Below are 72,089 nucleotides of genomic sequence, written 5' to 3' on the forward strand. Positions count from 1 at the left end.
AAACATGTGGGGAGCCCTCACTGGGGTTACATCTTTCCAGCTCACACACCACGCTTCTCTCCTAGCTAACACACGTGCTTCTGCTAACCCTCCAAGCTTCTGGGCTGCAAAGACACCAGGCTGCAAAGACATTGGACAATGCTGCTGCTGCTGCTGCATGACAGCCTTTTATAACCTTTTACTCCCAGGGAGATATTCTATCTGGGATTTCCCGCCCTGAGTTGCAACTTGGTGAGTCTTGCATTTGCTTTTTGCAGACTGATCTGTCTTACTGTGAGTTGGGCTATTAACCCCTTCGGTGCTGCAAGCTGTAGGCTGCTGGCTCAGTGCTATGCAACTCCAGCAAACATTTTACTTTTATTAGTCATGCTGGCACCTGTAGTGCCACAGTTGATGTGTGCTTACAGTTCCAGGGTATTACACAACCAGAGCCGTATGTTACCTGGCTAGGTCACATCACATGTGACGCGCTGCATGCAGGGTGCCTCTGCTAGTAGATGAGGAGATCCGTACTGCACAAGTGCAGAACTAACCTCCTCTGGCTGCACAGATCCCACGTCAACATCACTTCCAGAATTGTGCACCAGAATGCTGTGTGGCCGGCTTTCTGTTTCTGGGGCGCATGCTCAGGGAACCACAGTGTGGGGAGGGGAATATAGGGGTCTATTCATGGAGCAGTGAAAAAAAGTGGAGAAGTGAGCCAGTGGAGAAGTTGCCCATGGCAACCAAGCAGCTGCTAGTTATCATTTTATCTCATTTTTATGTTTTATTATTATTATTACCAGTTACTTATATAGTGCACACATATTCCGCAGAGCTTTACAAAGAATATTTTGGCCATTCACATCAGTCTCTGCCCCAGTGGAGCTTAAACTCTATTATTATATTCCCTATGACATGTACATGCAGACACCTTCATGCTAGGGTTAATTTTTAATTGGGAGCCAATTAACCTACCAGTATACATGTTTGGATTGTGGGAGGAAACCGGAGTACCCGGAGGAAACCCACACAAGCACGGGGAGAATATACAAACTCCACACAGTTAGGGCTATAGTAGTAATTGAACCAATGACCTCAGTGCTGTGCGGCAGTAATGCTAACCATTAGACCATATAATGCACTTGATAACAGATACCTTAAAGCTGATTGGTTGCCATGGGCAACTTCTCCACTGGCTCACTTCTCCACTCTTTTTACTGCTCCATAAATAGACCCCCTTAGTTTCTCTACCAGCACATTTTGGCTGATCTCTGCTTGTGCAGAGATCAGCTGCAGCAGTGGGGACTCCTGCACACACTCCGTTGCACTCTCCATGTATGCCTATGGGGGTAGGTAGCGTTTACTGCTGGAACTCCCAGGGGCATCAAACACTGGGGGGGGGGGGGGGGAGGGGTGAGAGATTGAATATAAAATTAAATTATGCTGGAGGGGAGTTAAAATAATAATAATTAAAAAAAATACATTGGCGATGGGATGGGGGGTGAACAAAAAAGGGGTAATTAACAGGGGTGGTTTATAAAACTTTTTTTACTATTAAGGAGGTGTGTGTGGGGGGGGGTGGTACAATTAAAAGGATTTAAGTATACTGGGGGTTCTGTTGTCATTGGGGGTGGGGAATTATTTTATAATGGGGGGCTATGGACATGGGGGGGGGGCAAAACGCCCTCTAGATATATATTTTTCATAAAAAATTTTAATACACTATTAAAAACACTTTTTATATTTTAATAAGTATTTCAGAAAAAAATAACAATTTCTAAGCAGTTTTATAGGAGAAAAAATTCATCAGTTAAGTGTGGCAATTGTGGCTATCAGCAGCCCCTCAGCCATAGGCGTAGGAACAGGAGGTGCAGCTGCTACGGGGCCCAGGTCGTCTCCGGGGGGGGCCCGGCCCTCCCCCTGCACACACACTGACTTCTCCTGTGCCCCATGGCTTCTCTTTTGGCAGTGTGCTGCTGCTGCTGCATGCACATTTGCTGTTGGTGTTAGTGCTGGGTCTGTCTCCGTTCACGCTGGTCGCTGGTGCTGGCAGGAGGCGTGGCATTGTTTAGCCTGGTCCTCTCTGCATCAGTGGGGACAGAGTGACGGAGCCGGGCGGGACACTGGCAGCAACTGTGCGGCAGCGCACTGCTAGAGGAGAGGCCACGGGCAGAGGAGGTGAGTGCAGCACACCACTAAGCTGTGAGGGGAGGAGGGGTGGGCAGCGAGAGTCAGGCGGATGTGATGAGGTGCAGGGGGGGGGGGGATTGGGATAGATTTGCGGTGCAAGGGTGGTGGGGACCCTAAAAAGTTTGCTATGGGGCCCCATTGAGAATAGCTATGCCCCTTCCCTCAGCTCATATAGGGCTTCTGCATCATGTGACCTCCTGTGCAGAAAAGTTATTGAGCACATCAACTCTATATAATAATAGGTAGATGCAGATTGGTTGCTGTGGGCAACTTCTCCACTGGACCACTTCTCCACTCCTTACACTGCTTGATTTATCAACCCCCTTATACAATAAATAGTATTCCATCTCTAGCAAACGTGGATCTCTTGTGTGTAACATAGCTACAATCACATAATTAGGCAATACATACTCCCAAATACAGGTTTTGAACTGTAGATCCCAGAACTTTGCAGTAGTACAGTAAAACTGTTGCCTCCGTACGGACCGGTTGTTGTTAGCTACGAAAAAAAAAAAATCAGAATTGTTACTATTCATAAATCATTTTTAGTAAGGATTTTGGGCAACAGGAGGTCTGATACATAAATATATAAACCCAAACATGTTGGCATACTTTTGTTTGTGCCTGTTATTTTGCAACGTTTGTGTCATCCAATCACCACACTGCATAATACTTGAAACAACCTTATATTGTTTACATGGGGCAGATGTACTAAGCCTTGGAGAGAAATAAGGTGGAGAGAGATAAAGTACCAGCCAATTTATCTCTCTCCAAGGCTTAGTACATCATGTGTGAAGTACACCTTCATTTTACCATAGCTGCCTACATTAAAAATAATTTGCACTTTGGGTCTAAGCAAGTGCACCCAAGGACCTCATGGTACAAGGGACTCTAGGTAGACTATAAAACCTTATTCAGCTTGTATCACTATTGAGACAGAAATTGCAATTTTCTCAATCTGCTAAAAATCGCACGTGAAGAGCCGCCCAGGAAGGGAAAAGATGGCGACCGATGCATTCGCAAAATTATGTGTGCAGTCACATAACTGTAATGCATATGTAGAAATCAAGTAACATCGACACTTGTAGATGAGCTAGGGCTTCTCAGAATAATGAGAATACAGTCGCACTGGGCGCCATGTTTTAAGACGCAGGAATTGCAGCTGACATCAGATGCACACTCCGAAAACGGCCATGACACGCCTGCATTTCCCAAACCACTCCCCAAATGCCATGTGTACACCCACGAATGCCCGCCGCCTATCAATCAATCTGCAATCGCATCCCGGCAAGATGAAGAAACGTAAATCGCGGGTCGTGTACATGCAATATGTTCACAGCACATGCGCAGTCGGTCGATAATCATCTGAGTTGTGATTTTGCAACTGAAGCTGAATAAGGCCCATAATCCCGACAAGATGAAGAAAAGCAAATCGCAGGTCGTGTACGTGCAATACGTGCAGAGCACATGCACAGTCAGTTGATAATCGTCCGATTTGCGATTTTGCAACAGAAGCTGAATAAGGCCCATAATTCCCATGTGTGCTAAAGTTGGTTATAATGTCATTCATTTGCATTTGTACTTCTCATTCAAAGGGCTCGATTCAATCCCGGTGCTATTCAATTCAGCGTGCTGTCATGTCGGAGAAGGACAGTTCTTGCGGACTAAACAGGGTGTTTTGTCGTGAGAACTGGCATTCTCCAACTAAAGTGCCTGGCGCGATGCTGTTTCCGCTACGCTAAGGGCAGAAATCAGCATTGCACCAGCACTTTGTCGGATTTCTGCTCACACCCCTCCGGGCGTCACATTGCGCTAAATTGCATAGCACCGGGAGCTAATTACCGACGCTATTCAATCTGTGCTGAATTGAACCCACAATTAATATGAAGCCCATAAAATAGTATACATAATACCAGAAATTGTACTTTGCAGGTATTAATAATTCCAGACACACATCTGTAAAGGGCCCTACTCACTGGCCGACCCGCCGCCGAGCTGCCCGACGGCGGATACGGCCGACGAGCGACCCGGCGGCGGGGGGGCAGTGACGGGGGGAGTGAAGTTTCTTCACTCCCCCCGTCACGCGGCTGCATTGAAGTGCAGGCAAATATGGACGAGATCGTCCATATTGGCCTGCATGCACAGCCGACGGGAGACCAGCGATGATCGAGCGCGGGGACGCGCATCGTTCATCGCTGGAGTCTCCACACTGAAAGATATGAACGAGTTCTCGTTCATTTATGAACGAGATCGTTCATATCTTTCAAAAAAACGGCCAGTGTGTAGGGCCTATAAAACCTGGAACTCCCTCTGGATATCAGTGATAGTCGTCAACTATGATTTATCCTGTAAGAATAACCAGCACATATTGTTGTGACTACATACAAAGGCAATTTTCTAAAATATAAAAAAGCACATCATAATAATAATAATAGGAAGTAAAAGATGTTAAGAAAACTATTTGACAGAAGGGATAGAGATGAGAAAGCTGTTTTTTGTTTGTTCAACCCAGTCATCATACTGTAGGTGTTAGTATCACCTTCAGGTCAACAAGCAGCTAAGCCATGTAGAAGTGACTGTCTAGTCTCAGCAGGAGGTTGGGTCCTGACACCTCTTAGAATGCAGGGTGTCTCTTATCTGGTGTGAAACTGTACTCTACAGTGGCCATAGCTCAGAGAGCTCAGTATCAATGCAAGTGACATGTTAACAGCTGGCTGACAAAGAAACAATTGGAGAATTAATTAACATGCTTAACAACCAAATTAACACATCTTTATCTCTTAATGAAATTCCCCTTATAAAAACTGCTAATCCCGTCAGCATATATTCAAACAAATCCAACAGTTTCATTATTTTTTCTGTTTTCTTATTTGTTCATAAAAGGTTTAAAAAAAATAAACATAAAATAATGAAAGACACAAAGATACATGTATAACCAAGGTCTCATTTCCTCTTTTTGTAAATGTAGCTATTTTCTCCTGTGCCACGGCTTATTCAGATGCACACCCCAATGCACTTTTGGGAAGAACCTCCTGTATAGACACTTCTTGCAATCATTTTAGGAACACTGGCCCTAACTTCTGTTTTTATAGGTTTACCACATTATCCCTTTAAATGGGATGGGTATGGGTGACCAGCGTTTGGGATACTGCTGGTCACCATACTGACTCTGGGACCCCGGTATTTAGATTACTGGGGGCGAGCACAACGAAGCCCCTTGTGGGCTCGATGGTTCGCTGTGCTCGCCACAGGTTCTTTTCCCACTCTACGGGTGTCGTGGAATAGTCCCTGTCAGTGTCCAGTCTGCTATCATAGGGGTCGATTTTCCTTGCTATTACGTATAATCTGCATACTAGTACGCAGTTGTGAATCAGTTTGCGATGGCTCTAGTGGGCATCTATCTTCTTTTCTGGGCAGCAGCTTCACTTGCGATGATTAGAAATTTTCTAGCCTAAAAGTTTGCAGCTGTGTACAAACATGAACAAGTCTCAGCTCCATCACCCTGGTTGAGTGCAAGGTCAGTGACCCGGGAAATCCCGGGTTGATGCGCGTTTAGGTGCAAAATCCTGGGCTATAGTTGCATGTTTGAAATGGGCTTTAGGGGTCGATTTACTAAAGCTTATAAAACAAGGTGGTGTTGCCCATAGCAACCAGATTATGTTTATCATATTCCAGAATGCAACAGAGACTTGATAGCTAGAATCTGTTTGTTTGCTATGGGCAACACCACGAGTGTGTATCGGGATGCCGGCGTTCAAGATCCCGACGGTCTGCATCCCAACGCCGGGGGGGTGGGCATAATGGGAATAGTCCCTGCTGGTCAGCATGCCGACCGGCAGGATTCTCAGCCGACAGGATGTAGGGTGAGGTAATCCTGACCACCGGTCACATAACTACATCCCAACACCACCATTTGTCTGTTTAGAAACTTTAATGCAGAGGCTTTAAGGAAAACCATGCTTGGACATAGGTGACTTAATTAGCACCTCAGTAAATTTGATTTAACCATCTTTGCTCAGCCATGGATAGTCTTAAAACCTGGAATGTGAAGGTGCCTTGAGGACTGCATTTGGGGACCACTGCTTTAATAAATCTACCACCTATTCTCAAACCATTGGCAATGTGCAGTGTTTTATAAATGGACTAAACCACTGGAAAAGGAAAGTGTAGTAAAACTGCTGCAATTATCTGGCTAATCAGTAGATACATTTATAATAAAGGCAATCATTTTATACAGAAAAAGAGGCATTAATAATTATGTTATAAGTAGGCTTACCATATCATTCCTTTAAACCGGTACACTCATGAATTACACAGGTTCTGTGGCTGATTAAAACTAGAGATGAGCGGGTTCGGTTTCTCTGAATCCGAACCCGCCAGAACTTCATGTTTTTTTTCACGGGTCCGAGCGACTCGGATCTTCCCGCCTTGCTCGGTTAACCCGAGCGCGCCCGAACGTCATCATGACGCTGTCGGATTCTCGCGAGGCTCGGATTCTATCGCGAGACTCGGATTCTATATAAGGAGCCGCGCGTCGCCGCCATTTTCACACGTGCATTGAGATTGATAGGGAGAGGACGTGGCTGGCGTCCTCTCCGTTTAGAATTAGAATAGATTAGAGAGACACTTGATTTACTAATTTTGGGGAGCATTAGGAGTACTCAGTAGTGTACAGTGCAGAGTTTTGCTGATAGTGACCAGTGACCACCACTTTTATTTATAATCCGTTCTCTGCCTGAAAAAAGCGATACACAGCACACAGTGACTCAGTCACATACCATATCTGTGTGCACTGCTCAGGCTCAGGCCAGTGTGCTGCATCATCTATTATCTATATATAATATTATATATATCTGTCTGACTGCTCAGCTCACACAGCTTATAATTGTGGGGGAGACTGGGGAGCACTACTGCAGTGCCAGTTATAGGTTATAGCAGGAGCCAGGAGTACATAATATATTATATAGTGAGTGACCACCAGACACACAGTGCAGTTTATTTAATATATCCGTTCTCTGCCTGAAAAAAGCGATACACACAGTGACTCAGTCAGTCACATACCATATCTGTGTGCACTGCTCAGGCTCAGGCCAGTGTGCTGCATCATCTATATATATTATATATCTGTCTGACTGCTCAGCTCACACAGCTTATAATTGTGGGGGAGACTGGGGAGCACTACTGCAGTGCCAGTTATAGGTTATAGCAGGAGCCAGGAGTACATAATATTATATTAAAATTAAACAGTGCACACTTTTGCTGCAGGAGTGCCACTGCCAGTGTGACTAGTGACCAGTGACCTGACCACCAGTATATAATATTAGTAGTATACTATCTCTTTATCAACCAGTCTATATTAGCAGCAGACACAGTACAGTGCGGTAGTTCACGGCTGTGGCTACCTCTGTGTCGGCACTCGGCAGCCCGTCCATAATTGTATATACCACCTAACCGTGGTTTTTTTTTCTTTCTTTATACATACATACTAGTTACGAGTATACTATCTCTTTATCAACCAGTCTATATATTAGCAGCAGACACAGTACAGTGCGGTAGTTCACGGCTGTGGCTACCTCTGTGTCGGCACTCGGCAGCCCGTCCATAATTGTATATACCACCTAACCGTGGTTTTTTTTTCTTTCTTTATACATACATACTAGTTACGAGTATACTATCTCTTTATCAACCAGTCTATATATTAGCAGCAGACACAGTACAGTGCGGTAGTTCACGGCTGTGGCTACCTCTGTGTCGGCACTCGGCAGCCCGTCCATAATTGTATATACCACCTAACCGTGGTTTTTTTTTCTTTCTTTATACATACATACTAGTTACGAGTATACTATCTCTTTATCAACCAGTCTATATTAGCAGCAGACACAGTACAGTGCGGTAGTTCACGGCTGTGGCTACCTCTGTGTCGGCACTCGGCAGCCCGTCCATAATTGTATATACCACCTAACCGTGGTTTTTTTTTCTTTCTTTATACATACATACTAGTTACGAGTATACTATCTCTTTATCAACCAGTCTATATTAGCAGCAGACACAGTACAGTGCGGTAGTTCACGGCTGTGGCTACCTCTGTGTCGGCACTCGGCAGCCCGTCCATAATTGTATATACCACCTAACCGTGTTTTTTTTTCTTTCTTTATACATACATACTAGTTACGAGTATACTATCTCTTTATCAACCAGTCTATATATTAGCAGCAGACACAGTACAGTGCGGTAGTTCACGGCTGTGGCTACCTCTGTGTCGGCACTCGGCAGCCCGTCCATAATTGTATATACCACCTAACCGTGGTTTTTTTTTCTTTCTTTATACATACATACTAGTTACGAGTATACTATCTCTTTATCAACCAGTCTATATATTAGCAGCAGACACAGTACAGTGCGGTAGTTCACGGCTGTGGCTACCTCTGTGTCGGCACTCGGCAGCCCGTCCATAATTGTATATACCACCTAACCGTGGTTTTTTTTTCTTTCTTTATACATACATACTAGTTACGAGTATACTATCTCTTTATCAACCAGTCTATATATTAGCAGCAGACACAGTACAGTGCGGTAGTTCACGGCTGTGGCTACCTCTGTGTCGGCACTCGGCAGCCCGTCCATAATTGTATATACCACCTAACCGTGGTTTTTTTTTCTTTCTTTATACATACATACTAGTTACGAGTATACTATCTCTTTATCAACCAGTCTATATATTAGCAGCAGACACAGTACAGTGCGGTAGTTCACGGCTGTGGCTACCTCTGTGTCGGCACTCGGCAGCCCGTCCATAATTGTATACTAGTATCCAATCCATCCATCTCCATTGTTTACCTGAGGTGCCTTTTAGTTGTGCCTATTAAAATATGGAGAACAAAAATGTTGAGGTTCCAAAATTAGGGAAAGATCAAGATCCACTTCCACCTCGTGCTGAAGCTGCTGCCACTAGTCATGGCCGAGACGATGAAATGCCAGCAACGTCGTCTGCCAAGGCCGATGCCCAATGGCATAGTACAGAGCATGTCAAAACCAAAACACCAAATATCAGTAAAAAAAGGACTCCAAAACCTAAAATAAAATTGTCGGAGGAGAAGCGTAAACTTGCCAATATGCCATTTACCACACGGAGTGGCAAGGAACGGCTGAGGCCCTGGCCTATGTTCATGGCTAGTGGTTCAGCTTCACATGAGGATGGAAGCACTCAGCCTCTCGCTAGAAAACTGAAAAGACTCAAGCTGGCAAAAGCACCGCAAAGAACTGTGCGTTCTTTGAAATCCCAAATCCACAAGGAGAGTCCAATTGTGTCGGTTGCGATGCCTGACCTTCCCAACACTGGACGTGAAGAGCATGCGCCTTCCACCATTTGCACGCCCCCTGCAAGTGCTGGAAGGAGCACCCGCAGTCCAGTTCCTGATAGTCAGATTGAAGATGTCAGTGTTGAAGTACACCAGGATGAGGAGGATATGGGTGTTGCTGGCGCTGGGGAGGAAATTGACCAGGAGGATTCTGATGGTGAGGTGGTTTGTTTAAGTCAGGCACCCGGGGAGACACCTGTTGTCCGTGGGAGGAATATGGCCGTTGACATGCCAGGTGAAAATACCAAAAAAATCAGCTCTTCGGTGTGGAGGTATTTCACCAGAAATGCGGACAACAGGTGTCAAGCCGTGTGTTCCCTTTGTCAAGCTGTAATAAGTAGGGGTAAGGACGTTAACCACCTCGGAACATCCTCCCTTATACGTCACCTGCAGCGCATTCATAATAAGTCAGTGACAAGTTCAAAAACTTTGGGTGACAGCGGAAGCAGTCCACTGACCAGTAAATCCCTTCCTCTTGTAACCAAGCTCACGCAAACCACCCCACCAACTCCCTCAGTGTCAATTTCCTCCTTCCCCAGGAATGCCAATAGTCCTGCAGGCCATGTCACTGGCAAGTCTGACGAGTCCTCTCCTGCCTGGGATTCCTCCGATGCATCCTTGCGTGTAACGCCTACTGCTGCTGGCGCTGCTGTTGTTGCCGCTGGGAGTCGATGGTCATCCCAGAGGGGAAGTCGTAAGCCCACTTGTACTACTTCCAGTAAGCAATTGACTGTTCAACAGTCCTTTGCGAGGAAGATGAAATATCACAGCAGTCATCCTACTGCAAAGCGGATAACTGAGTCCTTGACAACTATGTTGGTGTTAGACGTGCGTCCGGTATCCGCCGTTAGTTCACAGGGAACTAGACAATTTATTGAGGCAGTGTGCCCCCGTTACCAAATACCATCTAGGTTCCACTTCTCTAGGCAGGCGATACCGAGAATGTACACGGACGTCAGAAAAAGACTCACCAGTGTCCTAAAAAATGCAGTTGTACCCAATGTCCACTTAACCACGGACATGTGGACAAGTGGAGCAGGGCAGGGTCAGGACTATATGACTGTGACAGCCCACTGGGTAGATGTATGGACTCCCGCCGCAAGAACAGCAGCGGCGGCACCAGTAGCAGCATCTCGCAAACGCCAACTCTTTCCTAGGCAGGATACGCTTTGTATCACCGCTTTCCAGAATACGCACACAGCTGAAAACCTCTTACGGCAACTGAGGAAGATCATCGCGGAATGGCTTACCCCAATTGGACTCTCCTGTGGATTTGTGGCATCGGACAACGCCAGCAATATTGTGTGTGCATTAAATATGGGCAAATTCCAGCACGTCCCATGTTTTGCACATACCTTGAATTTGGTGGTGCAGAATTTTTTTAAAAACGACAGGGGCGTGCAAGAGATGCTGTCGGTGGCCAGAAAAATTGCGGGACACTTTCGGCGTACAGGCACCACGTACAGAAGACTGGAGCACCACCAAAAACTACTGAACCTGCCCTGCCATCATCTGAAGCAAGAAGTGGTAACGAGGTGGAATTCAACCCTCTATATGCTTCAGAGGTTGGAGGAGCAGCAAAAGGCCATTCAAGCCTATACAATTGAGCACGATATAGTAGGTGGAATGCACCTGTCTCAAGTGCAGTGGAGAATGATTTCAACGTTGTGCAAGGTTCTGATGCCCTTTGAACTTGCCACACGTGAAGTCAGTTCAGACACTGCCAGCCTGAGTCAGGTCATTCCCCTCATCAGGCTTTTGCAGAAGAAGCTGGAGGCATTGAAGAAGGAGCTAAAAGGGAGCGATTCCGCTAGGCATGTGGGACTTGTGGATGCAGCCCTTAATTCGCTTAACAAGGATTCACGGGTGGTCAATCTGTTGAAATCAGAGCACTACATTTTGGCCACCGTGCTCGATCCTAGATTTAAAGCCTACCTTGGATCTCTCTTTCCGGCAGACACAGGTCTGCTGGGGTTGAAAGACCTGCTGGTGACAAAATTGTCAAGTCAAGCGGAACGCGACCTGTCAACATCTCCTCCTTCACATTCTCCCGCAACTGGGGGTGCGAGGAAAAGGCTCAGAATTCCGAGCCCACCCGCTGGCGGTGATGCAGGGCAGTCTGGAGCGACTGCTGATGCTGACATCTGGTCCGGACTGAAGGACCTGACAACGATTACGGACATGTCGTCTACTGTCACTGCATATGATTCTCTCAACATTGATAGAATGGTGGAGGATTATATGAGTGACCGCATCCAAGTAGGCACGTCACACAGTCCGTACTTATACTGGCAGGAAAAAGAGGCAACTTGGAGGCCCTTGCACAAACTGGCTTTATTCTACCTAAGTTGCCCTCCCACAAGTGTGTACTCCGAAAGAGTGTTTAGTGCCGCCGCTCACCTTGTCAGCAATCGGCGTACGAGGTTACATCCAGAAAATGTGGAGAAGATGATGTTCATTAAAATGAATTATAATCAATTCCTCCGCGGAGACATTGACCAGCAGCAATTGCCTCCACAAAGTACACAGGGAGCTGAGATGGTGGATTCCAGTGGGGACGAATTGATAATCTGTGAGGAGGGGGATGTACACGGTGATATATCGGAGGGTGAAGATGAGGTGGACATCTTGCCTCTGTAGAGCCAGTTTGTGCAAGGAGAGATTAATTGCTTCTTTTTTGGGGGGGGGTCCAAACCAACCCGTCATATCAGTCACAGTCGTGTGGCAGACCCTGTCACTGAAATGATGGGTTGGTTAAAGTGTGCATGTCCTGTTTTGTTTATACAACATAAGGGTGGGTGGGAGGGCCCAAGGACAATTCCATCTTGCACCTCTTTTTTCTTTTCTTTTTCTTTGCATCATGTGCTGATTGGGGAGGGTTTTTTTGGAAGGGACATCCTGCGTGACACTGCAGTGCCACTCCTAGATGGGCCCGGTGTTTGTGTCGGCCACTAGGGTCGCTAATCTTACTCACACAGTCAGCTACCTCATTGCGCCTCTTTTTTTCTTTGCGTCATGTGCTGTTTGGGGAGGGTTTTTTGGAAGGGACATCCTGCGTGACACTGCAGTGCCACTCCTAGATGGGCCCGGTGTTTGTGTCGGCCACTAGGGTCGCTAATCTTACTCACACAGCTACCTCATTGCGCCTCTTTTTTTCTTTGCGTCATGTGCTGTTTGGGGAGGGTTTTTTGGAAGGGACATCCTGCGTGACACTGCAGTGCCACTCCTAGATGGGCCCGGTGTTTGTGTCGGCCACTAGGGTCGCTAATCTTACTCACACAGCTACCTCATTGCGCCTCTTTTTTTCTTTGCGTCATGTGCTGTTTGGGGAGGGTTTTTTGGAAGGGACATCCTGCGTGACACTGCAGTGCCACTCCTAGATGGGCCCGGTGTTTGTGTCGGCCACTAGGGTCGCTAATCTTACTCACACAGCTACCTCATTGCGCCTCTTTTTTTCTTTGCGTCATGTGCTGTTTGGGGAGGGTTTTTTGGAAGGGACATCCTGCGTGACACTGCAGTGCCACTCCTAGATGGGCCCGGTGTTTGTGTCGGCCACTAGGGTCGCTTATCTTACTCACACAGCGACCTCGGTGCAAATTTTAGGACTAAAAATAATATTGTGAGGTGTGAGGTATTCAGAATAGACTGAAAATGAGTGTAAATTATGGTTTTTGAGGTTAATAATACTTTGGGATCAAAATGACCCCCAAATTCTATGATTTAAGCTGTTTTTTAGTGTTTTTTGAAAAAAACACCCGAATCCAAAACACACCCGAATCCGACAAAAAAAATTCGGTGAGGTTTTGCCAAAACGCGTTCGAACCCAAAACACGGCCGCGGAACCAAAACCAAAACACAAAACCCGAAAAATTTCAGGCGCTCATCTCTAATTAAAACCAGTCTAAATAAAGGCTTGAAGTCACCCAGCCATAGAACCTGTGTAATTCATGGGTGTTACAAAACGTGGTGTTGTATCTGCACACTCACAATTAATATAACTAGAAGTATGGTAAAAACCAAAACGCTTGTTCTGGAATAATGCCCCGATAGTAATATATTTTCAATCTTCATCATTTTAAGGGGTGCTACCAACTACAGCAATTGACATATTTTGAACAGAGAAAGGACTGTATTATCAATACCGACACCAACAATACAGCCTCTGTTCAAAATAATAATTCATGAGTATCCCAGTGTAAAAGCATAGTATGGTAAGCCTACTTATAAGGGCAATACTATTTTATTAATATATTAGAGGCTGAAATTAAGGTTTCATCTTATTGAGAGAGAAATAAAAAATACATTAAGGGGGAGTTTCCAATAGGCACAGGGTGTACCACGCAGCCCGATCAATTAGCTGCAGACCCAAAGTGTGAATTTTGGCTTGCAGATTGACCTCATTACAAGTGTATAAGTGCACTGATTCCTCTCCTTCTGATGACCAGATACTGTAGCTCACACAGCTGCTTATTGAGCTCTCTCACCTGTGACAATCAACTACTTTTTTCAGCAGCTTTGACTGTGGGTTTCCAACTGTTTGCAAAACTGCACCTGATACATTTGGTAGCTTCTATTTTACTTCTAAACTGTTGTCATGCCTTTGTAAATCTGGGGTCTTCAAAACCACTAGAAAATCCACCAAAAAATGACAGTTTTGCAAAAGCGTTTTATACCCCTTTCAGATTAAAAAGCCAGGTTGCACCCAAAATTTTGTACACTGGTCCAAACTGGATGTTACCCGACTGAGACCCCTTTCAGACAGAGACAGGAGGCTGGACACGGATTATTCCATGGACGGCGATGGCATTGCACACAGAGGCAGCGCAGGCATGTGAGATGAGATCATCTAGTATGGACTCTTCCTGTGCTGTACACCGGTCCTGGGTTGCATTGATCCGGTTTACCTGTTTTACACTAAGCTTACCCGGGTCCATCAATTATAGATGCACACAGAAGTGTATTAAAAACATATTGGGCGTTCCTGGGCAGTGACTGGGTGGTAACAGAAAGGTGGCTATTCAGACACACAGCGATAGACCAGCTTGTATAGCTGAAGTGGTTGCAGATACAGAGAATCTTTACCTGCAACTGGTCTGGTGCGATGGTGTGACCGATGGCTGCACTCAAATTTGGTGTCTGAAGCTGGCCACACACCTGGACGACTCGCATTAGATGTCAGCCGTCCCACGATGCCCCCCCACCACCAGCTCATTGGCGTGCAATAGATTGTATGGTTCAACAGTATCGTACAATCTATCGTACCTCTGCAACTGCCCTCTGCCAGGATCGAGTGATCATATGCAATGGGTCAAATGATGCGTCAATATGGTGCATTCCTTCAGGATATGGACATAGTGTATGGCCTGCTTGAGTCCTTGCACATTCAGACGCACTTTGTACACCAGGGGAAGGGCCTGTTACTAGCATTAGCATACAGCTGCAGATGCTACTACAGCAACAGATGCTAAAGTGGTCACAGTATCGGGATGCAGTCAGGATCCCGGCATATCGGTATCCTGGCAGTCAGATTACCGACACCGGAATACTGACCCTATTCTGAATGCCAACACTGGCATCCAGAATGGGTACACCATCCCGGCGCCAGAATACAGACAGCCGGGATCCCACCCAAGGGCAGTCCAGACCGCAAGTCAGGTAAGCCGCAGGGGGGGGGCAGGAGGTTCAGTTTAGGCTGCGGGGGAAGAGGGTTAGGCTGTGCCCTGGTGAGTCAGGGTGCGGGGGGAGAGTTAGGCACCACGCTCAGAGGGATAGGGTTAGGCTGCGGGGGTGTTAGGTTTAGGCACCTACGGGGGGTGGTTAGGGTAGGGGGTTGGGGCAAGGGGGGTACACCCCATACTCACCCCTGTCGTCTTCTCAAACATCGGGATCCTGTGACTCAGAATCAGCCCCAATGTTTGATATTGCTCTGTGCTTGGCCTAGAAAACTGGGTGCCAGCATATGCACCCATGCAGATTTACATTAATCTAACAATATGCTAGCCTGTGCCTAAAGAGGCAGGACTAGTTTGTGCAATTGTGAGCCGTGGTGGCTGCTGCCCATGGGCTGAAGCTCAGACTACACATAGCATGCGGGGGTGGGGCAGTTAAAACATTAATGTACGTTTAATGCTGTATGTAATATATGTGCTGGCTGCCTGATCCTTGGGATCAGCAGTACTGTGTTTCTCAGCTCCCTCCACTGCACTCGGGATGCAGCATTCGGCTTGTCTTTCCTGTATAAGTCCACCCCCAGACTCCCATTGGCTAGTTTCAGAGGAGTCTGGGGGCGAGCTTATACAGGAAGTACAAACCGAACGCTGCTTCCCAAGTGCAGCTGATTGTGAGCACATCCATACTGCGACACAGATCCATACTGTATATGCCAGAGAAAAAAAATATTATTTGTGGGTGGTCTAATGAACTAGAGAAGTATTTAAAGTTATGTCGATAGATTAAAAAATGGATGTACCTAGAGATAAAGCTATGAGAGGCAGGAATTGAGTGGATATGCGATTGGTGCCGACTCGTTTTTATATTACACACAATTACAGCTTTATTTTAGTTATTGCAAACTGGGCTCACATTTTGGTGAGCAAGTCTGGCCTACAATCCCTACAATCTCATATCCTTCCAAGATTTGTGAATGTCGGGAAAAGGCTATATGGGCCACAAGCTAAAGTGGAGACTCCTTCTCTAAATGCACATTTTTCAATCTGTCAAACTCATTTAAGTAGTTTAAACCATGTCACAAAATGATGTGACACACTCACATCCTGTAAAGGAACATCTCCATCCCCACAGCTCCTACAATTAGAACAATTCTGCACACCTGCATTCACCATCTAAGTTAACTTAACATAAAAGTGGCGGTTGCACTGGAGTGCCACAATTTCATAAATGACTATTAATGGATATAATTCTTGCTTGCTATTATCAGTCGCAAAGATGTGAATAAAAAAAAAAAAAAGTCTGTGCTTGTTAATATACTTATACTCCTTTTAGACTGAATGAGGCGGGTCGCACCCGGGAGCCTGACACGCTGTTTCCAACCCTGCACATTGCTTGTGGGGGGTGGGGAGTTTGCTTGGAGATCATATGATCACCAAGCGCCAACAGTCCACACAGAGTGAACGGGAAACAAGTCACATCGACTCGGCTTCCCATTTACACTGCACAGCGAGCCAGGTTGAACCAGTGTTCAACCCTGCAAGCTACCCGAGTTGGAATACCGAGTCACTCAACCCAAATTATTCCAACTGGGCCCTTTTACACCACACAGCAATAAGGGTTATGCACGCTCATGTGCAATAACCAGTGTTCAAACCTGGCAGTGTAAAATGGTTAATAGTAATAAAAAAATATATATACATGACATTTAACTATATTTTACTTAATAGAAGATCACACAAAGTCTCCATTCTTGAAAAGAGACGAGGGTCAGAACTGACAGCAACATTTTCATATTCCCTTCGATTGTATTCTCTGTAAGTTTGACATTGATATGGCATATAAACTTTTCCTGACATGCAAATGTCTAACTGATATCCCCCACAAAGAGGGATCTTTTCCTGTGCTTCTGCTATTGTGGAACAGCCTTATTCTCATTATAAAAGCCCATTCTGTATTTCTTATCTGGTCGAGGGTACCAGAATCACCATTGCACATATAATGGGTGGCATGCATGAAACGGCATTTTGCAGTCAAACCTCTGAAAATATGCTGGTAAACTGCATGTTCCAAACATGGGATAAATTTGCAAGTGGTAGAGTAGTGCAGACTTTTGTTTGTTTACATACATTTATTTTACTCAAACAGCAATTTGTTTCCAATTTGCGTCTTTATATAATTAAGCACTGTATCAATACAAAGTGGAATTAAGCAGAGATGCAGGATTAACCCTAAAGTGATGCTATTTAGTCACTGTACAGAAGACATGCTGATTAGTTGCCTAGCATAAAAATAGGAATGTATATAGTCAAATAATAAATTGACAATACTCATTAATAATTGCGAGAACATTCTACAGAAAGTATACACATATAGACACACCTATAACTCCTATTAACATTTATTTTCTTGGTTTAAGAATTCGTAATTGGCTTTTGGAATGTGATCATTTACATGCAAAAAGGTGGAGACAGGGTGATAGCTTTTTAACACCTCCCTCCTGACTCCAAGAAGCTGGCAAATTTCACACTTGGCTGTTTCTAAGGATACTTAGGAGTGGGATGAACAGTAAAAAAAGCAGACCGTTGAGGGAGAGCACCATGGACACATCTGTCCTATTCTTCACCTTTCTAGCCCTCTTGCTGGCTGACTGCTCTGAGCTCCCATTCCAGGAGAGGATGCTTCTCAAAGCCTTGGGATTAAATGGACGGCCCAGACCGGTTGCTCCAGGTCCTGTGCCAAAAACCCTTTGGAAAATGTTTGAAAAGGGCATCAATATAGATGATCCATGCAGAATGGAGGGCTTTCAAGTACCTGGAAATATTGTCAGATCCTACAAAGACCAAGGTGAGTAGACAGGGTAGAGAATGACTATATTAATTCAGGACACCGAGGTACTGTAATCATTACATGATGTTTATATTACTTTGTAAAGGAATGGTAAGGTACAGTAGCTACGGACAATATATTGTTTACATTTTTCTGTTTATTGGATCTAAAAAATACACTATATTGCAAAGGAGTGTTTATTGAATGGTAGCTGTAAAATGAGTATGCTGTACTCGCTTGTAAACCTGGATTCATGCATTTTCTAAAGTAGTTCCTTGTGACTGATGTTTTTCCAATTGTAGATAAACTAGAAGTCAAAACATACTGTTTTCTTAAAGCATACTGGCAATGATAGATTAAGATCAGTCAAAAGGGTATTTATGAGATTTACTAATGTGGACAATTCTGTGTAAAGGGGGGGTACTCACGGAGCATTATTCTAAGCAATCTGACAAGATTGCTTAGAATTTCAGCATTATTGCTCCGTGTGTACCCCCACAGTGATAGCGATGCGCAGCCCCGTGCATCGCTATCGCTGCTGCTAGATTGTCCTGCATGCAGGCCAATCTAGCGGGTCGCTCACTTCACCCGCTGGGTGAAATGAGCGGCCCCCCCGTCTCCCCCCGCACGCTCAGCACAGATCGCGCTGTGCTGAGCGGCGGGAGAGATGTGTGCTGAGCGGTTCGCTCAGCACACATCTCTTATGCATCGGCCCGTCTATATGGGCCTTAACATTTCTCAGAACTGTAGTGATTGTGGGGTCTATGTACTAAGCCTTGGAGAGAAATAAAGTGGAGAGAGGTAAAGTACCAGGCAATCAGCTCCTAACTGCCATGTTACAGGCTGTGTTTGAAAAATGACAGCTAGGAGCTGGTTGATTGGTACTTTATTATTATTATTATTATTATCATCATCATTTATTTATATGGCGCCACAAGGGTTCCGCAGCGCCCAATTACAGAGTACATATGCACATAATCAAAACAGTGACTTACAGTCGAAATCAATTTTGGACAAGTACAGGGTAACTAAGCATAACTACACCAGTAAATGACAGAGATAAGTTTCAGGTGGCCCAAAAACTGTGATTTGGGCAGTTGAGAATTATTAAAGAAGAAAAGGGTGAGCACATGAGGGAAGAGGGCCCTACTCATGAGAGCTTACATTCTAGGGGTAGGGGTAGACAGACAGGGGTGACAGTCACAGATGGGGTACATAGAGAGCATGGAACAGGGGGTTAGGATGAGATTTGGCTGGGTTTGGTAAAGAAATGGGTCTTGAGAGCCCGTTTGAAGTTTATCTCTCTCCAGGGCTCAGTACATAGACCCCTGTATGTATACTGTAATATATTCTGCAGTACACTAAGACAGCAGTTCAAACATGCAATACAGTATTTGATCTGTTGCTGTATGTTGTATTTATTTTGTGTTTCTCTATTATATTTTTATAACTTTTTTTTCATATACAATAATATGGGGAAATTATATAATATTATTCCAGTTTGAATGACCAACATGTTAAATTCACTAATATACATTTATATAGTTCTGATGATTATATAGCTATACCATAATTATATATTGCACCGATAAGACAGTAACTTTACAACCGTTAGTAATTTTATTTTAATTTTTGTAATCCTTTCATAGGACCTTTGATTTCCAGTGAGTTGCCACATGGATCTTTATGCTTCTCAAAATACCTCTTCTTTGACCTTTCTGTTGTGGAGAAAAAAGAGCAGGTGACCCTTGGCCAACTGGAGATCAAGTTCAAGCACAATACCTACCAAGGGCAGGTGTTCCAGCTTCGGCTGTACCGAACTCTGCATATGTCCTTAAGGGGAATGCGAGACAACTCAATGAACAGGAAACTTTTGTTTGCTCGGTCGTTCCGTCTCCTTCACAAGTCTCTGTATTTCAACCTAACAAAAGTAGCACAGGATTGGGCTAACCAAGGGAACAATATGGGACTGGTTCTGGAAATATTAGCAGATGGTGGTACTACTGTGAGCAATAATTGGTCTTCAACTTGTCAGCAAATAGATTTTTTCATCCACACCTCTTTCCTAACTGTTTCTCTTGACCCAACCAGCTGCAAGACTCCTCGCACCAAAAGAAGTACTGAGATTTCACCACCAACACCAAGCAATATTTGCAAAAAGAGGAGACTCTACATTGACTTTAAGGATGTTGGATGGCAAAACTGGGTTATTGCACCCCGTGGCTACATGGCCAACTACTGCCATGGAGAGTGTCCTTACCCACTAACAGAGATGCTCAAGGGCACCAACCATGCTGTTTTACAGACACTGGTGCACTCCATAGAGCCAGAAAACACACCGCTGCCATGTTGTGCTCCCACCAAGCTATCTCCTATCTCTATGCTATACTATGATAACAATGACAATGTGGTGCTAAGACATTATGAGGACATGGTAGTGGATGAATGTGGCTGCAAATGAAAAAGGTCTTAATCTTTGACAGCAATTCTTCACACCTAAATGCTGCTCTGCAAAACGTTTGGATTTTGTGAGACGTGTTCTAATAAATAATTAGGACTAGTTTATTCCATCCCTAGATATCATAATGAGCTGTGAGGAGTAGAAGAAGAATACTTCAATTGAATGAACCAAAGAGTTGTGATAATGATGCCCAAGTCAAATTGACTCGATTTACAAACACTTTGCTCCCAGCATTAACACATAAAGCTGACTATTGGAGACGTCCAAGGCTCGCTTCCACTTTGGCACCATGTTAGCAGAGAAGGTGACAAGGGGTGGCTGGAATTCCATCCTACAGAAATGCTATTCAAGTAGAAGGATGCATCTTGTGAGTTTTTCCACTGCTTAAAGCACATCCCAGAAAGGCAACATAGCTTTGAAGATTACAAACAGAAACAGTGTGGAAGTTTTGTATTTTTATTGGACTGTTTTTGACATATGATCACAAAGAGACATTATTACATGTTAATTGCCTATCTACATTTGCACTGAACAAAGATTGTTTTTTTTTGTTTTTTTACCCTTCCCTCTCCCTTTTCTAGATAGCACTAAATAACGAGCTTTAATGGGAACGTCCAAAGATTTCGGAATAATATGTTGACTCCTGCATGTTCGTACATTACATGCTTTTACAGAATGAACTGTACTTTTAGGATTGTTTACTCCATAAGATGCCAAACTGTATGTGTGACAAGATAAATAAAGTATTTTTTTTAATCAACTATCTTTTTAGTCTTGGTGCATTATATTTATATCTCCAGAACTGAATAATAATAATAATAATAATAATAATAATAATAATAATGACACTAATAGTCATAATAAAATGTTGTTATTATTAATGAAACTTCCTCAAATTGTGTCAATACTTGTAGAAAAAAAAAATCACAAAAAAATATACAAAAAACATTTTAATTATTCAAGGGAATATTTCACGAAGTAACACATTTAACTGAATAAATACAATGGTATACATAAAGAAGCTCAACAACAAATAGATAGAGCCAGATCTAGTGTCAATGGGGAGGGGTGGTATGAGAACATTGTACACCATATTCTTCAGTTACAAAAAAAACCCCAAAAAAACTCACAACTCAATTTTCATATTTAGCCCAAAAGAAAAAAAGGTTTTCATGTTCTTCCATGGTAGAACAAGGGGAGATGTATCAAGCTTTGGAAAGAAATAAAAGTATAGAGAGATAAAGGGGAAAATTAAACAAAGAGTGATATTCTTGCTATCACTTGTTACGAATGATAAATGGTGCTCCAGCCAATCAGCTCCTGTCATGTGTTTGAAAAATGACAGGAGCTGGATCACCATTTAACATTCGTAATGAGTGATAACAAGAATATCACTCATTGTTAAATCTGCCCCACAGTTAGAGGCTAATTGGTTATTACTTTATCTTTCTCCAAGGTGTGATACAGCTTTCCCCAGTCTCACCGCAACCTCACTCTGTGGTAATAGGTTTCACAAAAACAATCATCACCTGCAGCCACATTCATCCACTGCCATGTTCTCATAGTGTCTGAGTACCACATTGTCATTATTGTCATAGAACAACATTGAGATGGGAGACATCTTTGTTGGGACACAACAGGGAAGTGGTATATACTCAGGCTCAAGAGAATGAGTAAGAGACTGTAGGATGGCATGATTAGAGCCATTTAGTACCTCTGCCAGCGGGTAAGGGCATTCTCCATAGCAGTAGTTGGCCAAGTATCCTCGAGGAGCTACGACCCAGTTCTGCCATCCCACATCTCTAAATTCAACATAGAGGAGTCTCTTTTTACAAATGTTGCTGGCAGTAAAAGGGAGCTTGCCATAACTTCTCTTCTTTCTGGATTTCTTACACTGTAGTGGGTTAAGTGTCACAGTGAGAAGAGAGGTGTAGAGGAAAGTGTGTATTCCCTGGCACTCCTTTATCTGTCCAGGGGCCAATGTGCCCTCTTCTCTAGAAAAGAGCTGCAATGCCAGACCCAGGTTTTTATAAGGATGTCTCCAGCTCTTACAAATATCTGTCAGGTTAAAGTAGAGTGACTTGTGTAGCAGACGGAAGGTTTGTGCAACCAAGAGTTTCCTGCTGGTCTTCTGTCCACCCATCCCTTTTAGGGACATCTGTAGGATCCTGTAGAGCTGCAGATTAAATGTTTCTCCATAGTAGCTGTTCTGGCTGAACCTTACCTCCAGCTGGCCCATTGTTATCATCTCCTCTTTCTCCATTACAGAGATATTGAAGAACAATCTCCTTTCCAAGCAGAGATTTGGGGGAGGGCTAGATGACTGAGGAATAATAAACCGGCCTAGTGAGGAAGGGAATATAAAATAAGTAGCATAACTTCATGTTTTTAAACATTACCCATTTAGCTTAGATACTCTAGATATTTTATATTTAAATTACACTATAATGACACTATTTGGTGCACATGGTCCATGTAGCCAATATCAACCAATATAATGTTACTTTTATAACAGGTATTTCTATAACTTGCCGCCCTTGATCTTTTTTGCCAAGCTCCACTTCCATACACCCTACCACTGCTGGTAGGAAAGACTCTAGTGCAGAGGTTCCCAAAAGCGGTCCTCAAAGCACCCCAACAGTACAGGATTTAGTTATATCCATGGCTCAGCACAGATGGATAAATCAAATTGACTTAGGTGCTAATTAAGTCACCTGTGGCCAAGCATGCAGGGCCAAAACTAGGATTTTCATCACCCGGGGCAAGCCAGTAATTTGGCGACCCCACAGCCAAAAAACAAACCCTATCAGACTAACATAATCAGATTATCAAAAATGTAGAAAACAGAGGATACTATTGGACAATATTTCCCTATGTGCTTCAAATGCCCTATGCGTCACATGCCCCGCCAGCGTGTTCAACTACATGCTCCTCTGTGTGTCCCCATACATTGCACTATGGGGGTAATTCTGAGTTGATTGCAGCAGCAAGTTTTTTAGCAATTGGGCAAAACCATGTGCACTGCAGGGGGGGCAGATGTAACATGTGCAGAGAGAGTTAGATTTGGGTGGGTTATTTTGTTTCTGTGCATGGTAAATACTGGCTGCTTTATTTTTACACTGCAATTTAGATTGCAGATTGAACACACCACACCCAAATCTCTCTCTCTGCACATGTTATATCTGCCTCCCCTGCAGTGCACATGGTTTTGCCCAACTGCTACCAAAATTCCTGATGCGATCAACTTGGAATTACCCCCTATATCAGGGATGGGGAACCTTCGGCCCTCCAGCTGTTGTTGAACTACACATACCAGCATGCCTTGCTACAGTTATGCTATTTGGCCATGCTAAAACTGTTGCGGGGCATGCTGGGATGTGTAGTTCAACAGCAGCTGGAGGGCCGAAGGTTCCCCATCCCTGCCCTATATCATAACACTTCATCACTGCACTACATTCCCCTATCCACTGCACTACATCACAATACTACATTCCCTACACTACATGCCCCTATGCACTGCACGACATACCCTTTCTATTACGTCCTTGAGGATGTTGGGGACACCAAAAGAACCATGGGATACAGATGGATCCGCAGGAGACATGGGCACTTTAAGACTTTCAAAGGGGCGTGACCTGGCTCCTCCCTCTATATCCCTCCCCAGACTCAGTTTAGAAAATGTGCCCTGTGAGATGGAGGCACTCGGGGGAGCTCTTAGAGTTTCTCTGAAAAGACTTAATGTTAGGTTTTTTATTTTGGGGAGATCTGCTGGCTACAGACTCCCTGCTTCGTGGGAAAGAGGGGAGAGCAGTCTAGACCCACTTCTAATGAGTTTCAGGGCTCTGCTGCTGCTGACAGGCTGTCTTCAGCTCCTGAGGGGAGATGAACGCCGGGCTCTCCTGGATGCTCGCTCCCACAGCTTGCCGTCCCCCCTCTTCAAGCCAGAAGTCAGAAGACAGGTGAGTATGTGAGGAAAAGACTCTTCTCTTCCAGAAAGACGGCATATAAGAGGTACCGTGCAGCGTGCTTTGCTCAGTGCGTGCCAGGCTCCCGGTCTGTACACACCGCTGGGTGAAGGGCGCTGGGGGGGCGCCCTGGGGAGCTTAAATTACCTCATTTTCACAGGCTGGCATATGATACAGTGCCCAGGCGCTGCCCGCAAACCCCCGCCAGGATAAAAAAAATATGAAAAATAGCGTGAAGAAGCGCGCCATGTTAAGGGCGGGGCTCCTTCCTCCAGGCTCACTCGGCGCCATTTCCTCCTCCAAGCAGCAGTGCTGGTCCTTCCTCACAGCAGACAAGTACCAGGGGCTATAAAAACGAGGGGGGCAGATTATTTCTATACAGATATATAGCGCAGCAGCTCTGTGACACTTGAGGGTGTTTTCAGACCTGCACTTTGGCGCTGGGGTGTGAGCTGGCTCCTTTCCTTTTGTTCCCTCACAGGCTTTTCTTTGGGTGCTGTTAGGGAGACAACATGTCTGAGGCAGAGTTTTCCTCTCAGGGGGATAATTTATTGGGGACTCCAAATGTTTTGGGGGTCCTGTCGGCACCGCCGAAGGCTGATTGGTTAACTGCTTTAAATGCTAATGTTACACTGTTAAATCAAAAGTTTACTGAATCTGACTCTCAACTGCAGATTTGGAAGAAATCAGTAGATGACGCTTTATTACAAGGGTCACTGAAACGTGGTGTTGAAAAATTAGATGACACAGATACCGACACAGACTCTGATACCAGTGCCGATTATGCTGATTCTAGATTAGATCCTAAATTGGCTAAGAGTATTCAATATATGATTGTGGCTGTCAAAGACATATTACGTATTGATGAGGACCCCTTTACACCAGAAACGAGGGTCCTAATTTATAAAGAAAAGAGACGCTCGGTTTCTTTTCCTCCTTGTTTTGAGCTAAATGACCTTTTTGATGGCATTTGGAATACACCTGATAAGAAATTTCTCATCCCTAATAGGATCAAGGTGGCATACCCCTTTCCCGCAGCTGATAGGGATAAGTGGGAAGCATCACCCACAGTAGACAAAGCCCTAGCACGCTTGTCAAAACAGGTAGCGCTCCCTGCAGCTCAGTCGACGACTCTTAAGGAGCCGGCTGATTGTAAGCAGGAGGCTACTTTAAAAGCTATATTTACTACCACAGGGACGCAGCTTAGACCGCTTATTGCATCAGCGTGGGCTAGTAGCGCCATTGAAAAATGGGCTGAAAGCTTATCTGCTGATTTAGATACTCTGGATAGGGATAGCATCCTAGTGACGCTTGGTTATATCAGGGACGCGGCTGCGTACTTTAAAGAGGCTGCAAGAGATGCTGGCCTCCTGAGGGCTAAGGCTAATGCTATGTCTATTGCGGCTAGGCGTGCGCTATGGACTCATCAATGGAATGCTGACGCGGATTCCAAGAAAAACATGGAGTCCCTTCCCTTTAAGGGTGGGGAACTGTTTGGTGACGGCCTTACTGATTTAGTATCAGCGGCCACTGCGGGTAAGTCTACTTATTTACCTAATGCCCCTACGCAACAGAAGAAACCGCATTATCAAATGCTGTCTTTTCGGCCCAACAAATATAGAAAAAGCCGAGGTAACTTCTTCCTCGCTACCAGAGGTAGAGGAAGGGGCAAGAGAAATCCCGCTTCCTCGAGTTCACAAGAGCAGAAGTCCTCCCCGGCTTCCGCCAAATCCACCGCATGACGCCGAGTCTCCCCTACAGGAGACCGCACCGGTGGGGGCACGTCTAAGGCTTTTCAGTCAGGTTTGGGTTCGCTCGGACCTGGACGCTTGGGTGTTACAAATTGTGACCCAAGGGTACAAACTGGAATTTCAAGACGTTCCCCCTCGCCGTTTTTTCAAATCACCCTTACCAGTTTTGCTTCCAGACAGAGCTCTAGTCTGTGGAGCAATACAAAAATTATGTCAAAATCAGGTTGTGATCCCGGTCCCCCGGGCGGAACAAGGGGAAGGTTTTTATTCAAGCCTATTTGTAGTGCCAAAGCCGGATGGCTCGGTACGACCAATCCTCAACCTAAAATCTCTAAATTTTTTCCTGAAGAAATTCAAATTCAAGGTGGAGTCTCTCCAAGCGGTGATCTCCAGCCTGGAGGAGGGGGAATTCATGGTGTCTTTGGACATAAAGGATGCCTACCTTTATGTTCCCATTTATCCCCCTCATCAGAGTTATCTCAGGTTTGCAATCCAGGATACTCATTACCAATTTCAGACGTTGCCGTTTGGCCTGTCCACGGCTCCGAGGATTTTCACAAAAGTCATGGTAGAAATTATGGTTCTCCTCAGAAAAAGAGGAGTTACAATTATCCCGTACTAGGACGATCTCCTGATAAAGGCGAGGTCAATGGAAAAACTGGTACAGGACATTACACTGTCTCTGTCGCTTCTACAACAGCACAGCTGGCTCTTGAACCTGCCGAAATCACAATTAGTTCCAACAACCCGGTTGGCATTTTTGGGTATGATTCTTGACACGGTCCAGCTGAGAGTGTTCCTCCCTCCGGAGAAAGCACTGGAAATTCAGAGTTTGGTAAAACTCATTCTGAAACCACCAACAGTCTCCATTCATCAATGCATTCGGTTGCTGGGGAAAATGGTGGCGGCATACGAGGCCCTCCAATTCGGGAGGTTCCGTGCCAGAGTATTTCTGTGGGACCTGTTGGACAAATGGGCCGGATCCCACCTCCATATGCACCGGAGGATAGTTCTATCCCCCAACACCAGGATCTCACTCCTGTGGTGGCTCCACAGCTCTCACCTCTTAGAAGGACGCAGATTTGGGATCCAAGACTGGATCCTATTGACCACGGATGCAAGTCTCCGAGGTTGGGGAGCAGTCACACAAGGGGTGACCTTCCAAGGAAGATGGTCAAGTCAGGAAACTCTTCTTCACATAAACGTGCTGGAGTTGAGGGCCATTTACAACGGCCTTCTATAAGCGGAGCATCTTCTTCGAAACCGGCCTGTCCTGATCCAATCGGACAATGTGACAGCAGTAGCGTACATAAACCGCCAAGGCGGCACAAAGAGCAGAACAGCAATGGCAGAAGCCACAAGGATTCTTTGCTGGGCAGAGACTCGGGTAAGCGCTCTGTCAGCAATATTCCTTCCGGGAGTGGACAACTGGGAAGCAGACTTCCTCAGCAGACACGATCTACATCCAGGGGAGTGGAGCTTCCATCAGGAGGTCTTCACTCTAATCACCAATCTTTGGGGGATTCCCCACATAGACATGATGGCGTCCCGCCACAACAAAAAACTACTAATGTACTGTTCCCGGTCCAGGGACCCTCAGGCGGCAGCAGTGGATGCACGGACGTCACCTTGGGTGTATCCGTCAGTGTACGTTTTCCCTCCGCTTCCTCTCATTCCAAAGGTTCTGAGAATCCTAAGAAAATCACAGATTCCAGTGCTCCTTGTAGTTCTAGACTGGCCAAGGAGAATTTGGTACCCGGATCTTCAGGAGTTGTTAGTCGAGGATCTGCTGCGGCAGGGGCCGTTCGTCTATCAAGACTTACAGCAGCTACGTTTGACGGCATGGCGGTTGAACACCAGATTTTAGGCCGTAAGGGTATTCCCGATGAAGTCATTCCCACTCTTATTCTTGCTAGGAAGGTTGTGACGTCGAAACACTATCACCGTATTTGGAGGAAATATATTTCCTGGTGCGAGTCCAAGAAAGCTCCAGTGGAGAAGTTTGACCTTGGACGTTTTCTCCATTTTCTACAAAATGGAGTGGATGCGGGCCTTAAATTAGGCTCCATAAAAGTGCAGATTTCTGCTTTGTAAATTTTCTTTCAGAAACAATTGGTCTCACTTCCTGAGGTGCAGACCTTTGTAAAAGGGGTCCTGCACATCCAACCTCCTATTGTGCCACCTGTGGCATCTTGGGACCTTAATGTGGTTTTGATATTCCTAAAATCACATTGGTTTGAACCTTTAAGTAAAGTGGAGTTGAAATTCCTCACTTGGAAGGTTGTCATTTTGTTAGCATTGGCATCCGCAAGGCGGGTGTCTGAATTGGCGGCCTTGTCTCACAAGAGCCCTTATTTGATCTTCCATGAGGATAGGGCAGAATTGAGAACTCAGCAACAATTTCTGCCAAAGGTGGTTTCCTCTTTTCATATTAACCAACCTATTGTGGTGCCAGTGGCTACTGGCACTTTAGCTGAGGAAAAGTCTCTGGATGTCGTCAGAGCTTTGAAAATTTACGTTGCCAGAACGGCTCCAGTTAGAAAAACAGAGTCTTTGTTTGTGCTATATGCTCCCAATAAACTTGGGTATCCTGCTTCCAAGCAGACCATTGCCCGCTGGATATGTCACACGATTCAGCAGGCTCATTCCACGGCAAGTTTGCCGTTACCTATATCGGTAAAAGCCCATTCCACTAGAAAGGTGGGCTCGTCCTGGGCGGCTGCCCGGGGTGTCTCGGCATTAAAACTTTGCCGGGCAGCTACTCGGTCGGGGTCAAACACGTTTGCTAAGTTTTACAAGTTTGATACCTTGGCCGATAAAGACCTAAAGTTTGGTCAATCGGTGCTGCAGAGTCGTCCGCACTCTCCCGCCCGTTATAGAGCTTTGGTATGATCCCATGGTTCTTTTGGTGTCCCCAACATCCTCAAGGACGTAATAGAAAACAGGATTTTAATACCTACCGGTAAATCCTTTTCTATAAGTCCGTAGAGGATGTTGGGCGCCCGTCCCAGTGTTTACTGTATCTGCAGTTTAGTTCTGGTTACACACATATTGTGTTATGCTTTCTTCAGCTTGTTGCTGAATTTTGTTCATGTCCGTTGGCATGTGTTCAGGTGAATGCCATGTTATTCGGCATGTTTATGGCGTGAGCTGGTATGGTGCTCACCTTGTTTGTTAAGTCCTTTCCTCAAAATGTCCATCTCTCCGGGCACAGTTCCAAACTGAGTCTGGGGAGGGATATAGAGGGAGGAGCCAGGTCACGCCCCTTTGAAAGTCTTAAAGTGATCATGTCTCCTGCGGATCCGTCTATATCCCATAGTTCTTTTGGTGTCCCCAACATCCTCTACGGACTTATAGAAAAGGATTTACCGGTAGGTATTAAAATCCTGTTATATGCTGTGTGGAGATGTGTGTAGACGCTGGGGTGGTGTGTCCGCTCTCAGCGCCAGGCTCCCGGCAGAGTGCAGGGGATTTGTGTCCCCTGCAGTCACAGGCTGTGGACAGCGCTGGGGCAACTTGTCTGTCCCCAGCGCTGGTTGTGCAGCAGCGGCGGGTGTCTGGTGCAGGGACAGTGTATTGGTTCCCTGCACCGGACGAGAAGCGGTGCTGCTTTGGTAGCCAATAGGAAGCGCTGCCAGTGGCATTTCAAATTCGGCGCCCCCTGCAAGCCAATCACGGCTCACAGAGCGCCGGTCAATCACAGGCGGCGCGGCGAGCCAATCACGCCATAGGCCCTATCCCTGGCGAGACCAGGAGAAGACGGGAGGCCGAACCGTAGAGCTGTGAATAGTTCCTGCGGCCGTGGAAGTAGCCAGAAGACGCTGAGGTCCAGGAAGAAGATGGCCAGCGTCAGTAGACTGAAGAGGAGGACCGGAGAGGACACCAGGAGTGGAAAGGAAAAGAGCGGACGAAGCCCCCCTGGTGACTCTCCCACCGGTACAGGTAGGCCCTAGACCATCAGGGTTCAGGCATTAGGCCCGTAGGCACAGTTAGGTCCTCTCGGCCCGTGGCCACATATAGCCCGGACCTCCAGGACCGTGGCCCCCATTAGCCGGGCACTAGGCCTGTGGCCATAATTCAGGCAATAGGCCTGTGGGGACTGATAGAGAGCATTAGGCCCTAGTTCCAGTAACCCCCCCCCCCCTCCTCCCCCTCCGTCAGGTATATAAGGTGACCCTGGGCATTAGGCCCAGGTCACCCAACCGGCTGCATGTTAGGCGGGCGCTAGGCCCATGGAAGAAAGTCAGGCCTCTGGCCTGTGCGCAGTTAAGGGGCATTAGGCCCAGTATAATACAGTGCCCATTGCAAGATTCTTGGCAGTAGGCCCAATTAAGCAGCAGGGGAGGTGGGTAGGCTGTACGGCCAGGGCCGGCCCGCCCAATACGCGGGTTACGCGTAAGTGTAAGGCGCCACACTGTGGAGGGCGCCGACAGCGTAAACCACGCTCCGAGCCCATGCTGCCTGTGTATACCGCCAGCTCCTATGTGGTGTGTGGGGGAGTCAGATGGAGCGCAGTGGAGGGAGCTGGATGTGTCAGCCCCGCCCTCCTGCTCCCGTTGGACGCATCACGCATCTGATTGGTCTGTAGCCTGGAGGAGACAGGAGAGATTGGATGATGATACCGGCTTCTCCTGCTACTCCCACCCCGCACACTCGCAGGAGGAGGACGCGTCACAGAGGGATGAAACGGTCGGGAGTGATGGATGTTCTCCGGCTGGCTGCTCTGCTGCTCTGTACCTGGGCGCCATGTGCCGAGCGTGCAGCGGGTGATGTCTTACCCTCCGGTAAGGCGCTGATAGACCATAGTAGTGTGCTGTAGGGGATCAGTATTACTGTCAATGGGAGGGGGGAATCATCATAGCATGCTGGGACTTGTGTTCCCACAGCAGACAGCGAGTCTGGGTCTCACAGGGCATGCTGAGACTTGTGTTCCCACATCAGACAGCGAGTCTGGGGCTAACAGGGCATGCTGGGGCTTGTGGAGTAATATGATTTTTAGGTTCATGTTCAGCACATGGGCCCCCCTGGGTTAGCATAACTAAACTGCTGCAGAACATCTTTAAACTTATTCAGAACATTGGAAAGTGTACGCTCGCTGCAGGTTACTATTCCCAGTAGATGTCCATGTGTATAGTAAAACCGCTAGCCCGAGGATCCCATGTTCTGAAAAAAAAAAGGTCTGTTTTGGAGGTTAAGTTAGCGCACTGGATATGGATAATATGTGAACCAGTATTATAGAGAAATGAGTGAATAAAAATTAAATTTCTCTTACGTCCTAGAGGATGCTGGGGTCCATTTTAGTACCATGGGGTATAGACTGTTCCGCAGGAGCCTTCGGCACTTTAAGACTTTTCAACAGTGTGAACTGGCTCCTCCCTCTATGCCCCTCCTCCAGAACTCAGTTTAGAAAATGTGCCCGGGAGCAGGGCCAGCCCGCCCGTTACGCATAAGGCGCCACACTGTGGAGGGCGCCGGCAGCGTAGACAGCTGCCTGCTGTATACCTCCAGCTCCTATGCGGTGTGTGGGCTCGCGGACGGAGTTCAATAGAGGTGCCGCCGGATGCCGAGACGGCCAGGGTGAGGAGGAGAGGGAGCTGCGCTGTCTGAGGGCAGCCGGCAGTGGCGGTACTTGTGAGGCTGGGACCCGGGTGCCTGAGGCGGAGTCAGATGGAGCGCAGTGGAGGGAGCTGCTGGACGGTGTTGGTACCGTCCAGCAGCTCCCTCTACCAACACCGTCCAGCAGCTCCCTCCACTGCGCTCCATCTGACTCAGGCAGCAAAGCGCTTATACCGACAAATAAAAGCAGTATCTCTGCAGAACCCATCAATATTTATAGAATGATACAAGTCCCAGCCCATAGTAACATGGAGACTCAAAACTAACCCTTTTCTTCCCGCAGCCTACCCTGCCCCTAGTGTCTAACCCTCTTGTCCCGCAGCCTACCCTCCCCCAGTGAATAACCCGAAGGGCTAAAACACACTACACGGTTGTTGCCGGCCGGGAAAAAGCCGGACGGCTTTTTCCCGTGCCGGCATTGTAGTTAACAGTGTGAGGGCTAGGGTCCCTTCACACTGCACGGCCCCGGCCCGGCTGCCGGGTTGCAGCCGGGTCTCACCACTGGAGGGTCCGGCGGCCGGGCGGCCGCCGGGCCGTCTTTGGAGCCAGTGAACCGTGTGTGTGAAGGGGAGCTTTCACACACAACGGTTTCTTCTGCAGCCGTGTCTGATGCTGCGCATGCGCACAGCATCACACACGGCTCAAAGCCGTCCTGTGTGATAGACACTGCCGGTTTCTCCCGGATGGCAGAAAGCCGGACAAAGTTTGTCCGGCTTTTTGCCATCCGGCAAAAACCGTGTAGTGTGTTTCAGCCCTAACCCTCTCGTCCCTCAGCATACCCTCCCCCTAGTGAATAACCCTAACCCTCTCATCTCACAGCCTACCCTCCCCCTAGTGCTTTGCCCTAACCCTTCCCTCCCACAGCCTAACCCTCCCATCCCGCATCCTAACCCTCTCCCTATTGCCTAACCCTGACCCTCCCGTATATACATATAATAAATTATATATTAGCACTGGAGGTGTATTAAGCTCATAGACATTACTGCACTACCTTGCTCTTTATTGTACATATATAATGGTGCTGGGGCGTTGGGTATGGAATCCCGGCTGCCAGAATGCCCGGCAGCGGGGCGAGCGCTAGAAAGCTGCGCTCGCCACGTGCGGGTTCAGTGGCTCGCTGTGCTCACCAGCTTCTTTTCCCACTTTATGAGTGTTGTGGACACCCATGAGTGGGAATAGCCCTTGCGCAGCTGTTGGCATTCTCGGCGGTCTGGATCCCGGTGTCAGTATTCTGACCGCTGGTATCCCAACTGCCAGGATGTTGACTACATCCCATGCTGGGGGGGCACCAAGATTGTTCTTGCCTCCGAGCTATTGGGATGAAGTTACACCACTGCGCACCAGGTCTCTGTATAACATGTTCTACCTGGTGCACAGAGGCGGAACTACCGCCAGTGCAACCAGTGTGTTGCACTGGGGCCCGCCTCTGTCCAGGGGCCCAAAGCATGTAATGAGTCAAAACTGACTCATTACATGCCGCTGTGTGCTGCGGGCAACCGCTGCCCGCAGTACACAGCTGCCCGGAGAGGAGAGGAGCTCACTGCAGCGGCCACGGGGAAAAGGAGAAGGAGGGAGGTGGAGGAGGGAGCCGCAGCAGCACTTTGTTACTGGTGGAGGCGCTGCTGCTGCTGTCCCTCTGCTTCACTATAGGCTGTCTTCCGAGAACAGCCTATAGTGAAGCAGAGGGGCAGCAGCAGCAGCGCCTCCACCAATAACACAGCGCTGCTGTGGCTCCCTCCTCCACCTCCCTTTTCCTCCTTCTCTCCTGCCCGGGAATCGGCAGAAGCTGCACCGAGGAGCCTGAGCCAGCGGAGAGGGTAAGTATAATCAATCTTTCAATCTTTCTTTCTCTCTCTCACTCTCTCTCTCTCTCTCTCTCTCTCTCTCTCTCGGGACTGTCTGCCGCAATGTGTAAAAATGGGGAATCTGCCTGCCGCAATGTGTAAAAATAGGGAATCTGCCTGCCGCAATGTGTAAAAAGGGGGAATCTGCCTGCCGCAATGTGTAAAAAGGGGGAATCTGCCAGCCGCAATGTGTAAAAAGGGGAATCTGCCTGCCGCAATGTGTAAAAAGGGGGAATCTGCCTGCCGCAATGTGTAAAAAGGGGGAATCTGCTTGCCGCAATGTGTAAAAAGGGGAATTTGCCTGCCGCAATGTGTAAAAAGGGGAATTTGCCTGCCGCAATGTGTAAAAAGGGGGAATCTGCCTGATGTAATGTGTAAAAAGGGGGAATCTTTGCCGCAATGTGTAAAAAGGGGGAATATGCCTGACGTGATGTGTAAAAAGGGGGAATCTGCCTGCCATTACGTGTAAAAAGGGGGATGCTGTCTGCCGTAATGTGTAAAAAGGGGGACGCTGTCTGCCGTAATGTGTAACAAGGGCACGCTGTCTGCCGTAATGTGTAAAAAGGGCACGCTGTCTGCCGTAATGTGTAAAAAGGGCACGCTGTCTGCCGTTATGTGTAAAAAGGGCACGCTGTCTGCCGTTATGTGTAAAAAGGGCACGCTGTCTGCCGTTATGTGTAAAAAGGGCACGCTGTCTGCCGTTATGTGTAAAAAGGGCACGCTGTCTGCCGTTATGTGTAAAAAGGGCACGCTGTCTGCCGTTATGTGTAAAAAGGGCACGCTGTCTGCCGTTATGTGTAAAAAGGGCACGCTGTCTGCCGTTATGTGTAAAAAGGGCACGCTGTCTGCCGTTATGTGTAAAAAGGGCACGCTGTCTGCCGTTATATGTAAAAAGGGCACGCTGTCTGCCGTTATGTGTAAAAAGGGCACGCTGTCTGCCGTTATGTGTAAAAAGGGCACGCTGTCTGCCGCTATGTTTAACAAGGGCACGCTGTCTGCCGTTATGTGTAAAAAGTGTACGCTGTCTGCCGCTATGTGTAACAAGGGCACGCTGTCTGCCGTTATGTGTAAAAAGTGCACGCTGTCTGCCGTAATGTGTAAAAAGGGGGACGCTGTCTGCCGTAATGTGTAAAAAGGGGACGCTGTCTGCCGTAATGTGTAAAAAGGGGAATCTGTCCGCCGTAAGGTGTAAAAGGGTCTCTACCTGGTGTAGTGGTGCTACTGTGCGGCGTAATTTGAATAATGGAGACTACTGTGCACCGTTTTATGAATTGGTATTATTTTGTGGCTACACCCCTTCCCCACGAAGCCACGCCACTATGTATTTTTGCGCACGCCTACGGCGCGCACTGCCCCTGTTTTGCATGCAGGGGTGGGGCTCCGATGCGGTTTCTTGCACACAGTGCTAAAATGTCTAGTTACGGCACTGTTGCTAGGTATCCATTTCTCTGGCCCTGAACAGGTCACCCTCACCAGATCCTCTCCAGGGGTGAGGGGGTGGACTTAGATGGGATGGGGGAGGGAGGGGGGGCCCAAAGCATTTTGTCGCACCTGGGCCCACAGCTCGCTAGTTCTGCCACTGCTGGTGCAATGTGTGTAACGTGCTCTACCTGGTGCAATGTGTGTAACGTGCTCTACCTGGTGCAATGTGTGTAACGTGCTCTACCTGGTGCAATGTGTGTAACGTGCTGTACCTGGTGCAATGTGTGTAACGTGCTGTACCTGGTGCAATGTGTGTAACGTGCTGTACCTGGTGCAATGTGTGTAACGTGCTCTACCTGGTGCAATGTGTGTAACGTGCTCTACCTGGTGCAATGTGTGTAACGTGCTCTACCTGGTGCAATGTGTGTAACGTGCTCTACCTGGTGCAATGTTTGTAACGTGCTCTACCTGGTGCAATGTTTGTAACGTGCTCTACCTGGTGCAATGTGTGTAACGTGCTCTACCTGGTGCAATGTGTGTAACGTGCTCTACCTGGTGCAATGTGTGTAACGTGCTCTACCTGGTGCAATGTGTGTAACGTGCTCTACCTGGTGCAATGTGTGTAACGTGCTCTACCTGGTGCAATGTGTGTAACGTGCTCTACCTGGTGCAATGTGTGTAACGTGCTCTACCTGGTGCAATATGTGTAACGTGCTCTACCTGGTGCAATGTGCGTAATGTGCTCTACCTGGTGCAGTGTGTGTAACATGCTCTACCTGGTGCAGTGTGTGGGCCTAAACCCCAAGATGAACAGGGAACTGTGGGGCACAGGACCAGGTTCAGCAGGGACATCCCCATTGCTTCTGAGTATTGAGTATGCCCCCCACATTCTCCTACCCACCCGTACTAAGATCTGATCAAAATGTTAGCCCAATCCTACTCTGCCACTAGTTACCTGCTATTTTTTTTTTTTTTCCTCCATTGCTCGCTTCCGCCCCACCATGTGTTTTTCCTGTAATGTTTACCTCCACTGATTGCACACCTTTCCATTGTGCCCTACATGCAGGGTACATCATACTACTACATAAGCATCAGTTTTCCCATATATGACCTTGGCCCTTGTATGGCTCACCTCCCACAGTGTAACCTCCAAAGTGCGCCTAACATGGCTGCCCCATATGGTACACTTGTGGATGGGATGAAAAATACATAGGCCTGATGGTTTTGATGGAACCCTACTCTGAACTGTAGGACTCTGAAATCACCCCCATTTTGTGTCATCACTTCTAGGGGTGGACTATCCCACCCTGGGTAATCCTACGCCGAGCGCCTAAGATGGCTGCTGCACCTGGTACCTTGTGAGGGTGGAATACACAACCCTTGGAAGTTATTACCCAAAATGCCTGCACCAATCCTGCGTTATGCTTTCTGTGGGCTTAAGGTTTTCTTTTATGTCTGTTGCTTGTCAATTGTTGTATTACTCAAATCCTCTGTATCATGTGCATTGTTTTTGATGTCTGTAAAGCGCCTTGAGTCCTGTTGGAGAAAGAGCGCTATATAAATAAAATTATTATTATTATTATTATTATTATTATTATTAACGTGCTCTACCTGGTGCAATGTGTGTAACGTGCTCTACCTGGTGCAATGTGTGTAACATGCTCTACCTGGTGCAGTGTGTATAACGTGCTCTACCTAGTGCAGTGTATGTAACGTGCTCTACCTGGTGCAATGTGTGTAACGTGCTCTACCTGGTGCAATGTGTGTAACGTGCTCTACCTGGTTCAATGTGTGTAACATGCTCTACCTAGTGCAGTGTGTATAACGTGCTCTACCTAGTGCAGTGTATGTAACGTGCTCTACCTGGTGCAATGTGTGTAACGTGCTCTACCTGGTGTTATTTAACGGTTTTGCCCTTTAAGGTGTAACTTTATGGTAGGCAGTTGATTTCACCCATATTTCGCTTAATGCACTTTAAGCTTTTGTGTGTATAATATTTTCCATTAACCATGGGGGGTTTGGGGGCGCCAAAATCTATATTCGCTTACCAAAAAATTTAGGCTTGGGCCGGCCCTGTGTACGGCGCCCACTCCCCTGTAATCTAAGTAGGTTTTCCCCTGTGTGGAGGAGCAGTCCAGCTCCACACTCATAGCCACAATAGTATTCATAGACAAGGAAGGGCTGGCCAGCGGCAGGTAGGGATTTAAAGGGACAGCACCGTTTCATCTTGTACTGCGATATTGTGATGCGTGTTTGTTACTGTGCAGGGCAAAGTATTTGTTTTAAAGTTTGTGCATAGAGTTTATGTTGCACCACCCACACCTGAGCTAGTTTGAGGGCTCTGTTCATGTAGCTAGTGTAGCGGACGTAGTTCATGGCCCTGCACGGCTGTTGTTTTCTCTTTGCCTCCTTACAGGGACCTGTATGTGGAGAAGCTCGGAGTGCAAGACTTGCTACAGTGAGAAACATCTCTGTCCATGTGTTCCTTTTGTGTGTGTTTCATACTTGCCTACCCTCCCGGAATGGCCGGGAGGCTCCCGAAAAACGGGTGACCCTCCCGCCCCCCCGGAAGAGCAGGCAAGTCTCCCGATATCCGCGGGTCACCCCTTGCTCGCCGCCCACTTAGCGAGTAAAGTGGGCAGGCGATGACGCAATTCTTGTTGAATCGCGTCATCGTAACCACGCCCCCTGCTGGATAATGCCAGTAATCGCGGCATTACACAGCGGGGGCGTGGCTTAAATGATGCGGTCCAGAAGCCACGCCCTGTTCCGCCTCTGGCCCGCCCCCTGTCACGTCACCTCACTGCCCGCCCCCCCTGCTGAGCCGACGGGCTGCTCTCTCCCAGAGAGGAGCCCAGAAGTCGGCAACTATGGTGTGTTTGTCCCTATCTGTCACCCTTCCTTCAGGGCGAACTGTGGACCTTGCACGCCGGTGCAAGGTTGAATTTACACCTGGTGCGAGAGTACCGATAGGTGAAATTCGGGCTCTGAGGCAGAGTGCCGAGGATGACCTTCACCCAGCCCGAAAGCGCTATTTCTCTCGGTTTCGGTCCACAGTTAGGAGGAACGGCACTCAACCATCTCCTTCCCACTAGATCGTGGTGTCCGAGTCCATTTGGAGTTCCAGGTCTGTTGGAGTTTCCACGACCTGAAGGTGAGAGGGTGCGGTACCAGGCAAGTAGCGAGTCATGTACAGCAGGCACTACACCGCACCGCCACTCTCACAGTTGCACTACATAACTACACTACATACCCTATATGGTACACTACATCACTGCACTAAACCCCCCTATAAGCTACACCAAATCCCCCCATGTGGGAGGCAAAGTAGAGGTTGATATTGCTAACTGGGAGCACAGTGCACTTCTATAGCTTGTACGGTGCACTGCATGCTCATCGCAGCACTGCATGGCAAAGGAGAGTTTAAGACAGTAGCTGACTAAGTGCTGAAACACACTACCCGGTTTTTGCCGGCCGGGAAAAAGCCGGACGGCTTTTTCCCGTGCCGGCATTGTAGTTAACAGTGTGAGGGCTAGGGTCCCTTCACACTGCACGGTCCCGGCCCGGCTGCCGGGTTGCAGCCGGGTCTCACCACTGGTAGGTCGGGCGGCCGCCGGGCCGTCTTTGGAGCCAGTGAACCGTGTGTGTGAAGGGGAGCTTTCACACACACAACGGTTTTTTCTGAAGCCGTGTCTGATGCTGCGCATGCGCACAGCATCACACACGGCTCAAAGCCGTCCTGTGTGACAGACACTGCCGGTTTCTCCCGGATGGCAAAAAGCCGGACAAAGTTTGTCCGGCTTTTTGCCATCCGGGAAAAACCGGAGTGTGTGTTACAGCCCATAGGAGAGATCCCAGTTACTGGAGCTCACCCACACAGCGTCGGAGCCAGCTGCGTGTAGACAGGTGGGTCAGATACATTGCCCTGGGAGCTGTCTGCTGTCTCACTGGAGCAGCACAGCACTGCTGGTAAAAAAAATAAAAATCCTGCTCCTCTTGCTTAGTCAGATTGCTTAGAATTTAAGCACAGATCTCTCCGTGTGTACCTCCCTTATTACTGTACTGTATATAATCAAGAATGTTTATTCATTCACATCAGACCCTCCTCCAAAGGAACTTACAATCTAATTTCCGCACCACATACACGATTACTAGGTAAAGCTTTGCTACAAGCAATTGTATATGAAGTACAGGTCCTGCATAGAAGTGAAATCCTGTGCACATTACTTTTATCCAAGCATTGTATATAGTGTCCCCTCACCTTGATCAGGAAACACTCGGATGACACTGCCGGGGACATTAAACTCTTCCACAAAACACAAATCTGGCTTCTTTCTTTGGGCTGCGCTGTTCACCCTCTGGCTGTAAATCCTCCATAATACAGAGGGTATGGGTGGGGGGGAGACAGGGCTAGGTTTAGCTTGTAATCCCAAACTTCTTAAAAATAAATCTTCTCTGCGCTTTACTTCAGAGTCCATTGTAACTGGGACAGAGAGCAAACTCCCAACTACAAAAAACCACAGCAGCATCCTAGTAATCTGCACTCTAATGACAGGCTGCTCTGTGATACTCTAGCTTTTTGTTAGGTAATCAGCTCTCAATTGGAAATTATTGTGGTGAGGTTTCTTATTACACATATAGCTGACAAAGGCTTCACACTGTGGCAGATGTATTAAGCCTGGTGAAGGGATAAAGAAGTGATAAAGCAGTGATAAGTGCAAGGTGATAATGCACCAGCCGATCAGCTCCTGTCATTTTTCAAATCCGTAATGACTGGCGGGTGCGTCATCACCTTGCGCTTATCACTGCTTTATCAATTCTTTATCCCTTCTCTAGGTTAATTAGGGTTACCACCTCATTCCTTTAATTCTGGACACATATTAATTACACCCCTTTAAACCCGTGACATTCAAGAATTACACAGGTTCTCTACTGCAGGTGACATGCAGACTTGAAGTTAGCCAGCCACAAAACCTGTGTAATTCATGAGTGTCCCTGTGTAAAGGTATAGTATGGTAAGCCTTCCTAAGATAGATATAAGTAACGTTTTTGCAGCATTAGAACCTGATGATTATTTTCCCCACTACTGAATAAGTAATCTTCATATTTCCCCTCTGCATATTGGCATTCTAAGCATGTGATAAAAGGTCTAAGCTCAGCTAATGCCTGTTTAGGAACATCAGTGCTTTGTGGTTATCATTCATTTACATACAATCATGTTTTTACAACCATACATTTAAATACAAACCAATGCCCACACATGTGTATTATCGGGTTTAGCAGATCAGCCATGTAATATGCATGTTAAATGTCAGCATTCTTTTTAGAACAAGGACATGCATTGTGCATAAGTAAATTTGCCATAATATCCTTTTAATGCGGGACACCTATGATTTACACAGGTTCTGTAGCTTACTAAAATCAGGGGAAATGCAGACTTGAATTTAGCCAGCCACAGAACCTGTATAAAGCATAGATGTCCTGAATTAAAGGGATATTATGTCAAGACTAAAGGCATAGCTCCCAACATGACCCTCTCCAGGAGGGACACAATGCTCTACTTCTGGACTTTTCTCTTAATTTATGATTGCCGTCACCTGTATTGAACTAGTTAATGGATAAGAAAGGTGTTACAGCACAGGTGATGGCAATCATATATTAAGAGAAATGTCCAGGAGCAGAGCATTCTGTCCCTCCTGGAGAGGGTCATGTTGGGAGGTATGCTGTCATGCTCCGCCAAAGGGCTTGTCTATGTCCAACTATGGGCGTATTTCTTGCCAATCAGGGGTGTGTCCTACAATGGCAGATGAAAACTATAGTGCTAAAAGCAGAAAAAAAAAAAAAAAGTAATAAAATAGGTACATAAGAGTAAAAATAAGATTTTAAACCTACCGGTAAATCTATTTCTCCTAGTCCGTAGAGGATGCTGGGGACTCCGTAAGGACCATGGGGTATAGACGGGCTCCGCAGGAGATAGGGCACCTAAAAAGAACTTTGACTATGGGTGTGCACTGGCTCCTTCCTCTATGCCCCTCCTCCAGACCTCAGTGTGAGAACTGTGCCCAGAGGAGATGGACAATACAAGGCAGGATTTAGCAATCCAAGAGCAAGATTCATACCAGCCCACACCAATCATACCATGTAACCTGGAACATACATAACCAGTTAACAGTATGAACAAAACCAACAGTAACGGTCCAAGACCGATGTCAACTGTAACATAACCCTTATGTAAGCAACAACTATATACAAGTCTTGCAGAGTTTCCGCACTGGGACGGGCGCCCAGCATCCTCTACGGACTAGGAGAAATAGATTTACCGGTAGGTTTAAAATCTTATTTTCTCTTACGTCCTAGAGGATGCTGGGGACTCCGTAAGGACCATGGGGTTTATACCAAAGCATCCAATCGGGCAGGAGAGTGCGGATGACTCTGCAGCACCGACTGAGCAAACGCTAGGTCCTCATCAGCCAGGGTATCAAACTTGTAGAATTTAGCAAAAGTGTTTGACCCCGACCACGTCGCCGATCGGCAAAGTTGTAAAGCCGAGACGCCTCGGGCAGCCGCCCAAGAAGAGCCCACCTTCCTAGTGGAATGGGCCTTAACCGAATTTGGTACCGGCAATCCAGCCGTAGAGTGAGCCTGCTGAATCGTATTACAGATCCAGCGAGCAATAGTCTGCTTTGAAGCAGTGGCGCCAATCTTATTGGCCGCATACAGGACAAACAGAGCCTCTGTTTTCCTAATTTTAGCCGTCCTGGCTACATACATTTTTAAGGCCCTGACTACGTCCAGGGATCTGGAATCCTCCAGGTCACCAGTAGCCACAGGCACCACAATAGGTTGATTTATATGGAACGACGAAACCACTTTAGGCAAAAATTGCGGACGTGTCCTCAATTCAGCTCGATCCACATGAAAAATCAAGTAGGGGCTCTTGTGTGATAGAGCCGCCAATTCTGACACTCGCCTTGCTGATGCTAAGGCCAACAACATTACCACCTTCCAGGTAAGAAATTTCAACTCAACCTTGTTAAGCGGTTCAAACCAGTGTGATTTTAGGAACTGCAACACCACGTTCAGGTCCCATGGTGCCACTGGAGGCACAAAAGGGGGCTGTATGTGCAGCACTCCCTTTACAAACGTCTGGACTTCTGGAAGAGAAGCCAATTCCTTCTGAAAGAAAATCGAGAGGGCCGAAATCTGTACCTTAACCGAGCCTAATTTCAGGCCCATATCCACTCCTGTCTGTAGGAAGTGGAGAAGACGACCCAAATGAAAATCTTCCGTAGGTGCATTCTTGGTCTCACACCAAGACACATACCTTAGCCAGATACGGTGATAATGTTTTATCGTCACCTCCTTCCTAGCCTTTATTAAAGTAGGGATGACCTCTTCCGGAATCCCCTTTTTTGCTAGGATTCGGCGTTCAACCGCCATGTCGTCAAACGTAACCGCGGTAAGTCTTGAAATACACAGGGCCCCTGCTGCAACAGATCTTCCCTCAGAGGAAGAGGCCAGGGGTCTCCTGTGAGCATCTCTTGTAGATCCGAGTACCAAGCCCTTCGAGGCCAGTCTGGGACGAGTATCGTCTGTACTCTTCTTCGTCTTATGATCCTCAACACTTTCGTGATGAGAGGAAGAGGAGGGAACACGTAGACCGAGTCGAACACCCACGGTGTTACCAGTTGAGGCGTGACGCCATCATGTCTATTTGAGGAGTTCCCCAAAGACGTGTTACGTCTGCAAAGACTTCTTGATGAAGTCCCCACTCTCCTGGATGGAGATCGTGTCTGCTGAGGAAGTCTGCTTCCCAGTTGTCCACTCCCGGAATGAAGACAGCCGACAGAGCGCTTACATGATTTTCCGCCCAGCGAAGGATCCTTGTGGCTTCCGCCATCGCGACTCTGCTTCTTGTCCCGCCTTGGCGGTTCACATGAGCCACTGCTGTGACATTGTCTGATTGAATCAGAACCGGAAGGTTTCGAAGAAAACTCTCCGCTTGTCGAAGGCCGTTGTAAATGGCCCTGAGTTCCAACACATTGATGTGTAGACAGGACTCCTGGTCTGACCAAAGACCCTGAAAAGTCCTTCCCTGTGTGACCGCTCCCCATCCTCGGAGGCTCGCGTCCGTGGTAACCAGGATCAGTCCTGAATCCCGAACCTGCGACCCTCCAGCAGGTGAGCACTTTGCAACCACCACAGGAGGGACACTCTGGTTCCTGGGGACAGAGTTATTTTCCGATGTAAATGCAGATGGGACCCGGACCACTTTGTCCCATTGAAAAGTCCTTGCATGGAACCTTCCGAAGGGAATGGCCTCGTAGGCCGCCACCATTTTCCCCAGAACCCGACTGCATTGGTGAACTGACACCCTTTTCGGTTTTAACAGGTCTCTGACCATGTTCTGGATGTCTTGGGCTTTCTCTATTGGGAGGAAGACCTTCATTTGTTCCATATCCAGTATCATACCTAGGAACGATAGGCGAGTTGTCGGAATCAACTGTGACTTCGGTAGATTTAGAATCCAACCGTGTTGCTGGAGCACTCTCAGAGAGAGCGCCACACTGCTCAGCAATTTCTCTCTTGATCACGCTTTTATCAGGAGATCGTCCAAGTATGGGATAATTGTGACACCATGCTTGCGCAGGACCACCATCATTTCCGCCATTATCTTGGTGAAAATCCTCGGGGCCGTGGAAAGTCCAAACGGCAACGTCTGAAATTGGTAATGACAATCCTGTACAGCGAATCTCCGGTATTCCTGATGGGGGGCATATATGGGGACATGAAGGTACGCATCCTTTATGTCCAGAGACACCATAAACTCCCCCTCCTCCATGTTGGCTATTATCGCCCTGAGTGATTCCATTTTGAATTTGAATCTTTTTATGTACAGGTTTCGGGATTTCAGATTCAAAATCGGTCTGACCGAACCGTCCGGTTTCGGGACCACAAATAGGGTTGAGTAGTAACCTCTTCCCTCCTGGTGCAGGGGAACCTTGATTATCACTTGCTGTATACACAGCGTTTGAATTGCAGCTAACACTACATCCCTGTCCGATGTGGAAGCTGGTAGGGCCGATTTGAAAAATCGGCGCGGGGGCACCTCCTCGAATTCCAATTTGTAACCCTGGGAAACTATTTCCAACACCCAGGGATTCAGGTCCGAACTGACCCAGGCCTGACTGAAAAGTCGAAGACGTGTCCCCACCGGTGCGGACTCCCTCAGGGGAGCCCCAGCGTCATGCTGTGGGTTTTGGAGCAGCCGGGGAGGACTTTTGTTCCTGGGCACCTGCCGAATCAGGTGCTCTCTTGCCTCTGCCCTTACCTCTGGCGAGGAAAGAGGATCCCCGACCTCTTTTGGACTTGTGCGACCGAAAGGACTGCATCTGATAGGGTGTTACTTTCTTTTGCTGTTGGGGAATATATGGTAAAAAATGTGATTTACCTGCTGTAGCTGTGGAAACCAGGTCCGTCAGCCCATCCCCAAACAATACATCCCCCTTATAGGGTAGTACTTCCATATGTTTCTTGGTATCCACATCACCCGTCCATTGGCGAGTCCATAAGGATCTTCTCGCTGAGATAGACATGGCATTGGCCCTAGAAGCTAGCAATCCAATGTCCCTTTGAGCATCCCTCATAAATAAAACTGCGTCTTTTATATGGGCTAGAGTTAGGAATATAGTATCCTTATCTATAGTATCAAATTGATCTGTCAGCTCATCTGTCCAAGCTGCAATTGCGCTACACACCCATGCCGACGCAATCGTTGGTCTTAGCACAGCACCTGTATGAGAATAAATACCCTTTAAGGTAGTTTCTTGCCTGCGATCTGCTGGGTCTTTAAGGGCCGCTGTGTCAGGAGACGGTAGCGCCACTTTCTTGGATAAGCGCGTCAGGGCCTTGTCCACAGTGGGGGGTAATTCCCAAATCTCCCTGTCCTGCTTAGGGAAAGGGTATGCCATAAAAATTCTTTTGGGGATCTGCGGTCTCTTATCCGGAGTCTCCCAAGCTTTTCCAAAGAACTCATTTAATTCATGAGATGTGAGAAAATTAATAATCTGTTTCTTTTCCTTAAACATGTGTACCCTTGTGTCGGGGACTGAGGGTTCATCCACAATATGCAACACATCCCTTATTGCCACAATCATACACTGAATAGTTTTAGTCACCCTAGGGTGCAATTTTACTTCGTCATAGTCGACACTGGAATCAGAATCCGTGTCGGTAGTAGTGTCTTGTGTTAAGGGACGCTTTTGAGACCCCGACGGGCCCTGTGAGTCGGTCCAATCGGAGGATTGACCGCCTGATGTACCCCTAAACCAGCCTTATCAAGCCTTTTATGTAAAGATGCCACACTTGCATGCAACGTATGCCACATGTCCATCCAATATGGAGTCGGCACAACCGACGGGGACACACCACTCATTTGCTCCACCTCCTCCTTGGAGAAGCCTTCCGCCTCAGACATGTCGACACACACGTACCGACACCCCACACACACAGGGAGTTACCTATAAGGGGACAAAACCCCAACCAGGCCCTTAGGAGAGACAGAGAGATAGAGTATGCCAGCACACACCCAGCGCTTAAAACACTGGTATATATGACCAGATAGCGCTATTATATGTTTATAATTGTAATCTCCACTCACTGCATCGCCAAAGTGCCCCCCTCCTCCTTTTTCCAACCTGTGAAGCTCAGCAGGGGAGAGAACAGGGAGCCAGCGTTTTCTCATGCAGCCTCTGTGGAGAAAATGGCGCTGGTTAATGCTGAGGATCTAGCCCCGCCCACCCGACGGCGGGCTTCGGTCCCTTCATCATATACTAATAAAATGGCGGGGGTCCACGGATTTACTGTCCCACAGCCTAATCCATCGTATTTATGGCCAAATCGAGGTTTATTGCTGCCCAGGGCGCCCCCCCCTGCGCCCTGCACCCTTCAGTGCCTGCTTTGTGTGTGTGACTGGGAGCAATGGTGCGCAGCGGTACCTCATGAAGATCTGATGTCTTCTGCCGCCTGAAGTCTTTTCCTCAATACTCACCCGGCTTCTATCTTCGGCATCTGTGAGGAGGACGGCGGCGCGGCTCCGGGACGAACCCCAGGTGAGACCTGTGTTCCGACTCCCTCTGGAGCTAATGGTGTCCAGTAGCCTAGAAGCAGTGCCCAACTTTACAAGCCAGCTCTGCTTCTCTCTCCTCGGTCCCACGATGCAGGGAGCCTGTTGCCAACAGGACTCCCTGAAAATAAAAAACCTAACAAAATTATTTTTCCACAGAAAACTCTGGAGAGCACTCTGCAGTGCACCCATTCTCCTCTGGGCACAGTTCTCTAACTGAGGTCTGGAGGAGGGGCATAGAGGGAGGAGCCAGTGCACACCCATAGTCAAAGTTCTTTTTAGGTGCCCTATCTCCTGCGGAGCCCGTCTATACCACATGGTCCTTACGGAGTCCCCAGCATCCTCTAGGACGTAAGAGAAAATAGGTGCACTATATATTAAGGTACTATGAGGGTAATTCCAAGTTGATCGCAGCAGGATTTTTTTTAGCAATTGGGCAAAACCATGTGCACTGCAGGGGGGGCAGATATAACATTTGCAGAGAGAGTTAGATTTGGGTGGGGTGTGTTCAATCTGCAATCTAATTTGCAGTGTAAAAATAAAGCAGCCAGTATTTACCCTGCACAGAAACAAAATAACCCACCCAAATCTAACTGTCTCTGCAAATGTTATATCTGCCCCCCTGCAGTGCACATGGTTTTGCCCAATTGCTAAAAAAAATTCCTGCTGCGATCAACTTGGAATTACCCCCTATGTACTGCACATTTGTGAGAAGAGACGGACAAGTAGAAAACCCCCAATATATACACTGGTGTGCGAGTGCGTGATTTATAGATAGATAATGATCGCAAAAAAAAAAGTGGGTCCCAGGGTCCCCTCACTTTTAAAAATTGGGGTCCTACCTGTCCTTTTCCCATTGAAATGAAGGTTCTTATTAATGATTTGGACACTACAAAAGTGTTGCAAGGGGGAGAGGGGGTGGCAATGCTGCTGGGCCCAGAGGCGGAACTAGCGCCAGTGCTGGCAGTGCCTTGCACTGGGGCCCGACACTGTCAAGGGGCCCAAAGCCAGAGCGGCATGTAATGAGTCAAACTGACTCATTACATGCCGCCTGGCTGCCGCTGTGTGCCGCCGAGGCCGAGGAGAGGATGCGCACCGGCTACAGGGGGGTGGGGGAGGGAGCCGCAGCAGCGCTGTGTAATTAGTAGAAGCGCTGCTGCTCCTGGCCCTCTCCTTTGCCATAGGCTGCCCTCCGCCGCTGTGAATGCTGGGATGCGCATCGCATCCCAGCATTCACAGCGGCGGATGCGCATCCCAGCATTCACAGTAGCGGAGAGCAGCCTATGGTAAAGGAGAGGGCCAGCAGCAGCAGCGCTTTTACCAATTACACATCCCAGCATTCACATCGGCGGAGGGCAGCCTATGGTAAAGGAGAGGGCCAGCAGCAGCAGCGCTTCTACCAATTATACAGCGCTGCTGCGGCTCCCTCCTTCACCCCCCCATCTCCTTCTTTTCCCCTGCCAGAAGCTGCACGAGGAGCCTGAGCCAGCGGAAACGGTAAGTATACCTATTCTATCTATCTATCTATCTATCTATCTATCTATCTATCTATCTATCTATCTATCTATCTATCCTGTTTGCCATAATGTGTAAAAAATGGGACGCTGTCTGCCGTAATGTGCAAAAAATGGGACGCTGTCTGCCGTAATGTGTAATAAATGGGACGCTGTCTGCCGTAATATGCAAAAAATGGGACGCTGTCTGCCGTAATGTGTAATAAATGGGATGCTGTCTGCCGTAATGTGCAAAAAATGGGACGCTGTCTGTCGTAATGTGTAAAAAGGGGACACTGTCTGCCGTAATGTGTAATAAGGGGATGCTGTCTGCTGTAATGTGTAAAAAAGAGACGCTGTCTGCCGTAATGTGTAAAAAATGGGACGCTGTCTGTCGTAATGTGTAAAAAGGGGACGCTGTCTGTCATAATGTAGAAAAGGGGGACGCTGTCTGCCGTAATGTGTAATAAGGGGACGCTGTCTGCCGTAATGTGTAAAAAAGGGACGCTGTCTGCCATAATGTGTAAAAAAGGGACGCTGTCTGCCGTAATGTGTAAAAAAGGGGACGCTGTCTGTCATAATGTGTAAAAGGGGACGCTGTCTGCCGTAATGTGTAAAAAGGGGGACGCTGTCTGCCGTAATGTGTAAAAAAGGGGAAGCTGTCCGCCGTAATGTGTAAAAGGGTCTCTACCTGGTGTAGTGGTACCACCGTGCGGCGTAATTTGAATAATGGAGACTTCTGTGCACCGTTATATGAATTGGTATTATTTTGTGGTCACACCCCTTCCCCACGAAGCCTTTTTTCCGCGCGCACCTGCGGAGCGCACTGCCCCTGTTTTACATAGAGGGGCGGGGCTCCGATGCCGTTTCTTGCACACAGCACTAAAATGACTAATTACGGCACTGTTGCTAGGTATCCATTTCCCTGGCCCTGAGCAGGTCCCCCTCACCAGATCCTCTCCAGGGGTGAGGCAGTGGACTTAGATGGGGGGGGGGCCCAAAGCATTTTGTCACACATGGGCCCACCACTCGCTAGTTCCGCCACTAGCTGGGCTGTGTAGTATACAGGACACCCTGCACCAGAGCTGTAACTAGACATATTCGTGCCCTTCGGCAGAAAGTGAATTTGTGCTCCCCTCTCATAATTTAAAGCATGGACAGTGCGCACCGAAGGCACGTTCTACATATTGCACCATAGAGCACGTTCTACACTTTGCGCCAGGTAGAGCACATTATACACTTTGCACCAGGTAGAGCACGTTCTACACATTGCATCAGGTAGAGCACGTTCTACACACTGCACCAGGTAGAGCACGTTCTACATACTGCACCAGGTAGAGCACGTTCTACACATTGCACCAGGTAGAGCACGTTCTACACATTGCACCAGGTAGAGCACGTTCTACACATTGCACCAGGTAGAGCACGTTACACACATTGCACCAGGTAGAGCACGTTACACACATTGCACCAGGTAGAGCTTGTTACCCACATTGCACCAGGTAGAGCACGTTCTACACATTGCACCAGGTAGAGCACGTTACACACATTGCCCAGGTAGAGCTTGTTACCCACATTGCACCAGGTAGAGCACCTTACACACATTGCACCAGGAAAAAGCATTGGTGCCCCCCAGCTATATTTAAAATATGGACAGTGCACGTCGTAGGCATGCATCCAAAATATATGGGCGTGACTTCATGGGGAAGGGGCGTGGCCACATAATTCACATTATAATACCCTGCACAGTAGTGTACATTTGTCACATTACACCACACAGTAGTACCCCTTATACAGATTATGCCAGGTAACCCTTTATATACATTATGCCAGGTAGCCACTTATACGCATTATGCCAGGTTGACACAATTATACACATTACGCCTTGTAGAGACCCTACATTACGCCAGGTAGAGCCAATTATAGACATTACGCTAGGTAGAGACCCTTATACACCTAACGCCAGGTACAAAGCCTTACACACCTAACGCCAGGTACAGAGCCTTACACACCTAACGCCAGGTACAGAGCCTTACACACCTAACGCCAGGTACAGAGCCTTACACACCTAATGCCAGGTAGAGACCCGTACACACCTAACGCCAGGTAGAGACCCGTACACACAACGCCAGGTAGAGACCCGTACACACAACGCTAGGTAGAGACCCGTACACACATAACGCCAGGTAGAGACCCGTACACACAACGCCAGGTACAAACCCTTACACACAACGCTAGGTAGAGACCCTTACACACAACACCAGGTAAAGACCCTACAACTGAGAAAGACAGAATGTGTGTGTGTGTGTTTGCGTATGTGTGTGTCACTTACACCATGGTAGACAGCAGTGCTCCAGTACAGCCCGCAGCTACACGTCTTTCCCTCTTCAAGCAGCTCTGGGACCCGTGTTCATTATCTCCAGTTGCACCGCGCACCACACGGGGGTTGACACTCGGGGTTGCCCAGCACTATAACTGCTACAATATACACAGCAGTTAGCACTGCAACTGTCAACAGTTATGCAGACAGAGCCGTTCAATAGGGATAAGTGCAGATGGTGCGCACACATAAAAAGTGCGCAGTGTGCAAGGCACAGCTTGCCCTACCCTAGTTACGGCCCTGCACACAGCACCATAATATATTACATTATACACAGCCCCCTCACCCATATTACACCCAGTACACACAGCACCATATTACATTACACACAGCATACACAGCCCCCCACCATATTACACCCAGTACCACATTACATTTCTCTGACGTCCTAGTGGATGCTGGGAACTCCGTAAGGACCATGGGGAATAGACGGGCTCCGCAGGAGACTGGGCACTCTAAAAGAAAGATTAGGTACTATCTGGTGTGCACTGGCTCCTCCCACTATGACCCTCCTCCAGACCTCAGTTAGATTTCTGTGCCCGGCCGAGCTGGATGCACACTAGGGGCTCTCCTGAGCTCCTAGAAAGAAAGTTTATTTTAGGTTTTTTATTTTACAGTGAGACCTGCTGGCAACAGGCTCACTGCATCGAGGGACTAAGGGGAGAAGAAGCGAACCTACCTGCTTGCAGCTAGCTTGGGCTTCTTAGGCTACTGGACACCATTAGCTCCAGAGGGATCGACCGCATGGAACTGGCCTTGGTGTTCGTTCCCGGAGCCGCGCCGCCGTCCCCCTTACAGAGCCAGAAGCAAGAAGAGCTCCGGAAAATCGGCGGCAGAAGACTTCGGTCTTCACCAAGGTAGCGCACAGCACTGCAGCTGTGCGCCATTGCTCCTCATGCACACTTCACACTCCGGTCACTGAGGGTGCAGGGCGCTGGGGGGGGGCGCCCTGAGGGCAATATATGACACCTTGGCTGGCAAATCTACATCATATATAGTCCTAGAGGCTATATAGATGTAAAATTACCCCTGCCAGTATTCCAGAAAAAGCGGGAGAAAGTCAGTTGGAAAAGGGGCGGGGCTTCTCCCTCAGCACACTGGCGCCATTTTCTCTTCACAGTGCAGCTGGAAGACAGCTCCCCAGGCTCTCCCCTGTAGTTTTCAGGCTCAAAGGGTTAAAAAGAGAGGGGGGGGGGGGCCACAAAATTTAGGCGCAATATTGTATATACAAGCAGCTATTGGGAAAAATTCACTCAATATAGTGTTAATCCCAAAATTATATAGCGCTCTGGTGTGTGCTGGCATACTCTCTCTCTGTCTCCCCAAAGGGCTGTGTGGGGTCCTGTCCTCAGTCAGAGCATTCCCTGTGTGTGTGTGTGTGCGGTGTGTCGGTACGGCTGTGTCGACACGTTTGATGAGGAGGCTTATGTGATGGCAGAGCAGATGCCGATAAATGTGATGTCGCCCCCTGTGGGGCCGACACCAGAGTGGATGGATAGGTGGAAGGTATAAACCGACAGTGTCAACTCCTTACATAAAAGGCTGGATGACGTAACAGCTATGGGACAGCCGGCTTCTCAGCCCACACCTGCCCAGGCGTCTCAAAGGCCATCAGGGGCTCAAAAACGCCCGCTCCCTCAGATGGCAGACACAGATGTCGACACAGAGTCTGACTCCAGTGTCGACGAGGTTGAGACATATACACAATCCACTGGGAAGTCCGTTACATGATCCCGGCAATAAAAAATGTGTTACACATTTCTGACATTAACCCAAGTACCACTAAAAAAGGGTTTTATGTTTGGGGAGAAAAAGCAGGCGGTGTTTTGTTCCCCCATCAAATGAGTGAATGAAGTGTGAAAAAGCGTGGGTTCCCCCGATAAGAAACTGGTAATTTCTAAAAAGTTACTGATGGCGTACCCTTTCCCGCCAGAGGATAAGTTACGCTGGGAGATATCCCCTAGGGTGGATAAGGCGCTCACACGTTTGTCAAAAAAGGTGGCACTGCCGTCTTAGGATACGGCCACTTTGAAGGTACCTGCTGATAAAAAGCAGGAGGCTATCCTGAAGTCTGTATTTACACACTCAGGTACTAGACCGAGACCTGCAGATAGTGCTGCTGCAGTGTGGTCTGTAACCCTGTCAAACAGGGATACTATTTTGCGAACATAAGACGTCGTCTTATATATGAGGGATGCACAGAGGGATATTTTGCCGGCTGGCATCCAGAATTAATGCAATGTCCATTCTGTCAGGAGGGTATTAGAGACCCGACACTGGACAGGTGATGCTGACTTTAAAAGGCACATAGAGCCTTATAAGGGTGAGTAATTGTTTGGGGATGGTCTCTGGGACCTCGTATCCACAGCAACAGCTGGGAAGAAATTTTTTTACCTCAGGTTTCCTCACAGCCTAAGAAAGCACTGTATTATCAGGTACAGTCCTTTCGGCTTCAGAGAAGCAAGCGGGTAAAAGGCGCTTCCTTTCTGCACAGAGACGAGGGAAGAGGGAAAAAGCTGCACCAGTCAGCCAGTTCCCAGAATCAAAATTCTTCCCCCGCTTCCTCTGAGTCCACCGCATGACGCGGGGGCTCCACAGGCGTAGCCAGGTACGGTGGGGGGCCGCCTCAAAAATTTCAGCGATCAGTGGGCTCGCTCACAGGTGGATCCCTGGATCCTTCAAGTAGTATCTCAGGGGTACAAGCTGGAATTCGAGGCGTCTCCCCCCCGCCGTTTCCTCAAATCTGCCTTGCCGACAACTCCCTCAGGCAGGGAGGCTGTGCTAGAGGCAATTCACAAGCTGTATTCCCAGCAGGTGATAGTCAAGGTGCCCCTACTTCAACAAGGACGGGGTTACTATTCCACACTGTTTGTGGTACCGAAACCGGACGGTTCGGTGAGACCCATTTTAAATTTGAAATCCTTGAACACATACATAAAAAAATTCAAGTTCAAGATGGAATCGCTCAGGGCGGTTATTGCAAGCCTGGAGGAGGGGGATTACATGGTATCCCTGGACATCAAGAATGCTTACCTACATATCCCCATTTACCATCCTCACCAGGAGTACCTCAGATTTGTGGTACAGGATTGCCATTACCAATTCCAAACACTGCTGTTTGGACTGTCCACGGCACCGAGGGTCTTTACCAAGGTAATGGCAGAAATGATGATGCTCCTTCGAAAAAAGGGAGTTTTAATTATCCCGTACTTGGACGACCTCCTTATAAAGGCGAGGTCCAAGGAGCAGTTGTTGGTCGGAGTAGCACTATCTCGGGAAGTGCTACAACAGCACGGATGGATTCTATACATTCCAAAGTCACAGCTGGTTCCTACCACACGCCTGCTGTTCCTGGGGATGGTTCTGGACACAGAACAGAAAAAAGTGTTTCTCCCGCAGGAGAAAGCCAAGGAGCTGTCATCTCTAGTCAGAGACCTCCTGAAACCAAAACAGGTATCGGTGCATCACTGCACACGAGTCCTGGGAAAAATGGTAGCTTCTTACGAAGCAAAATTCCATTCGGCAGGTTCCATGCAAGAACCTTTCAGTGGGACCTCTTGGACAAGTGGTCGGGATCGCATCTTCAGATGCATCGGCTGATAACCCTGTCTCCAAGGACCAGGGTATCTCTACTGTGGTGGCTGCAGAGTGCTCATCTTCAAGAGGGCCGCAGATTCGGCATACAGGACTGGGTCCTGGTAACCACGGATGCCAGCCTTCGAGGCTGGGGGGCAGTCACACAGGGAAGAAATTTCCAAGGACTTTGGTCAAGTCAGGAGTCGTCCCTACACATAAATATTCTGGAACTGAGGGCCATTTACAATGCCCTAAGTCTGGCAAGGCCTCTGCTTCAAAACCAGCCGGTACTGATCCAATCAGACAACATCACGGCAGTCGCCCATGTAAACCGACAGGGCGGCACAAGAAGCAGGATGGCGATGGCAGAAGCCACAAGGATTCTCCGATGGGCGGAAAATCACGTCTTAGCACTGTCAGCAGTGTTCATTCCGGGAGTGGACAACTGGGAAGCAGACTTCCTCAGCAGACACGACCTACACCCGGGAGAGTGGGGACTTCATCCAGAAGTCTTCCAACTGTTGGTAATCCATTGGGAAAGGCCACAGGTGGACATGATGGCGTCCCGCCTAAACAAAAAGCTAGATATTGCGCCAGGTCAAGGGACCCTCAGGCAATAGCTGTGGACGCTCTAGTGACACTGTGGGTGTACCAGTCGGTTTATGTATTCCCTCCTCTGCCTCTCATACCAAAGGTACTGAGAATAATAAGAAAACAAGGAGTAAGAACGATACTCGTGGTTCCGGATGGGCCAAGAAGAGCTTGGTACCCAGAACTTCAAGAAATGATATCAGAGGACCCATGGCCTCTACCGCTCAGACAGGATCTGCTACAGCAGGGGCCCTGTCTGTTCCAAGACTTACCGTGGCTACGTTTGACGGCATGGCGGTTGAATTCCGGATCCTAAAGGAAAAGGGCATTCCGGAAGAAGTCATTCCTACGCTGATAAAAGCCAGGAAAGAAGTAACCGCAAACCATTATCACCGTATTTGGCGAAAATATGTTGCGTGGTGTGAGGCCAGGAAGGCCCCAACAGAGGAATTTCAGCTGGGTCGTTTTCTGCACTTCCTACAGTCAGGGGTGACTATGGGCCTAAAATTGGGTTCCATTAAGGTCCAGATTTCGGCTCTGTCGATTTTCTTTCAGAAAGAACTGGCTTCACTGCCTGGAGTTCAGACATTTGTAAAGGGAGTGCTACATATTCAGCCCCCTTTTGTGCCTCCTGTGGCACCTTGGGATCTCAACGTGGTGTTGAGTTTCTTAAAATCACATTGGTTTGAGCCACTTAAAACTGTGGATTTGAAATATCTCACGTGGAAAGTGGTCATGTTATTGGCCTTGGCTTCGGCCAGGCGTGTGTCAGAATTGGCGGCTTTGTCATGTAAAAGCCCTTATCTGATTTTCCATATGGATAGGGCAGAATTGAGGACTCGTCCCCAGTTTCTCCCTAAGGTGGTATCAGCTTTTCACTTGAACCAACCTATTGTAGTGCCTGCGGCTACTAGGGACTTGGAAGATTCCAAGTTACTGGACGTAGTCAGGGCCTTAAAAATGTATATTTCCAGGACGGCTGGAGTCAGGAAAACTGACTCGCTTTTTATCCTGTAGGCACCCAACAAAATAGGTGCTCCTGCTTCTAAGCAGACTATTGCTCGCTGAATTTGTAGCACAATTCAGCTGGAGCATTCTGCGGCTGGATTGCCGCATCCTAAATCAGTAAAAGCCCATTCCACGAGGAAAGTGGGCTCATCTTGGGCGGCTGCCCGAGGGGTCTCGGCTTTACAATTTTGCCGAGCTGCAACTTGGTCAGGGGCAAACACGTTTGCTAAATTCTACAAAATTGATACCCTGGCTGAGGAGGACCTTGAGTTCTCTCATTCGGTGCTGCAGAGTCATCCGCACTCTCCCGCCCGTTTGGGAGCTTTGGTATAATCCCCATGGTCCTCACGGAGTTCCCAGCATCCACTAGGACGTCAGAGAAAATAAGATTTTACTCACCGGTAAATCTATTTCTCGTAGTCCGTAGTGGATGCTGGGCGCCCATCCCAAGTGCGGATTGTCTGCAATACTTGTATGTAGTTATTGCCTAACTAAGGGTTATTGTTGAGCCATCTGTTGAGAGGCTCAGTTATATTTCATACTGTTAACTGGGTGTAGTATCACGAGTTATACTGTGTGATTGGTGTGGCTGGTATGAGTCTTACCCGGGATTCAAAATCCTTCCTTATTGTGTCAGCTCTTCCGGGCACAGTATCCTAACTGAGGTCTGGAGGAGGGTCATAGTGGGAGGAGCCAGTGCACACCAGATAGTACCTAATCTTTCTTTTAGAGTGCCCAGTCTCCTGCGGAGCCCGTCTATTCCCCATGGTCCTTACGGAGTTCCAAGCATCCACTACGGACTACGAGAAATAAATTTACCGGTGAGTAAAATCTTATTTTTACACAGCCCCCCATTTTACAACCAGTACCATATTACATTGTATTATGCACAGCACACACAGTCCCTCCCCCACACCCATATTACACCCAATAGCACATTATATTACATTTTACACAGCTCCCTCCCATATCACACACAGTGCCACATCCCATTACATTTTAGAACCCCCCCATATTACATCCAGTACCACATTTTATTATACACAGCCCCCCTCCCCCATATTACACTGCATTACACTATGCACAGCGTACGCCCCCTCCAGTATTACACCCAATAGCATATTATATAAAATTTTACACAGCCCCCCCCATCATATTACACACAGTACCAACACAGCCACCTCTCCCCCGTATTACACTGCATTATGCACAACGTACACCCCCTCCCGTATTACACCCAATAGCACATTATATTACATGATACACAGCCCCCCCACACAGTAGAACATTACATTCAATTTTACACAGCCCCCTCCATATTACACACGGTACCACATTACATTTTACAAACCCACCCATATTACATCCAGTGACATTACAGTATACACAGCCCCCCCATAACGCCAGTACTCACTGCACCCACCTGGCTTTGTTGCTCCCTCCTGTGAAGAGCAGGGAGCCAGACTGGGCCAGTGTGGTGAGGGGAAGGCAGCACAGGAAAGCCACATCAGGATCCAGGAAGAGAAAAGCTGGGCTGATGAACGCACCCACTGTGAGTGTGGTGGGCGGGGCCAGCCACTGTGAAGCAAAGCCCTGCTCCACTCACTGTACATGCGGCTGCTCTGCTTATTATTCCTGACACTGCTGACGCTCAGACTGCACGGCTCTCAGACTGCACACAGCAGGACGCCCACCACTGCTCATAACCCCGCGGTGGCTGGCCATGATGCCTCCGGCGCAGGCTCCACCCCCCGCATTTCCGGACTTGCGCAGACCGGATTTACGGGGATAACAGTTGAAAACCGTGAGGCAGCAAAGGTTTGCGGGGGAGCGGGAGGCTCATTTAAAAATCGTGAGCCTCCCGCTGAATGCGGGAGGTGGGCAAGCCTGGCTGAATCACCTTTCTTATCCACTAACCCAGTGGTTCTCAAACTCGGTCCTCAGGACCCCACACAGTGCATGTTTTACAGGTAACCCAGCAGGTGTACAGGTGTATTAATTATAATTACTCACTGACTCATTTTAAAAGGTCCACAGGTGGAGCTAATTATGTCACTTGCGATTCTGTGAGGAGACCTGCAAAACATGCACCGTGTGGGGTCCTGAGGACCGAGTTTGAGAACCTGTGCACTAACCCACAGGTTTTCAAACTCGGTCCTCGGGACCCCACACGGTTCATGTTTTGCAGGTCACCTGTAGATTTTTAAAATGTAACAGTTGGTGATACACAGTGCACCTGCTGGGTGACATGGAAAACGTGAACCGTGTGGGGCCCTGAGGACAGAGTTTGAGAATCACTGCACTAACTGGTTCAAAACAGGTGTCGGCAATCATAAATAAAGAGAAAAGTCCAGAAGCAGAGCATTGTGTCCCTCCTGGCTACAGTTGGGGGAAAAGGGGGAGTTGGAAGGATCCCTATTACTTGCTGTTCTGCTTAGCAGAGCAGCGATGTATAGATACTGTGCGCATGCGTACAGCTTCTATTCATGTAGAGAGGGACAGGGGACATGCTAGCAGCTCATGGAGCACTGGGCATGCCCCCACAGTGTTGGATAACGGGAGACATGGCTTGCAATTGTGGCATTCCCACGCACTCTTTGTTCAGGCCATGCTCCTTTTTGGCACGCACGCACCTTTGGAGTGTGCAGGAGTCCTGAGTGCAGCCTTTGCAATGTTAGGAGGTATGGTACTGTATGTGTGTAATTTTATGTATGTGTCGCTGTATGTCTTTAGGTGTATGATTATGTGTGTGACTCTATGGCCCTCATTCCGAGTTGGTCGCTTGGTAAAAATCTTCGCATCGCAGCGATTTTCCGCTTAATGCGCATGCGCAATGTCCGCACTGCGACTGCGCCAAGTAAATTTGCTATGTAGTTAGGAATTTTACTCACGGCTTTTTCATCGTTCTGGCGATCGTAATGTGATTGACAGGAAATGGGTGTTACTGGGCGGAAACAGGCCGTTTTATGGGCGTGTGGGAAAAAACGCTACCGTTTCCGGAAAAAACGCAGGAGTGGCCGGAGAAACGGAGGAGTGTCTGGGCGAACGCTGGGTGTGTTTATGACGTCAAACCAGGGACGACAAGCACTGAACTGATCGCAGATGCCGAGTAAGTCTGGAGCTACTCAGAAACTGCTACGAGGTGTGTAATCGCAATATTGCGAATACATCGTTCGCAATTTTAAGATGCTAAGATTCACTCCCAGTAGGCGGCGGCTTAGCATGAGCAAATCTGCTAAAATCCGCTTGCGAGCGAACAACTCGGAATGAGGGCCTATATGTATATTTATGCGTGACTGTGTATGTGTATAGAATTATGCATGTGTGCATATTATAGTATTATGTATGTGTGACTATATATTTTCTGTGCGTGATTTTATGTATGTGGGGTGCATGTGTATAGGTGTGTGACTGTATGTATGTATGTATGTATGTATATATATATATATATATACACATACACACACACACACACACACACACACACACACACACACACACACACACACACACACACACAGTGCATCCGGAAAGTATTCACGGCGCTTCACTTTTTATTACACATATTGTTATGTATCAGCCTTATTCCAAAATGGAATAAATTCCTTTTTGTCCTCAAAATTCTGCACACAATACCCCATAATGAGAACGTGAAAAAAGTTTTTTTGAGATTTTTGAAAATCTATTAAAAAAAAAAAAACTAAGAAATCACATGTACATACAGATGGGTCCTACATACAGATGGGTCCACGTTTATCTTGACCTTTAATAGGATTAACTGAGACTGGCCAATCGGACTTATTCCCCTGCTGTAATGACTTCATCCCCTGCTGTATTGTTCTCTGTATTGTATTGCAGCTGAGAACAATAGATGAAGGGTTTATGCTAATAAATCATGTTGTGCCTAGGCGCAGAAAACTAGTCAAGATAACCGTGGACCCATCTGTAAGTATTCACAGCCTTTGCCATGAAGCTCAAAATTGAGCTCAGGTGCATCCTGTTTCCACTGATCATCTCAAGTTGAATGGACATGATTTGGAAAGGCAAACACCTATCTATATAAGATCCCACACTTGACAATGCATGTCTGAGCACAAACCAAGCATGAAGTCAAAGGAATTGTCTGTAGACCTCCGAGACAAGACTGTCTCAAGGCACAAATCTGCGGAAGGGTACAGAAAAATATCTGCTGCTTTGAAGGTCCCAATGAGCACAGTGGCCTCCATCATCCTAAAATGGAAGAAGTTCAGAACCACCAGGACTCTTCCTAGAGCTGTCCGTCCGTCTAAACTGAGTGATCGGGGCAGAAGGGCCCTAGTCAGGGCAGTGACTAAGAACCCGATGGTCACTCGGTCAGAGCTACAGCATTCCTCTGTGGAGAGAGGAGAACCTTCCAGAAGGACAACCATCTCTGTAGCAATACACCAATCAGGCCTGTATGGTAGAGTGGCCAGACGGAAGTAAAAAGCACATGGCAGCCCATCTGGAGTTTGCCAAAATGCACCTGAAGGATATACTTTATCACAAGTGCCGGCACTCCTTTGCTAAAGAGTTTTACTTGCCCTGGTGCCCTCCCAGGTCTTTTGAACCCCAATCTATCCAGCGTTTGGCAGGGTGGCACTCGTGGGACTTGATGTGGAAGAATAAATGACTAGCAGAGTCTGTTCTGTTCTGTTCAACGTTTCGATTTATCACCTCCATGGAGTTCTTGAAAAAGGTGATAAATCGAAACGTTGAACAGAACAGACTCTGCTAGTCATTTATTTTTCCACATCAAGTCCCACGAGTGCCACCCTGCCAAATGCTCTGTATGTGTGTATAAATATATATACATCTGTACTTGTTTTTAGTATGTGGATTATACCTCACAGTTCTGAATCACTAATTGACAGGAAGTGAGGTAATAATCACTTCCTCATTAGTATAGGTATATATACCCGAGCTGTCCCACTCACAGATCACCCCTTGATGAAGTCCAGATAGGACGAAACGCGTTGATGGTTAAAAGACTTGACCCATCCTCTCAAGTTAAGCAAATTTATGGTTCTTTTTTATCTTGTTTTTTATCTTGCTTTTTATCTTGTTCTACCATTATTTTATGCAAACATTATTCCTCATATTATACATAACACTTTTTTAGAGATGAATTCTCTGTGTTTTTAGCCTGCTCTAAATATTTGGATCAATTTTAGCTGTGGTTTTTTAAACAAATTTTACTGTCTTTTTCTGGTGTATGTAGTAATAAATTGTCAAAAAAACATTTTTACAAAAAATCCTTTTTTGTCTAGTCTCCCAAATTCCATGTGACACCATTGGTCGCTTAAAAACACCTTATCCAACTTCCAATATATATATATATATATATATATATATATATAGTGATGTGCACCGGACATTTTTCGGGTTTTGTGTTTTGGTTTTGGATTCGGTTCCGCGGCCGTGTTTTGGATTCGGACGCGTTTTGGCAAAACCTCCCTGAAATTTTTTTGTCGGATTCGGGTGTGTTTTGGATTCGGGTGTTTTTTTTACAAAAAACCCTCAAAACCAGCTTAAATTATAGAATTTGGATCATTTTGATCCCATAGTATTATTAACCTCAATAACCATAATTTCCACTCATTTCCAGTCTATTCTGAACACCTCACACCATTATTTTTAGTCCTAAAATTTGCACCGAGGTCGCTGGATGACTAAGCTAAGCGACCCAAGTGGCCGACACAAACACCTGGCCCATCTAGGAGTGGCACTGCAGTGTCAGACAGGGTGGCAGATTTAAAAATAGTCCCCAAACAGCACATGATGCAAAGAAAAAAAGAGGTGCAATGAGGTAGCTGTGTGACTAAGCTAAGCGACCCAAGTGGCCGACACAAACACCTGGCCCATCTAGGAGTGGCACTGCAGTGTCAGACAGAATGGCAGATTTAAAAAATAGCCCCCAAACAGCACATGATGCAAAGAAAAAAAGAGGTGCACCAAGGTCGCTGGATGGCTAAGCTAAGCGACCCAAGTGGCCGACACAAACACTTGGCCCATCTAGAAGTGGCACTGCAGTGTCAGACAGGATGGCTCTTCAAAAAATAGTCCCCAAACAGCACATGATGCAAAGAAAAATGAAAGAAAAAAGAGGTGCAAGATGGAATTGTCCTTGGGCCCTCCCACTCTTATGTTGTATAAACAGGACATGCACACTTTAACAAACCTATCATTTCAGCGACAGGGTCTGCCACACGACTGTGACTGAAATGACTGGTTGGTTTGGGCCCCCACCAAAAAAGAAGCAATCAATCTCTCCTTGCACAAACTGGCTCTACAGAGGCAAGATGTCCACCTCCTCCTCATCCTCCGATTACTCACCCCTTTCACTGTGTACATCCCCCTCCTCACAGATTATTAATTCTTCCCCACTGGAATCCACCATCTCAGGTCCCTGTGTACTTTCTGGAGGCAATTGCTGGTGAATGTCTCCACGGAGGAATTGATTATAATTCATTTTGATGAACATCATCTTCTCCACATTTTCTGGAAGTAACCTCGTACGCAGATTGCTGACAAGGTGAGCGGCTGCACTAAACACTCTTTCAGAGTACACACTGGAGGGGGAGGGGGGGCAACTTAGGTAAAATAAAGCCAGTTTGTGCAAGGGCCTCCAAATTGCCTCTTTTTCCTGCCAGTATACGTACGGACTGTCTGACGTGCCTACTTGGATGTGGTCACTCATATAATCCTCCACGATTCTTTCAATGGTGACAGAATCATATGCAGTGACAGTAGACGACATGTCAGTAATCGTTGGCAGGTCCTTCAGTCCGGACCAGATGTCAGCACTCGCTCCAGACTGCCCTGCATCACCGCCAGCGGGTGGGCTCAGAATTCTTAGCCTTTTCCTCGCAACCCCAGTTGCGGGAGAATGTGAAGGAGGAGCTGTTGACGGGTCACGTTCCGCTTGACTTGACAATTTTCTCATCAGCAGGTCTTTGAACCTCTGCAGACTTGTGTCTGCCGGAAAGAGAGATACAATGTAGGTTTTAAATCTAGGATCGAGCACGGTGGACAAAATGTAGTGCTCCGATTTTAATAGATTGACCACCAGTGAATCCTGGTTAAGCGAATTAAGGGCTCCATCCACAAGTCACACATGCCTAGCGGAATCGCTCTGTTTTAGCTCCTCCTTCAATCTCTCCAGCTTCTTCTGCAAAGCCTGATGAGGGGAATGACCTGACTCAGGCTGGCAATGTCTGAACTGACTTCACGTGTGGCAAGTTCAAAGGGTTGCAGAACCTTGCACAACGTTGAAATCATTCTCCACTGCGCTTGAGTCAGGTGCATTACCCCTCCTTTGCCTATATCGTAGGTAGCTGTATAGGCTTGAATGGCCTTTTGCTGCTCCTCCATCCTCTGAAGCCTATAGAGGGTTGAATTCCACCTCGTTACCACCTCTTGCTTCAGATGATGGCATGGCAGGTTCAGGAGTGTTTGCTGGTGCTCCAGTCTTCGGCACGCGGTGGCTGAATGCCGAAAGTGGCCCGCAATTCTTCGGGCCACCGACAGCATCTCTTGCACGCCCCTGTCGTTTTTCAAATAATTCTGCACCACCAAATTCAATGTATGTGCAAAACATGGGACGTGCTGGAATTTGCCCAGATGTAATGCACGCACAATATTGGTGGCGTTGTCCGATGTCACAAATCCCCAGGAGAGTCCAATTGGGGTAAGCCATTCTGCGATGATGTTCCTCAGTTTCCGTAAGAGGTTGTCAGCTGTGTGCCTCTTATGGAAAGCGGTGATACAAAGCGTAGCCTGCCTAGGAACGAGTTGGCATTTGCGAGATGCTGCTACTGGTGCCGCCGCTGCTGTTCTTGCTGCGGGAGGCAATACATCTACCCAGTGGGCTGTCACAGTCATATAGTCCTTAGTCTGCCCTGCTCCACTTGTCCACATGTCCGTGGTTAAGTGGACATTGGGTACAACTGCATTTTTTAGGACACTGGTGACTCTTTTTCTGAGGTCTGTGTACATTCTCGGTATCGCCTGCCTAGAGAAATGGAACCTAGATGGTATTTGGTACCAGGGACACAGTACCTCAAGCAATTCTCTAGTTTCCTGTGAATTAACGGTGGATACTGGAAACACGTTTAACACCGCCCAGGCTGCCAAGGCCTGAGTTATCCGCTTTGCAGCAGGATGACTGCTGTGATATTTCATCTTCCTCGCAAAGGACTGTTGGATAGTCAATTGCTTACTGGAAGTAGTACAAGTGGTCTTCCGACTTCCCCTCTGGGATGACGATCGACTCCCAGCAGCAACAACAGCAGCGCCAGCAGCAGTAGGCGTTACACTCAAGGATGCATCGTAGGAACCCCAGGCAGGAGAGGACTCGTCAGACTTGACAGTGACATGGCCTGCAGGACTATTGGCTTTCCTGTCTAAGGAGGAAATTGACACTGAGGGAGTTGGTGGTGTGGTTTGCAGGAGCTTGGTTACAAGAGGAAGGAATTTAGTTGGCAGTGGACTGCTTCCGCTGTCACCCAAAGTTTTTGAACTTGTCAATGACTTCTGATGAATGCGCTCCAGGTGACGTATAAGGGAGGATGTTCCGAGGTGGTTAACGTCCTTACCCCTACTTATTACAGCTTGACAAAGGCGACACACGGCTTGACCTGTTGTCCGCATTTCTGTTAAAATAATTCCACACCGAAGAGGTGATTTTTTTTGTAATTTGACAAGGCATGTCAATGGCCATATTCGTCCCACAGACAACAGGTGTCTCCCCGGGTGCCTGACTTAAACAAACCACCTCACCATCAGAATCCTCCTTGTCAATTTCCTCCTCAGCGCCAGCAACACCCATATCCTCATCCTGGTGTACTTCAACAGTGACATCTCTAATTTGACTATCAGGAACTGGACTGCGGGTGATTCTTCCAGCAATTGCAGGGGGCGTGCAAATGGTGGAAGGCGCCACCTCTTCCCGTCCAGTGTTGGGAAGGTCAGGCATCGCAACCGACACAATTGGACTCTCCTTGGGGATTTGTGATTTAGAAGAACGCACAGTTCTTTGCTGTGCTTTTGCCAGCTTAAGTCTTTTCATTTTTCTAGCGAGAGGATGAGTGCTTCCATCCTCATGTGAACCTGAACCACTAGCCATGAACATAGGCCAGGGCCTCAGCCGTTCCTTGCCACTCCGTGTCGTAAATGGCATATTGGCAAGTTTACGCTTCTCATCAGACGCTTTTCATTTTGATTTTTGGGTCATTTTACTGAACTTTTGTTTTTTGGATTTTACATGCTCTGTACTATGACATTGGGCATCAGCCTTGGCAGACGACGTTGATGGCATTTCATCGTCTCGGCCATGACTAGTGGCAGCAGCTTCAGCACGAGGTGGAAGTGGATCTTGATCTTTCCCTATTTTACCCTCCACATTTTTGTTCTCCATTTTTTAATGTGTGGAATTATATGCCAGTAATATATCAATAGCAATGGCCTACTGTAGCGTACTGCTATATGTTATATACTGGTGGTCAGCAAAATTATGCACTGTCCTCCTACTATATATACTGCGCACAACTTAAATGCACCACAGGTATGGATGGATAGTATACTTGATGACACAGAGGTAGGTAGAGCAGTGGACTACTGTACTGTTCTGCTATATATTATATACTGGTGGTCAACAAAATTATGCACTGTCCTCCTACTATATATACTGCGCACAACTTAAATGCACCACAGGTATGGATGAATAGTATACTGACGACACAGAGGTAGGTAGAGCAGTGGACTACTCTACCGTACTGCTATATATTATATACTGGTGGTCAGCAAAATTATGCACTGTCCTCCTACTATATAGACTGCGCACAACTAAAATGCACCACAGGTATGGATGGATAGTATACTTGACGACACAGAGGTAGGTAGAGCAGTGGACTACTGTAACGTACTGCTATATATTATATACTGGTGGTCAGCAAAATTATGCACTGTCCTCCTACTATATATACTGTGTCACGATCCGGGTATCTGGACGCCATTACTTGCCTTTTAGATGCCTCCTGAAGCTGGCTCAGCGTTCCAGGGCCGGATCTCATCTGTGTTACTGATGTCCACACTCTGCATATTCCTCCTGTCACTCTGAGACGCTGTCACAGCGGCGCCATGTTTGAATCTAGTGTGGCGTCTCCCGTCCTCCGCGGCCTCCGCCGCCGCTCCTGTGTTCCAGTATGCAGGTTGTCAGAGTGGTGCCCCATGCCTGCCGCGGCCTCCGCTGTCGTCCATGTGTCTCAGTGTGCAGTTGTCAGTTTGGCGTCTCCTGTCCTCCGCGGCCGGCGCCGCCATTGCTGCTATATTTCCACATGGTTTTCCAAACCAACTTTCCCTCCAGTACTAACATGGGCGCAGCCATGTTTGTTCCAGTCACATGTTCAATCTCTACCAATCCGCTGCACTGTGAATCTGCATGATTGGCCAGCCAATGCCTGCCCTGCAGCAGGTATAAGTATCCTGTGTCTGAACCAGGAAATGGTCAGTGCTTTGATTGTCAAACCTAGTTCCAGTCTCTCTCTCCTGTGGTTGTTTCTCCAGGTTCCAGCGCCTGTCTCCAGCATCCACTAAGAGACCCGCACCTGCCTTCCATCCTGCGGTGCAGCCTGACTCTGCAGTCCTCCGTGGCTATTCTAGCTTCCAGCTATTAACCCATCTGCTTCCAGCGGTCAGCTTCCAGCAGTATCCAGTTCCCTTAAAGTGCCGGTGTTGTTCCAGCGGATCCCTACTTATCAGCAGTATCCACAACCACCGGTAACCTCTTTTCAACTCTTCTGTTTCCACGCTCCCTAGCATCTTACAGTATCCACTCCGTGTCTTCATCACCTGACTGGTTCCATCCAGCATCCACTCCGTGTCTTCATCACCTGACTGGTTCCATCCAGCATCCACTCCGTGTCTTCATCACCTGGCTGATTCCATTCAGCATCCACTCCGTGTCTCTACCACCTGGCTGGTTCCATCCAGTATCTACAACAGTCTGTTCAAGTTACCAACTTCATCTAATACTGCTACTGGCGTGTTCCTCGGCTATCTTCACTACTACAGCCAGGCCTGGTAAGGTTATTCCATCAAAGGACTTTAACATCTGTTTCTCAACCTACCAGTGCTCTGTGATACCTTCTATGGTTATAGTGATCCAGGAACTGTATTATTTGCCACTGCTTATTATCAACTGTGAATACTGTTGTTTCAACACGGAGTTTGTTAATAAAGCTTTTATTGACTTTTAACCTGGTTGTCATGGTCACACCTTCGGTTAATCCTTCTACACTTACATGTCCAGGGGTCTGATTAAACCTCCCAAGTTTAATTTCATTTCTGCCCCTACAACTGAGGCTTCCTCCTGTCAGCCTAAACCCTCAGTTGTGACAGTAAGCACTGACCCAATGAATCCAGTCGGAGACCAGGATCCAGTGGCCAGGCCGATGCAAGAACTGGCAGCCAGACTCGAACATCAGGAGGCTACACAAGGCCACATCATCTGCTGTCTCCAGGATCTCTCTACCCGGCTGGATGGGATTCAAACGACCCTCCGTGGACCTGGCACGTCCGGTGCGTCCACCACAGTGACACCAGCTGTAACCCCACCCACCTTACCCATTTCTACTCCACGTCTTCATCTTCCAACGCCAGCAAAATTTGACGGATCTCCAAGATTCTGCAGGGGATTTCTCAACCAATGTGAAATCCATTTTGAGCTACAACCTTGCAATTTCTCCAGTGACTGTACTAAAATTGCCTATATTATTTCCCTTCTCAGTAGCTCAGCCCTTGATTGGGCATCACCTTTATGGGAGAAGTCTGATACCCTGCTGTCCTCCTATACTGACTTTGTAGCTACATTCAGGCGCATCTGCGACGAGCCAGGCCGGGTAACCTCTGCTTCATCTGAGATTCTCCGTTTACGCCAGGGAACACGTACTGTGGGACAGTATCTTATACAGTTCAAAATCCTGGCATCCGAACTGGCATGGAACGACGAGGCCCTGTATGCTGCATTCTGGCATGGCTTATCAGAACGCATCAAAGATGAATTAGCTACCAGAAACTTGCCTTCTAAGTTGGATGAGCTAATTTCACTATGCACAAAAGTTGATCTACGTTTCAGAGAAAGAGCAACTGAGCGAGGAAGATCATCTATTCCAAAATCTTCTGCTCCTCCTCCTCGTCAACCGTCTCCATCCAAAGATGAGCCCATGCAAATTGGTCGTTCCCGTCTATCTCCCGCTGAGCGCCGAAGACATCTCTCTGAGTCTCTCTGTCTCTACAGTGCAGCTCCGTCTCACGCTATCTATGCCTGTCCCAAACGTCCGGGAAACTTCAAATCCTAGCTCGCCAAGGAGAGGGCCGGCTAGGAGTAATGATCTCCTCTCCATCTCCTCATGATTGTAATCTCCCAGTCTCGCTTCAAATTGCTCAACGTTATAGGAACGTCATTGCCCTTCTTTATTCCGGAGCAGCTGGGAATTTTATAACCGAAGCTTATGTTAAACGGTGGTCCCTACCCACCGAGAGACTTCCCTCGTCCATTTCCTTGACTGCCGTGGATGGCAGTAAGATTTTTGACGCAGTTATTTCTTTAAGGACTCTACCAGTTCGTCTGAGAGTGGGAGTTCTTCATTCAGAATTTATTTCCTTTCTAGTGATTCCAAGAGCCACACATCCAGTGGTTTTGGGCCTTCCATGGCTCCGTCTCCACAATCCATCGATTGACTGGACGACTACGCAGATACTAGCATGGGGTCCCTCCTGTGCTGAGACCTGTTTGTCCAAAGTGCTTCCTGTTTGTTCTTCTTCCCCCAGGTCGTCTGATGTTCCACCTCCTCCATACCAAGACTACACGGACGTGTTCAGTAAAGCCTCCGCTGATATCCTTCCTCCTCATAGAGAATGGGACTGTCCAATTGATCTCATCCCAGGGAAGGTTCCACCTCGAGGCCGAACTTATCCGTTGTCCCTTCCAGAGACGCATTCCATGGAGGAGTACATCAAGGAGAACCTGGCGAAGGGTTTTATTCGACCTTCCTCTTCTCCAGCTGCCGCAGGCTTCTTTTTCGTTAAGAAGAAAGACGGTGGCCTGCGGCCGTGCATCGACTACAGAGGTTTGAACGACATTACCGTTAAGAACCGATATCCTTTACCCTTGATTACAGAGCTCTTCGATAGAGTTAGCGGAGCAACCATCTTTACAAAGTTGGATTTGAGGGGTGCCTACAATCTCTTCCGGATCCGTGAGGGTGACGAGTGGAAGACCGCCTTTAACACCCGGGATGGACATTATGAGTACCTCGTCATGCCCTTCTGATTGAGCAACGCTCCAGCTGTTTTCCAGCATTTCGTGAATGAGATCTTCAGAGACATCCTGTACCGCCATGTCGTGGTTTATCTAGATGATATCCTTATCTTTGCCAATAATCTAGAGGAACATCGCTTCTGGGTAAAGGAGGTTCTGTCCCGTCTCCGTGTCAATCATCTCTATTGCAAATTAGAGAAATGTGTTTTTGAAGTCAAATCCATTACGTTTCTAGGTTACATTGTGTCCGGTTCCGGACTAGAGATGGATCCTGAGAAACTACAAGCAATCCAGAATTGGCCGATACCCCTAACCCTCAAAGGGGTCCAGAGGTTCTTAGGGTTCGCCAATTACTACAGAAAGTTTATACGAGACTTTTCCACCATTGTGGCGCCTATCACTGCGTTTACCAAGAAGGGTGCTAATCCGTCCAAGTGGTCTGAAGAAGCTACGCAAGCTTTTCATCTATTAAAGCAACGGTTCATTTCTGCACCAGTTCTGAAACAGCCCGACATCGACTCTCCTTTCATCCTTGAGGTGGATGCCTCCTCCGTTGGAGTAGGATCGGTGTTATCCCAGAGGGCTAAAGATGGTCATCTACATCCTTGCAGTTTCTTCTCCCGGAAGTTCTCCCCAGCTGAGCGCAACTATGCCATTGCCGACCAGGAGTTGCTAGCCATCAAGCTCGCTCTAGAGGAGTGGAGATATCTATTGGAGGGAGCTTCTCATTCAGTCACTATACTTACCGACCACAAGAATCTTTTATATCTGAAAAGCGCACAATGTCTTAACCCTCGTCAGGCCAGATGGGCACTTTTCTTTTCCAGGTTCGACTTTAAACTCCAGTTCTGTCCGGGTTCTCAGAATCGCAAGGCCGATGCCCTTTCCCGCTCATGGGAGCAAGAAAATGAGTCAGAGTCTTCGGACAAGCATCCTATTATTAATCCGTTGGCATTCTCCACGGTAGGGATGGACTCTACGCCCCCACCAGGGAAAAGTTTTGTGAAGCCAATGTTAAGGAAGAAGCTCATGCATTGGGCCCATGCTTCCCGTTTTGCCGGACATACAGGCATTCAGAAAACCCTTGAGTTTATCTCTAGGTCCTATTGGTGGCCAACTCTGAAGAAGGACGTCATGGAGTTTATTGCCTCTTGCCCAAAGTGTGCCCAACACAAAGTCTCCCGCCAGTCGCCTGCGGGGCAACTGGTTCCATTATCTGTTCCCCGTCGACCGTGGACCCATTTGTCGATGGACTTTGTTACAGACCTGCCTATGTGCAACAAGTTTAATACCATCTTGGTGGTAGTTGACCGGTTCACCAAGATGGCACATTTCATACCTCTCACTGGTCTTCCGTCAGCTTCCAAGCTGGCTCAAGTGTTTATTCAAGAGATCTTCCGACTCCACGGTCTTCCTGAAGAGATCATCTCTGATCGTGGAGTACAATTTGTAGCCAAATTTTGGCGAAGTTTATGTCAAGCCCTCCAAGTCAATTTGAAGTTTTCTACAGCTTACCATCCTCAGACCAATGGTCAAACCGAGAGGGTGAATCAGGACTTGGAGGCCTTCCTCCATATTTATGTGTCTTCCTCTCAAGATGACTGGGTTCAACTCCTTCCTTGGGCCGAGTTCAGCCACAACAATCAATACCATTCCTCATCTTCTTCAACACCATTCTTCATCAACTATGGATTCCACCCTAAAGTTCCAGAATTCCAACCGCTTCCAGCAACTTCTGTTCCAGCAGTGGATGTCACCTTGCGTCAGTTTTCTAACAACTGGAAGAGTGTACGAGCGGCCGTGCTCAAAGCCTCGTTCAGGTACAAGAAGTTTGCAGATAGGAAGCGTAGAGCGGTTCCTGCTTTCAAAGTGGGTGATCGTGTGTGGTTGTCCACGAAGAATTTGAGGTTGAGAGTTCCCAGCATGAAGTTTGCACCTCGTTACATCGGTCCTTTCAAAATTGAACAAGTCATCAATCCTGTTGCTTATAAACTCCAGTTACCTCCCTTCCTGAAAATACCCAGGACATTCCATGTTTCCCTGTTGAAACCGCTGATCCTGAATCGATTTCATTCCGCACTTCCTCCGGCTCCGAAAGTCCAGACTCAACGGGGAGTTGAGTATGAAGTTGCCAAGATTCTGGATTCACGTTTCCGTTACGGTCAATTGAAGTATCTTATTGACTGGAAGGGCTATGGTCCTGAAGAACGCTCTTGGACCAATGCGTCAGATGTCCATGCTCCTGCCTTGGTCCGGAATTTCCACTCTAAGTTTCCTCAAAAGCCTAAGAAGTGTCCTGGGGCCACTCCTAAAGGGGGGGGGTGCTGTCACGATCCGGGTATCTGGATGCCATTACTTGCCTTTTAGATGCCTCCTGAAGCTGGCTCAGCGTTCCAGGGCCGGTTCTCATCTGTGTTACTGATGTCCACACTCTGCATATCCCTCCTGTCACTCTGAGACGCTGTCACAGCGGCGCCATGTTTGAATCTAGTGTGGCGTCTCCTGTCCTCCGCGGCCTCCGCCGCCGCTCCTATGTTCCAGTATGCAGGTTGTCAGAGTGGTGCCCCATGCCTGCCGCGGCCTCCGCTGTCGTCCATGTGTCTCAGTGTGCAGTTGTCAGTTTGGCGTCTCCTGTCCTCCGCGGCCGGCGCCGCCATTGCTGCTATGTTTCCACATGGTTTTCCAAACCAACTTTCCCTCCAGTACTAACATGGGCGCAGCCATGTTTGTTCCAGTCACATGTTCAATCTCTACCAATCCGCTGCACTGTGAATCTGCATGATTGGCCAGCCAATGCCTGCCCTGCAGCAGGTATAAGTATCCTGTGTCTGAACCAGGTTCCAGCGCCTGTCTCCAGCATCCACTAAGAGACCCGCACCTTCCTTCCATCCTGCGGTGCAGCATGACTCTGCAGTCCTCCGTGGCTATTCCAGCTTCCAGCTATTAACCCATCTGCTTCCCGCAGTATCCAGTTCCCTTAAAGTGCCGGTGTTGTTCCAGCGGATCCCTACTTATCAGCAGTATCCACAACCACCGGTAACCTCTTTTCAACTCTTCTGTTTCCACGCTCCCTAGCATCTTACAGTATCCACTCCGTGTCTTCATCACCTGACTGGTTCCATCCAGCATCCACTCCGTGTCTTCATCACCTGACTGGTTCCATCCAGCATCCACTCCGTGTCTTCATCACCTGGCTGATTCCATTCAGCATCCACTCCGTGTCTCTACCACCTGGCTGGTTCCATCCAGTATCTACAACAGTCTGTTCAAGTTACCAACTTCATCTAATACTGCTACTGGCGTGTTCCTCGGCTATCTTCACTACTACAGCCAGGCCTGGTAAGGTTATTCCATCAAAGGACTTTAGCATCTGTTCCTCAACCTACCAGTGCTCTGTGATACCTTCTATGGTTATAGTGATCCAGGAACTGTATTATTTGCCACAGCTTATTATCAACTGTGAATACTGTTGTTTCAACACAGAGTTTGTTA

At 47.6% G+C, this 72,089-nt stretch overlaps 2 protein-coding genes across 3 annotated transcripts; one reads left to right on the forward strand and one right to left on the reverse strand.

Annotated features, from left to right (window-relative positions):
* The first annotated feature begins 17,791 nt into the window (after positions 1-17,791).
* Positions 17,792-21,212, forward strand: LOC134904242 (derriere protein-like). The gene is made up of 2 exons (XM_063914532.1): positions 17,792-18,044; positions 19,676-21,212. Exons 1-2 carry the CDS (start codon positions 17,798-17,800, stop codon positions 20,485-20,487), a joined length of 1,059 nt encoding a protein of 352 aa, XP_063770602.1. The 5' UTR covers positions 17,792-17,797; the 3' UTR covers positions 20,488-21,212.
* A 210-nt stretch (positions 21,213-21,422) lies between these two features.
* Positions 21,423-56,788, reverse strand: LOC134904216 (protein DVR-1-like). Of its 2 annotated transcripts, none has more exons than XM_063914531.1 (2): positions 56,682-56,788; positions 21,423-22,830 (listed from the first exon to the last, which is right to left on the reverse strand). In XM_063914531.1, the coding sequence occupies exons 1-2, from the start codon at positions 56,764-56,766 to the stop codon at positions 22,013-22,015; spliced, it is 903 nt and encodes a 300-aa protein (XP_063770601.1). In that variant the 5' UTR covers positions 56,767-56,788; the 3' UTR covers positions 21,423-22,012. The 2 variants fall into 2 exon arrangements, with proteins under 2 accessions (XP_063770601.1, XP_063770600.1); XM_063914530.1 differs by lacking the exon at positions 56,682-56,788 and adding an exon at positions 39,347-39,734.
* Positions 56,789-72,089: the final 15,301 nt, after the last annotated feature.

Source organism: Pseudophryne corroboree, chromosome 1 (genome assembly GCF_028390025.1).
Source record: "Pseudophryne corroboree isolate aPseCor3 chromosome 1, aPseCor3.hap2, whole genome shotgun sequence".
Taxonomy (NCBI): Eukaryota; Metazoa; Chordata; class Amphibia; order Anura; family Myobatrachidae; genus Pseudophryne; species Pseudophryne corroboree.

Coding starts and splice junctions, on each gene's coding strand:
- LOC134904242 (XM_063914532.1), top strand. CDS start 17,798: ATGGACACATCTGTCCTATTCTTCACCTTTCTAGCCCTCTTGCTGGCT. Junction 18,045..19,675: donor CAGATCCTACAAAGACCAAG/GTGAGTAGACAG, acceptor ATCCTTTCATAG/GACCTTTGATTTCCAGTGAG.
- LOC134904216 (XM_063914530.1), bottom strand. CDS start 39,614: ATGCTGCTGTGGTTTTTTGTAGTTGGGAGTTTGCTCTCTGTCCCAGTT. Junction 22,831..39,346: donor CCGAGTGTTTCCTGATCAAG/GTGAGGGGACAC, acceptor CTTCCTCACTAG/GCCGGTTTATTATTCCTCAG.